This window comes from Dendrobates tinctorius, unplaced genomic scaffold, assembly GCF_039654945.1.
Source record: "Dendrobates tinctorius isolate UK_male_01 unplaced genomic scaffold, ASM3965494v1 ptg000162l, whole genome shotgun sequence".
NCBI lineage: Eukaryota > Metazoa > Chordata > Amphibia > Anura > Dendrobatidae > Dendrobates > Dendrobates tinctorius.
This window is the reverse complement of record NW_027361829.1, coordinates 22,747,012-22,819,100: the sequence shown is the minus strand read 5'-3', so window position 1 is coordinate 22,819,100 and position 72,089 is coordinate 22,747,012. Positions and strand designations below refer to the sequence as shown.

Sequence of the window (72,089 nt, the reverse complement as noted above, 5' to 3'; positions counted from 1 at the left end):
ATGGGCACAGAGTGAGAACAGTATATAGGCCGGGGTGAGAACAGTATATGGGCACAGAGAGAGAACAGTATATGGGGACGGGGCATGAACAGTATATGGGCACAGAGTGAGAACAGTATATGGGGACGGGGCATGAACAGTATATGGGCACAGAGAGAGAACAGTATATGGATCGGGGCAAGAACAATGTTTGGGCCGGGGCAAAAATATATGGACCGGGGCAAGAACAGTATATGGGCCGGGGTGAGAACAGTATATAGGCACAGAGTGAGAACAGTATATGGGGACGGGGCATGAACAGTATATAGGCCGGAGTGAGAACAGTATATGGGGACGGGGCATGAACAGTATATAGGCCGGAGTGAGAACAGTATATGGGGACGGGGCAAGAACAGTATATGGTGACGGGGCATGAACAGTATATAGGCCGGGGTGAGAACAGTATATGGGGACGGGGCATGAACAGTATATAGGCCGGGGTGAGAACAGTATATGGGGACGGGGCATGAACAGTATATAGGCCGGGGTGAGAACTGTATATGGGGACGGGGCATGAACAGTATATAGGCCGGGGTGAGAACAGTATATGGGGACGGGGCATGAACAGTATATAGGCACAGAGTGAGAACAGTATATGGGGACGGGGCATGAACAGTATATGGGCACAGAGAGAACAGTATATGGACCGGGGCAAGAACAATGTATGGGCCGGGGAAAAAATATATGGACCGGGGCAAGAACAGTATATGGGCCGGGGTGAGAACAGTATATAGGCACAGAGTGAGAACAGTATATGGGGACGGGGCATGAACAGTATATAGGCCGGAGTGAGAACAGTATATGGGGACGGGGCATGAACAGTATATAGGCCGGAGTGAGAACAGTATATGGGGACAGGGCATGAACAGTATATAGGCCGGGGTGAGAACAGTATATGGGGACGGGGCATGAACAGTATATAGGCCGGGGTGAGAACAGTATATGGGGACGGGGCATGAACAGTATATAGGCCGGGGTGAGAACAGTATATGGGGACGGGGCATGAACAGTATATAGGCACAGAGTGAGAACAGTATATGGGGCGGGGCATGAACAGTATATGGGCACAGAGTGAGAACAGTATATGGGGACGGGGAAAGAACAGTATATGGGCACAGAGTGAGAACAGTATATGGGGACGGGGCATGAACAGTATGTAGGCACAGAGAGAGAACAGTATATGGGGACGGGGCATGAACAGTATATAGGCACAGAGTGAGAACAGTATATGGGGAGGGGGCATGAACAGTATATAGGCCGGGGTGAGAACAGTATATGGGGACGGGGCATGAACAGTATATAGGCCGGAGTGAGAACAGTATATGGGGACAGGGCATGAACAGTATATAGGCCGGGGTGAGAACAGTATATGGGGACGGGGCATGAACAGTATATAGGCCGGGGTGAGAACAGTATATGGGGACGGGGCATGAACAGTATATAGGCCGGGGTGAGAACAGTATATGGGGACGGGGCATGAACAGTATATAGGCACAGAGTGAGAACAGTATATGGGGCGGGGCATGAACAGTATATGGGCACAGAGTGAGAACAGTATATGGGGACGGGGAAAGAACAGTATATGGGCACAGAGTGAGAACAGTATATGGGGACGGGGCATGAACAGTATGTAGGCACAGAGAGAGAACAGTATATGGGGACGGGGCATGAACAGTATATAGGCACAGAGTGAGAACAGTATATGGGGAGGGGGCATGAACAGTATATAGGCCGGGGTGAGAACAGTATATGGGGACGGGGCATGAACAGTATATAGGCCGGGGTGAGAACAGTATATGGGGACGGGGCATGAACAGTATATAGGCCGGGGTGAGAACAGTATATGGGGACGGGGCATGAACAGTATATAGGCCGGGGTGAGAACAGTATATGGGGACGGGGCATGAACAGTATATGGGCACAGAGTGAGAACAGTATATAGGCCGGGGTGAGAACAGTATATGGGGACGGGGCATGAACAGTATATAGGCCGGGGTGAGAACAGTATATGGGGACAGGGCATGAACAGTATATAGGCCGGGGTGAGAACAGTATATGGGGACGGGGCATGAACAGTATATAGGCCGGGGTGAGAACAGTATATGGGGACGGGGCATGAACAGTATATGGGCACAGAGTGAGAACAGTATATAGGCCGGGGTGAGAACAGTATATGGGGACGGGGCATGAACAGTATATGGGCCGGGGTGAGAACAGTATATGGGGACGGGGCATAAACAGTATATGGGCCGGAGTGAGAACAGTATATGGGGACGGGGCATGAACAGTATATAGGCTGGAGTGAGAACAGTATATGGGGACGGGGCATGAACAGTATATGGGCACAGAGTGAGAACAGTATATAGGCCGGGGTGAGAAAAGTATATGGGGACGGGGCATGAACAGTATATAGGCTGGAGTGAGAACAGTATATGGGGACAGGGCATGAACAGTATATGGGCACAGAGTGAGAACAGTATATGGGGATGGGGCATGAACAGTATATAGGCCGGGGTGAGAACAGTATATGGGGACGGGGCATGAACAGCATATAGGCTGGAGTGAGAACAGTATATGGGGACGGGGCATGAACAGTATATGGGCACAGAGTGAGAACAGTATATAGGCCGGGGTGAGAAAAGTATATGGGGACGGGGCATGAACAGTATATAGGCCGGGGTGAGAACAGTATATGGGGACGGGGCATGAACAGTATATGGGCACAGAGTGAGAACAGTATATGGGGATGGGGCATGAACAGTATATAGGCCGGGGTGAGAACAGTATATGGGGATGGGGCATGAACAGTATATGGGGACAGAGTGAGAACAGTATATAGGCCGGGGTGAGAACAGTATATGGGGACGGGGCATGAACAGTATATGGGCACAGAGTGAGAACAGTATATGGGGATGGGGCATGAACAGTATATAGGCCGGGGTGAGAACAGTATATGGGGACGGGGCATGAACAGTATATGGGCAGAGTGAGAACAGTATATGGGGACGGGGCATGAACAGTATATAGGCCGGGGTGAGAACAGTATATGGGGACGGGGCATGAACAGTATATAGGCCGGGGTGAGAACAGTATATGGGGACGGGGCATGAACAGTATATGGGCACAGAGTGAGAACAGTATATGGTGACGGGGCATGAACAGTATATAGGCCGGGGTGAGAACAGTATATGGCGACGGGGCATGAACAGTATATAGGCCGGGGTTAGAACAGTATATGGGGACGGGGCATGAACAGTATATGGGCACAGAATGAGAACAGTATATAGGCCGGGGTGAGAACAGTATATGGGGACGGGGCATGAACAGTATATGGGCACAGAGTGAGAACAGTATATGGGGACGGGGCATGAACAGTATATAGGCCGGGGTGAGAACAGTATATGGGAACGGGGCATGAACAGTATATGGGCACAGAGTGAGAATAGTATATAGGCCGGGGTGAGAACAGTATAAGGGGACGGGGCATGAACAGTATATGGGCACCGAGTGAGAACAGTATATGGGCACAGAGTGAGAACAGTATATGGGGACGGGGCATGAACAGTATATGGACACAGAGTGAGAACAGTATATGGGGACGGGGCATGAACAGTATATGGGCACAGAGTGAGAACAGTATATAGGCCGGGGTGAGAACAGTATATGGGGACGGGGCATGAACAGTATATGGGCACAGAGTGAGAACAGTATATGGGGACGGGGCATGAACAGTATATGGGCACAGAGTGAGAACAGTATTTGGGGACGGGGCATGAACAGTATATGGGCACAGAGTGAGAACAGTATATGGGGACGGGGCATGAACAGTATATGGGCACAGAGTGAGAACAGTATATAGGCCGGGGTGAGAACAGTATATGGGGACGGGGCAAGAACAGTATATGGGCACAGAGTGAGAACAATATATGGGCCGGGGCAAGAACAGTATATAGGCCGGGGTGAGAACACTATATGGGCACAGAGTGAGAACAGTATATGGGGACGGGGCATGAACAGTATATGGGCACAGAGTGAGAACAGTATATGGGCCGGGGTGAGAACAGTATATAGGCCGGGGCAAAAAATATATGGGACGGGGCATGAACATTATATGGGCAGGGGAAAAACATGTATGGGGCAGAGCAAGAACAGTATATAGACCCGGGGCAAGAACACTATATGTGCAGGGGGGAAGAACATTATATGGACCCTGGGAAAGAACAGTATATGGGCCGGGGTGCGAATACTATATGTGCACGGGGCAAGAACAATATATGGGCACGGAGTGAGAACAGTATATAGACCCGGGGCAAGAACACTATATGGACACGGGGCAAGAACAGTATATAGACCCGGGACAAGAACAATATATAGGTTCAAGGCAAGAACACTATATGGGCACGGGGCAAGAACAGATGTGGATGAAGGAATTGAGGGTACACTGATTAAATTTGCTGATGACACAAAGCTAGGAGGGATAGCTAATACTAGAGAAGAGAGAGAGAGGATTCAAAAAGATATAAATAAACTGGAGCAGTGGGCAGCAATTAACAGAATGGTTTTTAACAGGGAAAAATGCAAAGTACTACATCTGGGCAATAAAAATGGAAAAAGCATATACAGAATGGGAGGAATAGGGCTAAGCAACAGCACATGTGAAAAAGACTTGGGTATACTAATAGATCACAGACTGAATATGAGTCAACAGTGTGATGCAGCAGCAAAAAAGACAAATGCAATTCTAGGATGTATTAACAAAAGCATACAGTCTAGATCACGTGAAGTCATTATTGCCCTCTACTCCTCTTTGGTCAGACCTCATCTGGATTACCGTGTCCAGTTTTGGGGACCACATTTTCATAAAGACATCAACAAACTGGAGCAAGTTCAGAAAAGAGCGACCAGAATGGTGACCGGTCTGCAAACTATGTCCTATGAGGAATGGTTACAGGATTTGGGAATGTTTAGCTTACAGAAGAGAAGACTGAGAGGAGACTTAATAGCTGTCTACAAATATCTCAAGGGCTGTCACATTATAGAAAGATCATCTTTATTCTCATTTGCACAAGGAAAGACTAGAAGCAATGGGATGAAACTGAATGGGAGGAGACATAGATTAGAAATTAGAAAAAACTTTTTGACAGAGTGATCAATGAATGGAACAGGCTGCCACGAGAGGTGGTGAGTTCTTCTTCAATAGAAGTCTTCAAACAGAGGCTGGACAGACATCTGTCTGGGATGATTTAGCGAATCCTGCTTTGAGCAGGGGGTTGGACCAGATGGCCCAGGAGGTCCCTTCCAACTCTACGATTCTAACAGTATATAGGCATGGGGCAATAACAATATATAGACCCGGGGAAAGAACAGTATATAGGCATGGGGCAAGAACAGGATATGTGTTAGGCACCAGGTTCCTGCGGCAGCTCAGCAGGAATCCTGAGCCTCACATTCTGCCGTCACCCATTATTTATCGACCGCAGAGAAGATTACTCAGCAGTCCCAGCGTCGCAGAAGCGCTGCCCAGACCTGCTCTATGGGTCTGGCTGTTGCTGTCACCTTTGGGTCAGCAATAGCAATGCAGGCTGCTCAGCAGCAAATCACTCCAGAGGCTAAATCCCTCCGCCGCTCTACTGAGCGTGCTCACGAGACGATCTCCCATTGGAGATCGGGAGTCACGTGCTCAGGTCCTTCTCCTGATCTCGTTGGTCCATCTCAGAGATCTGGAAGGTCAAGCACGCCTATAAAAGGTCCGCATGGCCGCTAGGCCATGCACTAGTATAGTTTATACTTGCTACTGTGTGAATGATGATGGATGCATGTTCCTGCAAATGACTTATTAAGATCCCCTCCCTCTGATATTATGAGTGTGTATAGGGACTTAGAATTAGAGTCTGCGCCAGCCAGTGGCACGCTTCAGGCCACATTGCTCATCTCCACAGTCCTAACGTCTGACAGTGCGCCTTCTACCGGGCACTGTCGATCAGTGGGAGTGTCTGTTGCCGCGCTGAAGCCTGCAGCTCTGTTTGGCATCCACAGTAGCGACGCCACACACACGGTAGGTCTAGACGGACGCTGACCCTCTGCCTAGGGCCCAGCTCCTGTGACCATATACCGCCCGTGCACTTATCTGAGACCTGTGACGCTAACAGGCTCAGTCTTTTGTGTTTATTAGACTTAAGCGTCTCTGTGACGAAACAGTGATATTGTACGCCATTAGCTAGCAGCAGTGTTAACACCTTCTGCACGGTGGACCCCGGGCGGTGAACGCACTTTACGTTATTTTATATTTAGTGCGTTCCGTCGTCCCTAACAATATGGGCACGGGGCAAGAGCAATATATGGGCTCAGGGCAGAACAATGTATGGGCCGGGGAAAAACAATATATGGGCCAGAGAGAGAACAGTATGTAGACCCCGGGGCAAAAATACTATATGGGCAGGGGAAAGAATAATCTATAGGCTTGGGGCAAGAACAATACATTCCCTGTGCTTGATAAGTGGGGAATGATCATGAAATATATGTAGCTAGTAGGGGAATGAACACATTTCACATACAAACAGGTATAACATTCCTTGAGCTTTATAGGTGAGGAATGAACAAAATATATGTAGATAATAGAGGAATGAACAATGTAGGAATCTGTACTCGGTTGCTGTTGAGGTACGCACAGGATGCAGTATTGTGGAAATGTACAAGCAAGTTTATTAAAGTTGCATAAACCGCTCTGGAATCTCAAAACAAATGAACAGCCTTTTTCGTCACAAGGTGAAAAGCAAACAGGAACAAATACACAGTCCATATAATAATGCGGGGCCGCCCGCTCAGGTCAGTGTCTTTAGCACACACACGGGAGGTCTCCACACCTCCAGCCACAGACACTTAATGAGGCAGTTGGCCTCCATTTTATTATCCAAACCATGCCTCTGGGGTGGGAATATGTGATCGGTCATTCCCACCCATCTTTTATGATCGCTCGTAAAACCCAGCCCTGGAGTGGCCCAAACAACTCTCAGCACTATATGTGCTGGAGCATACTTCCGAGCTCACATCACTGCAGCTAGTAGCCGCGATGACACATATCTCCCCTCCAGGACCCATCCGGCCGCCATCTTACATACCCTCCCCCTTTGCCCAATGCTGAGGGGCTTGGCACCTTCTGCCAGTAAACAATGGATCCTTGACAGAGCGACAACATTGCCATGAAGTTTCACTGGCCTATGGTGCACATGGAAGTTAAAATCCTGAAGTGCTAGGACCCACCTGGTCACTCGGGCATGGTTCCCTTTCTTTTCCCTCATCCACTTCAGTGGGGCATGGTCTAACTAGTCTGAACCTCCTGCCTAAGAGATAGTACTTTAGGGAGTCCAAGGACTACTTGATGGCTAAACATTCCTTTTCCACTAAGATACATTATGGGGTGCTCGTCCCCATTTACCTCTTAAGATAACACAGTGCCCAACACGACATCTAAAGCGTCCATCACAAACTTCTTGGAAAAATCGGGTGCTACCAGCACCAGCTGTTTATATAGGGCCAGCTTCAGTTCCTGGAAGGCCGTTTCAGCTTCTGGAGACCACTTAGCCATAGCCGACTTCGTCCCTTTATGGAGATCCATCAGAGAGGCGGCCACCATGACGAAGTTCGGGATGAACTGGCGGTAGTATCTCACAATGCCCAGGAACTCCCTGACCTGTTTCTTTGAGAGGGATTGTGGCCAGCCCTGGATCGCCTCCACTTTATCTGGGGATTTATTTCGCCCCTGCCTACAACATAGCCCAAGTATATCGCTTCCTCCATTCCCAAGTCACACTTCTTCAGGTTTATAGAAAACCCCACCTTCCGTAGAGCATCAAATACGGGCTGGACCTTGCTCAGATGGCTTCCCTAATTCTGGCTGAAGAAAACATCTTCTAGGTAAGCCACTGCATACCTCTTGTGGGGCGCTAGGATCTGGTCCATGGCTCTCTGGAACGTTGCTGGAGTGCCTTGCAACCCAAACAGCATCCTTGTGTATAGGAAGCATCCATCTGGTGTTGAGAAAGCTGTCTTTTCTTTGGCACCCTGGGACATGGGAACTTGCCAATACCCTTTTGTGAGGTCAAGGGTAGTAATGTACCGAGCCGGCCCTAGCCTCTCAATTCATCGACCCGGGGCATCGAGTAGGCATCGGTCTTAGAAACTTCGTTCAGCTTCCTATGGTCATTATAAGGAGAAAACAAGGGTATAAAACAGCATCATGTGTAATACAAATGTTGGATGCTGATAATGTAGGATAATTAAAGGATCAGTCGCTCAATATGGCCAGGGTTAGGTCACGTGTCCTCTAGCACTGCTGCACTTTGTTCTGTTTTTGCACATGTTCCCCATTTCTCCCGTTCTGTGTATTTTTTTCCCCAATAAAATATATTTGTCATTTGGATCTATTACTCGTATTTTTTGTGGTTTCCACATCCCTATGCTATGCTTTGTGAGCGACTGATCCTTTAATTTTCCTACATTATCGGCATCCAACATTTGTATTACACATGATGTTGTTTTATACCCTTGTTTGCTCGTTATAATGACCATAGGAAGCTGAACGAGGTTTCTAAGAGAGATGCCTACTCAATACCCCGGGTCGATGAATTGAGAGGCTAGGGCCGGCTCGGTACATTACTACCCATGACCTCACAAAAGGGTATTGGCCAGTTCCCATGTCGTATTTTTTGTGGTTTCCACATCCCCATGCTATTCCTATTATCATTGCAGAATCGCCATTCCCCATCTGGTTTTGGCACTATGACTCTTGGGCTGGACCAGCCACTCTTGGATTCCTCGATGACTCCCAAGCTCAGCATCCGCTTCACCTACCTTGAGATCACCTCTCGGTGTGCTTCGGGAATCCGGTATGGCTTTAAGTTGACCCGGACATGAGGCTCCATCAGGACGTCATGCTCTATGACCTTCGTACATCCTGGAAGATCTGAAAACAGGTCTCTGTTGTCCTGTAGCAACTCTTGGTTCTGCTGCTTCTGCAAGCGAGACGAGATGTCTGCCACCTTAACATCTTCCGCACCGATATCAGACATGGCCATCAGACAAGGAGCTTCCACGGGTTCTCTTTCCTGCCAATGTGTGGCGACTCCTGGAGTGAACCCTCTGGGTTGTGGCACCAACCTGCCCAGGGCGAGCTGACCTAGTGAGGACCACCCCCTATACAGGGAGTGTCAGGGGCAAGCCCCAAGAGGTAAGGTACCACGACTGCTGGCACCAGGCAGCTCAGCTCACAGGAGACACAAGTGAGTGTGTCTGCAGGAACGTGCAAAGCGGGATGCACGCAAAGGAGCACGCCAGAATACAGAGCTAGATAGCAGGTGTGCCAGGAGGCACAACAGAGTACTGGAACGGAGTACAGGATAGAGCGAGTGCCAGGAGGCACAGCAGAGTACAAGGCGGAGTGCAGGATCAGAGCGTTGTGCCAGGAGGCACAACAGAGTACAAGACAGAGTGCAGAACCAGAGCGTGTTGCAGGAGGCACAGCAGAGCACAAGGCAGAGTGCAGGTTCAGAGCATGTGCCAGGAGGCACAGCAAAGTGCAGGTTCAGAGCGTGTGCCAGGAGGCATAGCAGAGTACAAGGCAGAGCGCAGGTTCAGAGCGTGTGCAAAGAGGCACAATAGAGTACAAGGCAGAGGACCCGAATACAGCACCCAGCCAGGCAGGGACACGGCAGACCAAGCCAGGAAGTACAACAATAATCAGGCACCTCCCATAGGAAGAGGTAGCCTGATATAGCACCTGAGTCCTAGAACTTCCGGGTCAAGTCCTCCAGTATCATAGAGAGGACAAGACCAAAGACAGAGCTGTGCAGAGCGCGCGTGCGCACTGGAACATAGCACAACCAGGGAGGTATTAGCGAGAGGTGCGCGTGCGCACCCGACGGGACCCTCGGAGCAGCCGCGGCATCGGAAGTTGTGACGACGAACCAGGGGTCCCGCCCCCTGGTGGGAGCGGCGTGACAGTACCCCCCCTTTACGCCCCCTCTTTCTCAAACTCATCCCCCATGCCAACAGGCTGGGGTGTGTGGCCAGTAGAAGGATGGAACCGGTTCAGTACCACAGGTTTGAGGAGTGACACATGGGAGGAATTGGGAATACGGAGTGAAGGGGGTAATTTCAGTTTGTACGCAACATCATTAATGCTTCTGATAACCTCAAAAGGACCAATGTAACGGGGGCCCAGTTTGTAAGATGGTACCTTAAGGCGAATGTATCTGGAGGAAAGCCACACCTTGTCACCAGGAAGATATGGGGGAACGTCCAGGCGCCTCTTGTCAGCGTGTTGTTTCATCCTGTCACGGGCTTTCTCGAGAGCGGTTTTGGTCTCCTGCCATACCCTGGAGAACTCCACGGATAGAGAGTCGGCCGCAGGTACCCCCAAAACAGGAAGTACTGGAAGAGGCACACTGGGATGCTGTCCGAAAACGATGAAGGTGGGAGACTTGGTGGACGATTCACTGGAGTGGTTATTGTAGGCAAATTCGGCCCAAGGAAGTAGACCGACCCAGTTGTTTTGATGAGCATTAGTAAAGTGCCGGAGATAGGATGTAAGGATCTGGTTTGTGCGTTCCACCTGCCCATTGGTTTGGGGGTGATAAGCGGAAGAGAAGTCCAATGTCACCTTCATGAGTCCACAAAAAGCTCTCCAAAACGTGTATTGAACCCCTCTGTCAGATACGATGTGCAGCAGGAAACCGTGGATTCTGAAGACGTGGGAAATGAAGATCGGCCAATTCAGGAGCCGAGGGTAGGCCGGGAAGAGGAATGAAATGAGCCATTTTCGAGAATCGGTCTACAACCACCAGAACAGGGGGAGCGAGGCAAATCGGTAATAAAATCCATGGCTATGTGCTGCCATGGAACCGAAGGTACAGGAAGCGGAAGCAGAAGGCCGGAGGGTGGCTGTCTGAGTACTTTGTTCTGAGCGCAAGAAGGACAATAAGCCACAAAGGCTTTGACATCCTGGGAAAGGGATGGCCACCAATAGTAAAGGGATATCAAGGAAAGAGTCTTCTTGACACCAATGTGGCCGGCAATCTTGGACGAATGTCCCCAGTTCAACACTCGTCTCCAGTTGTTCTTAGCCACAAAGGTTCTTCCCAGAGGTAACGTGGTCAACCTGATAGGAGCCACGGTAATCACCTTAGACGAGTCGATGATATGGGAAGGCTCTTCTTCAGCCTCAGTCGACTGGAAAGACCTAGACAACGCATCCGCTTTAACGTTTTTATCGCCGGGCCGAAAATGAAGTTCAAAGTCAAAGCGGGCGAAGAACAGGGACCACCTAGCCTGCCGGGGGTTGAGTCTCTGAGTGGACTGGATGTACGCCAGGTTCTTATGGTCCGTATAGATCTTGAACGGATGTATGGCGCCGTCCAGTAAGTATCTCCATTCTTCCAAAGCCAATTTAATGGCCAACAGCTTTGTCGCCGATGGAGTAGTTTTGCTCAGACGGGGAGAAAATTTAAGAAAAGAAGCCACAGGTGACTAGGTGTCCGGAAAATGACCTCTGCAGAAGGACTGCGCCGACCCCGGCAGAAGATGCGTCCACCTCAAGGGTGAAAGGTCTATTAACCTCAGGACGATGAAGCACTGGAGCCGAGGCGAAGGCTCGTTTAAGGCCTGGAAAGCTGCTTCTGCCTCTGGGGACCAATCATTTGGGTTAGCCCCTTTGCGGATTAGGGAAGAGATAGGGAGAACCAACGAAGAAAAATGGAGGACGAACTGCCGATAGTAGTTCGCAAAGCCGAGGAAACTTTGGATTGCCTTCACTCCATGGGGCCGTGGCCAATCGAGAACGGCAGACACTTTCGCCGGATCCATTCGTAGACCGGAGTGTTGTGAGTTCATTTTCCGGTCCACCAGTTGTGAGTTCTCCTTCCAGGCTCCCTCTGGTGGTAACTGGAGGTAGTGAGGCTGATTTAATCAGTAGAGATCTGCCACCTGATAATGAGGATGACGATTGGACCTCAGGAATCTCAGACTGGATTTAAGACAGCCGACGCCCTAGTCTGGTGCTGGTGATTCTTTCTGGCTTTTCAGGTCCTGGCTTTCAGCTCTGTTCCAGTCATTTCAAGCTAAGTTTTTCTGCTAATGTTCACACTTGATTTTGTTGGTCTATTCAGTTTTTTGTGTGGTCACCCAGCCCCGGCTGGGGCTGTGCTGAATTTCCACTCTTATTTATCTGTATTTGCCTATTTGCTTTTTTGTCCCTTATTAGATTGGCCTCTTTTTGCTCTGTCTCAGAATATTTCAGAGTGCTAATATAGTGGGAGAAGTCTAGTGACTTCAGGGTTAATTTTACTATCAGAAGTGTTGGACATTATTTTTGTAGGGTGTTTGGCAGATTGCAGACAGTGTCTTTCCTTTCCTATCCTTTCTAGTTAGTTTGGGCTCCATCATTTGCTCAGGCTATTTTCCTGCCTGTGTTTGTGCTTTCATCTTGTTTCACCGTCAATACATGTGTGGGGGCTGTCTTTCCTTTGGGGTCTGCTCTGGGGCAGTTAGTTTTCCCCTTTTCTTGCTTTAGGCTTATTTAGTCCTCCAGCTGTGACAAAGCGTCTAGGACCATCGTAGGTACGCTCCACGGCTGCTGCTAGTTGTTGTGGTTAGGATCTGCAATCTGCATAGCTACCAACCTCTCTGGTTTTCTGTGACTTAGCTTGTTTAGTCTTTTCCTCCTCGGTGACCCATTCATAGCAGAATCACCAGCCATACCGCAGATTCTAGGGTACTCAAAAGCAGGAAAAAGTTGTTAAAAAAAGAAAAAAAAGTGTCAAATTTTTTTTATTATTATTTATTTTTTCCTCTTTTTTTTTCTGGGGCCGTAGGAGGATTTTTTTTTTTCCTAATGGAGATTAAGCAATTGTCTGATCGTGTGGAGCAACTTGCTGCTGAAGTGCAGGGAATTTCCACCTACCTCATTCAGTCACATGTTGCTGAACCCAAGATCCCTACTCCTGATGTGTTTTCTGGGATCGGTCTAAATTTCTGAATTTTAAGAATAATTGTAAATTATTTATTGCCTTGAAGCCTAACTCATTGGGGAGCTCTGTGCAGCAGGTTAAAATTGTCATCTCCTTGCTGCGCGGCGATCCCCAGGATTGGGCTTTTTCTCTGAAACCTGAAAATCCTGTTCTGACTAATGTGGATGCATTTTTTCAGGCCCTGGGGTTGTTGTATGATAAACCTAATGCTGCTGATCAAGCTGAGAGAACCCTGTTGGCATTAAACCAGGGTCAGGATTCTGCAGAGTCAGGCTACTTTCACACTTGCCTCTTTTTGCTGTGCGTTTTTTGCCCAAAAAACGCATGGAAAAAACGCATACAAACGCTGCTTCTTTTAAAGCGCATGCATGAAAAAAACGCAGCATTTTTATGCGTTTGTATGCGTTTTTAGTGCGTTTTTTCAACAATGTTTGTCCACACCCATAAAAAAAAAAAAATCAATCTGGCAACACACACGACCAATGGGATGTCAGTGGCGGTGTGGTATGTTAATATATAGACCCTGTCTACAGTATTCTTCACATTTGCTTGATTTTTCTTGTGTCAACATGGATCTGCGCTGGAAGAGTTTTCACTTCAACTTGGATTTGGACATCGCGATGGCTCAGGCTTATGCAGTTGCTTGCCATGAACAAAGGAAGAGAGAGAGGCAGCAAAGACGGCAGCAGCGGCGTATGTGGATACATCTAATTGTTGAACTCCGGGAGAGCCGTGGGGCATACCACACCTTCTACAGTGAGCTACAGGAAAACCCGGAGAAATTTACAGATTATATCCGGATGTCCCAAGAAAGCTTCAGGGATTTGCTTGGTCGAGTCCAAGAATCCATCCGGAGACAGGACACACAGCTCCGTCGTGCGATTCCTCCTGAGGAACGGCTACTGGTGACATTACGGTACGTAATATTTTTAAAAACCAAGGGGTGGGGTCTGATGGGTTTTTTTTTTACATGTACTATTCAAAACCTTGGCTAATTATTTTTCGTGAATGTACTAAAATATTTTATTTTATAGTTTTACAAAACCATATACAGAAATATTAATTTTAATTCTTTCTCTGTTTCGCAGATTCCTGGCGACTGGAGAAACCCTATCTTCACTCCACATCCAGTACCATATTGGAATCTCTACCTTGTCTGGAATTGTTGCGGACACCTGCCGGGCTCTCTGGAATGTTCTTTGTCCAGAATTTATGCCCCTGCCCACAGCTGAAAAGTGGATGGAAATTGCTAACAAATTCTGGACAGTCTGCAATTTCCCCAACTGTTTGGGAGCTGTTGATGGTAAACACATACGGATCATCAAACCCAAAAGGACTGGATTAGAGTACTATAATTACAAAAAGTACTTTTCAATAGTACTCATGGCCATTGCGGATGCCGGATGTATGTTTGTAGCAGTGGACATTGGCGCATTTGGCCGTGGTAATGACTCACAGGCTTTTAAAAACTCAGACATGGGCCGGAGGTTGTATGGCAACCAATTTAATTTCCCTATGCCACGGCCTCTTCCCCACACCGAAGCTCCGCCACTGCCCTTTGTAATGGTTGGGGATGAGGCTTTTCAAATGTGCTCAAACCTACAGAAACCCTACTCCAGCCGGGACTTGGACCACACCAAAAAAATATTTAATTACAGGCTGACCAGGGCCAGAAGAATTGTCGAGTGTGCTTTTGGGATTCTTGTCTTCAGATGGCGAATTCTCGGCACAGCCATTAATCTTAAACTTGAAACCGTCGATGAAGTGGTGAAGGCCTGTGTGGTTCTATATAATTTTGTGATGGCTAAAGAGCACCCGACCTTTGAACTCGATGATGCTGCTCCTAACCCATTGCCTGAATTCACTCAGCACCCTCTCAGGTCATCCGTTGAAGTTGGCCAAATGAGGGACCAATTTGCGGCCTACTTTATCTCTGATGTAGGACGGGTGCACTGGCAAGATGAAATGGTGTAAATGTTTTCGTTTGTGTATGTTAATAAAAAACCTGATTTGATACCAGTACCGAGTGCACTATGTTTTTTACACTCCAATAAAATAAAAAAATTCCCATGTATACCTGTGAATTCATGATCTCACACCTGGGCAGGTAAATACCCATATGAGTTAAAATGCAGCATCGCTAGTCTGCGTGAAATATATTGGTACGTAAGCAAAGCTGCGGGTTAAATATGATATGTGTATTAACCAGGCCATTATTGATCAATATAACCAGGCCATGATTGATAAATCGTTATGATTATGACATTTGAGCGACTTTGGTAGGATCGGGTTTTAGGAAACCAAATTTGTTTCAAATTAAACTTGTCCAACTAGTGTAAAAAAAGTAGGTGATTCGTTCAAAACCCAACCCGAATGCAAGTTAATGGGGAATAAAAGTCTGCATTGAGTGGATGAATGTAATCAGCTCAATTCCAACTTTTATTTCCCATTAACTAACATTGTGGTAGTGTTTCGCAAGAAACTTGCCTTTTTTTTTGCCCGAGATTCACCAGTTTGTGTTTCCGGAAACCAGATCCTAGTCGGTAAAACTCTAGTTATTATACTAGGCCTTGGTATTTAACAATTATACTAGGCCTTGGTATTTAACATATGACTATACTAGGCCTTCGTATTTAACATATGACGTGTTTTTTACCCATCAGTGGATTCAACACACAAGAGTATGTTGTTAATTACAAGGTATATCAATAATCCCCCTTGCCTAGAATCACAATAAGTGAAATGAGGATGGTAAAAACAGCCAATCCTCCAAACACTTTTTATGACACCTTGCAAAGTTTAAGTTGCATTGTGTGTACGGCGCAGTGTGTGTGAGCGGCGCCAAAAACATTAATCAAACTTATGGTTAACCAGAAATTTAAATTTATTTTGAACCAGAAAAATTAAAAAAAAACTTTATTTTTTTCTGCGTTTGGGGGCAGATGGTTGCAAGTTGGGGGTGTGCAGGGAAGATGCAGAACTTACAGTTGAAGAAGGTGTTCTAGGGGAAGGGGCAACAAAACTTGTGGGGGAAGGGAGTCCAGTTATGGGACTTGAAGTAGGAACAGTTTGAGGAGATGAAAGAGGTTCAGGTACATTGGTCCGAAGTGCTTGTCTACGCAAACTTGTCTGCCTGGACCTACTTTGGCCCAATGCCCGCCTTGATTGATGGCGCCTTGAACTTGTGGCAAATATTGAATGTGGGTCCCCCATCTGCTGCTGTGGCTGCTGCTGCGGTTGCTGCTGCTGTGGCTGCTGCTGATGCTGTGGCTGCTGCTGATGCTCTGTGGTGGCGGTGGCAGTGCTCGTCCTTGCAGGAGGACTGGTGGCGGCAGTGATGGTCAAGGTTTGCGGAGTGGTGGTGGCAGGGCTACTACATGTTGTAGCAGCAGGGCTGTTCCACGTTTGCGGAGTGGTGGCTGTGCTCCAAGCATGCATGGGTGTGGCGGTGGTGCTCCAGACAGGAGCAGCGCTTGCCATGGTGGTGTTGGTGAAGTGACCAGCTGCACTCAGACTTGTGGTGGTGTAACGGTGGGTGTCCTGGCTTTGAATAGAGGTGTCCGTGCAGTGGTATGCAGCACAAGTCGGTAGTGAGGTGAAGCGAGTCAATGGTGGCACAGGTGGAAATGACACCACTGACTGCTGCTCATACCGATTATGCTGCATAGCCTGCAAGAAAGCATTGTTGCAGGCCTGCAGCACATTCAGCTGTTGCTCAGGACTAAGGTGTTCCACCATGCCCTTTTCAATCTTACTAAAAAAATGGTGCGCTGGTCTGTTGAGGTAGGCCTCCAGACGGTCAAGGCGCTGTTCGACAGAAAGGAAGCGGTGTTCCATGTGGTTAAAACCACGTTCCATGAGTGAAAAACCGCTTTCCACTCTGTCGGACAGCGACTTGAGGCTGGCATTAAAGGCCTTGCTCAAGTACATAAACTCGGGCAAGACATTCCTGTCCAAGGCCCTCTGCCGCTGGCGGGTAGTGCCCGCATAACCAGTGGCAGAGACCTGGGACAGGGGAACACCTGATGGACCAGCTTCCTGGTCAACAGCTGTCTGTGTAGCTAACCTGCAAGGTGCTTCCTGGCTGTCGGATGGCTGGGACGGGTCAGAGGACGTCCGATGAAGGACCGCTCCAGGGCTAGGTTGCAGGGTGCTGCTCCAGGTGCTGTGGAAGAAAGGAAAATCATTACTATCATGCCTTTACAAGAAGCATCAGCTGTGGATTAGAAAAACACAGATTAATAAAAATAAAACCCCAAAAATTATAATACTTACGATCTGGTGGCAAGGACCGGTCTTAGGAACTGCAACGCGTGATATTGACGGTATCTTGTTCTTGTCCTTGATGCAGATCCACTGCGAACCTGGCCCTCAGCACGAACATCACTGTTGAAGCGGTCCTTGATCGAGCGCCAACGTGTTCGGCGTTTGTCCACTGTTGGAAAAACAAACCAACAACATGAAAAATTGTGTTTGATGCACAACATATGCTATCACTAAACCCAACAGTGCCATCAAGGACCTTAGTCACAGCGGCACAATACAGCAATAAAATACCCAAAGCAGTCACTGTTGAGCCAGATGACACTGTTGGGTTTCCTGCTAGAATATATCTAGCCCGAAACCCAACATTGCCATCAAGGACAATAGTCACAGCGGCACAATACAGCAATACAATACCCAAAGCAGTCACTGTTGAGCCAGATGACACTGTTGAGTTTCCTGCTAGAATATATCTAGCCCGAAACCGAACATTGCCATCAAGGACAATAGTCACAGCGGCACAATACAGCAATACAATACCGAAAGCAGTCACTGTTGAGCCAGATGACACTGTTGGGTTTCCTGCTAGAATATATCTAGCCCGAAACCCAACATTGCCATCAAGGACAATTGTCACAGCGGCACAATACAGCAATACAATACCCAAAGCAGTCACTGTTGAGCCAGATGACACTGTTGGGTTTCCTGCTAGAATATATCTAGCCCGAAACCCAACATTGCCATCAAGGTCAATAGTCACAGCGGCACAATACAGCAATACCCAAAGCAGTCACTGTTGAGCCAGATGACACTGTTGGGTTTCCTGCTAGAATATATCTAGCCCAAAACCCAACATTGCCATCAAGGTCAATAGTCACAGCGGCACAATACAGCAATACAATACCCAAAGCAGTCACTGTTGAGCCAGATGACACTGTTGGGTTTCCTGCTAGAATATATCTAGCCCGAAACCCAACATTGCCATCAAGGTCAATAGTCACAGCAGCACAATACAGCAATACAATACCCAAAGCAGTCACTGTTGAGCCAGATGACACTGTTGGGTTTCCTGCTAGAATATATCTAGCCCGAAACCCAACAGTGCCATCAAAACAATAGTCACTGTGGCATAACAGAGCAGGGAAATACTTACTAAACGCCTTTTTGGAGGGTGCAGTGGCGCTGTCCCAGCTATCCATCAATGCTGCGGCCGCCTCATTCCATAGCCGCCGGGTCACCACATTGTCCTTGTACAGCCGGTCACAGCTGTCCCACAACGGGCCACGCTCCTGGACCAGGCGGATAATCTGCTCATTATCCACGTATACGTCTTCATCCCATTGTGGAACCTAGACAAAACACATTCATTAGAATATTCAAATTTTGAGTGAATAAAAAGTTACAAAAAAGATACAGAAAAGAGGAAATATAGAAGATCAAAAATAAAGGACATTACAAATCATTTGATACTTACATCCCGTATCACCACCGGGACATGGCTTGGCTGCTCCTGCTGTTCGCCCTCAGTAGTCACGTCCGCAGAAAATGACGATGTCTGAAAAAGAAAAAAAAAAACGTAAGAGATTTGGAGAAGCAGCAGATATACTTACCAAACGCACGAAAATAATCACCTCACGGTCTGCTTGCGCCAGTTCCTGCCGGGATGGGGAATATTCTGATTCCGAAGACATACTGCATGTAAAAATAATAAAACACATTAGTACATATACAATTTAAAAGAACAGGCATACATTATTAGATGTAATAATACTCACATTCTTGACGCTGAAGCTGGGATTGAAGATGGGTTCGTTTTCAGCCGAATTTCTGCTCTCCAGTCTGTCACTATAGTTGTGGTAGTGTTGGCAGACACCTCCTTTATATAGACATGTTTTTTGGAGGGTTGGGAATTTTATAACATGTCTAACCAGTGGACACCAAAAAACGCATGCGCAAAAAAAGCATACATGCGCATGCCAATGCGTACGTATACGCACCCATAGACTATAATGGTAATTTTTTGCACAAAACGTGCGCATGCGTTTTTTTAAAGTGGTTGGCCGGACCAAAAAATGCAACATATAGCGTCTGGAAAAAAAAACGCACACCCCAAAAAACCGCAGCCACTAAAAACGCATACGTGGCATGCCAATGCGCACATATACGCACCCATGTTAAATATAGGGGAAAAATGCATGCGCACGTATGCGTTTTTTTACAGTGAAAAAAACGCAAGTGTGAAACCAGCCTTATACTGTCAAAAATTCCGAAAGTGGGTGGTCCTTACTACATGGAATGATAGTGCATTGCAGCTCTCTTTCGGAAGGGTTTATCAGAGACCGTAAAAGATGTTATGGTGGGATTTCCTGTTCCCTCTGGTCTGGATGTTTCTATGTCAGTAGCCATTCAAGTTGATCGGTGTTTATGTGAACATAAGACTACACAGGAGGCGCTGCCACCTTTTGAACAAACATCTGAACCTATGCAATGTGATGGGGTTTTGTCTAGGGCGCAACGTCAGGAGTTTAGAAGGCGTAGTAAGCTGTGTTTTTTCTGTGGAGACGCCTCTCATACTATTTCTGTCTGCCCTAAACGAGAGAAACGTTTTGCACACACATGTGCTGTGGGCAGTGTACAACCTAAGTTCCTTTTGGCAATTACTCTGATCTGCTCCCTATCCACGTTTTCTACTAAGGCTTTCGTGGATTCAGGAGCAGCGTTGAATCTGATGGATTTGGACTTTGCTAAATTGTAAATTTTTGGTGCTGCATAATTTGCATGATACTATTGTTCTGGGTTTTCCCTGGTTTCAAACTCAAATCCAGTTTTGGATTGGAAGTCTGGGTCTGTGGTGAGTTGGGGTTGTCAGTGTGTTCTTAGGGACGCTCCTGTTTTCTCCACCTCTCCTCAGTCTCATGATATACCTGATTATCTAGCCGATTTTTCTGATGTATTTAGTGAGAGTAAGTCTGCATCTTTGCCTCCTCATAGGAGTTATGACTGCAATTGAATTGATGCCTGGGTGTAAATTTCCCAAGGGTCGGCTTTTCAACTTATCTGTACCCGAGCATGATGCTATGCGGTCCTATATTAAGGGGTCGTTGGAGAAGGGTCATATTAGACCATCCTCGTCACCTTTAGGTGCTGGCGGTTTTTTGTGGCCAAGAAAGATGGTTCATTAAGACCGTGTATTGATTATCGTTCCCTTAACAAGATGACTGTTAAATATCAGTACCCGTTACCTCTGATGTCTGATTTATTCTCCAGAGTTAAGAGTGCCTGCTGGTTTACTAAGCTTGATCTCAGGGAGGCGTATAATCTTATTCGCATCAAGCACGGGGATGAATGGAAGATGGCGTTTAATACTCCGGAGGGACATTTTGAGTACCTGGTGATGCCTTTTGGGCTCACTAATGCCCCTTCTGTCTTCCAGTCCTTTATGAATGATATATTCCGTGAGTTTGTGGATAAGTTTTTGATCATCTATCTAGATGATATTTTGATCTTTTCTAGTGATTGGAATTCTCATGTGGAACACGTCAGGACTGTGTTCCGGATTTTGAGGGAGAATTCCCTGTTTGTTAAGGGATCGAAATGCCTCTTTGGTGTACAGAGGATTTCATTTTTGGGATTTATCTTGTTTCCGTCGACTATTGAAATGGACCCGGCCAAGGTACAGACCATTTATGATTGGGTTCAGCCTACTTCTTTGAAGGCCCTCCAGAAGTTTTTGGGTTTTGCCAATTTCTATTGTAAATTTATTGGTAATTTTTCTGGTATTGTCAAACCACTGACTGATCTGACCAAGAAGGGCGCTGATGTGCTGAATTGGTCTCCTGAGGCTGTCTCAGCATTTCAGGAGCTTAAGCGGTGATTTACTTAAGCTCCAGTTTTACGGCAACCTGATGTCTCATTTCCATTTCAGGTGGAGGTAGATGCTTCTGAGATTGGTGCAGGAGCTGTTTTGTCCCAAAAAGACCCTGTGACTTCTAAGATGAATCCCTGTGCCTTCTTTTCTTGAAAGTTCTCCCTATCTGAACGCAACTATGACTTGGGGAATCAGGAATTGTTGACCATGAAATGGGCATTTGAGGAGTGGAGACATTGGTTGGAGGGAGCTAGACATCAAGTTGTGGTCCTCACCGATCACAAAAATTTGATTTATCTGGAGTCGGCCAAACGCTTGAATCCTAGACAGGCTAGATGGGCCTTGTTTTTCACGCGTTTTAATTTTGTGGTCTCTTTTCTTCCGGGCACTAAGAATGTTAAGGCAGACGCCCTTTCTAGGAGTTTCTTTGCCGATTCTCCTAATGTGACCGAGCCTAATACCATCCTAGGTGAGGGGGTAGTTCTTTCTGCCATTTCGGCCGATTTGAGACGCGCCCTGGAGGAATTTCAGGAGGATAAACCTGAGCGTTGCCCTATGGGAAAATTGTATGTTCCTGACTAGTGGAGAAAGAGAGTGATGTCTGAAATTCATTGCTCCGCATTGGCTGGTCATCCAGGTATTTTTGGTACCAGAGATTTGGTGAGTCGGTCCTTCTGGTGGCCTGCTTTATCTCGTGACATCAGGAATTTTGTACAGTCCTGTGGGACTTGTTCTCGGTCTAAACCCTGTTCTCGTTCTAGTGGGTTGCTGATGCCCCTGCCGGTGCCCAAGAGGCCATGGACCCATATCTCAATGGATTTTATTTCTGATCTTCCTGCTCTCAGAGAATGACTGTTATCTGGGTGATTTGTGATAGATTTTCGAAGATGGTCCATCTTGTACCACTCCCAAAATTGCCATCTGCTGCTGAGTTGGTGCCCTTGTTTTTACAACAGGTGGTTCGGTTACACAGGATTCCTGAGAACATTGTGTCCGACAGAGGAGTCCAGTTTGTTTCCAGATTCTGGAAAGCCTTTTGTTCCAATCTGGGAATTCAGTTATCCTTCTCCTCCGCGTTTCATCCTCAGACCAATGGACAGACTGAGAGAACAAACCAGACCTTGGAGTCTTATTTAAGATGTTTTATATCTGCTGATCAGGATGATTGGGTCTCATTTTTGCCCTTGGCCGAATTCGCACTGAACAATAGAGCTAGTTCTGCCACTTTGATGTCACCCTTTTTCTGTAATTTTGGGTTTCATCCTCGATTCTCTTCAGGGCAAGTGGAATCTTCGTCCTGCCCAGGTGTGGACACTGTGGTTGAGAGAATGCAGCAGATATGGGACCAAGTGGTGGATAAGTTGTCACTCTCTCAGGAAAAGGCCCAGCGATTTTCCAACCGGCATAGGACCATTGGTCCCCGGTTTAAAGTGGGTGATATGGTTTGGTTATCGTCTAAGAATATTCCTATGAAGGTTGCATCTCCAAAATTTAAGCCAAGATTTATTGCAACGTATAAGATTTTGGAGATTCTTAATCCTGTTTCTTTTCGATTGGCTCTTCCAGTTACGTTCAAGATCCATAACGTATTTCACAAGTCTCTGTTGAAGAGGTTTGTTGAGCCAGTGGTTCCTATGGCAGCACCTCCTGACCCTGTGTTGGTTGAAGGCAATGTGAAATATGAGGTAGAGAAAATATTGGATTCTCGTTTGGTTAGATGGAGACTCCAGTATTTGGTAAAATGGAAGGGTTATTGCCAGGAGGATAATTCTTGGGTCTCTGCCTCTGATATTCATGCCAATAGAATGGTTCGTGCTTTTCACGGGGCCCATCCTGATCGGCCTGGTGGCGTGGATGAGGGTTCGGTGACCCCTCCTAAAGGGGGGGTACTGTTGTGAGTTCATTTTCCGGTCCACCAGTTGTGAGTTCTCCTTCCAGGCTCCCTCTGGTGGTAACTGGAGGTAGTGAGGCTGATTTAATCAGTAGAGATCTGCCACCTGATAATGAGGATGATGATTGGACCTCAGGAATCTCAGACTGGATTTAAGACAGCCGATGCCCTAGTCTGGTGCTGGTGATTCCTTCTGGCTTTTCAGGTCCTGGTTTTCAGCTCTGTTCCAGTCATTTCAAGCTAAGTTTTTCTGCTAATGTTCACACTTGATTTTGTTGGTCTATTCAGTTTTTTGTGTGGTCAGCCATCCCCGGCTGGGGCTTTGCTGAATTTCCACTCTTATTTATCTGTATTTGCCAATTTGCTTTTTTGTCCCGTATTAGATTGGCCTCTCTTTGCTCTGTCTCAGAATATTTTAGAGTGCTGATATAGTGGGAGAAGTCTAGTGACTTCAGGGTTAATTTTACTATCAGAAGTGTTGGACATTATTTTTGTAGGGTTTTTGGCAGATTGCAGACAGTGTCTTTCCTTTCCTATCCTTTCTAGTTAGTTTGGGCCCCATCATTTGCTCAGCCTATTTTCCTGCCTGTGTTTGTGCTTTCATCTTGTTACACCGTCAATACATGTGTGGGGGCTGTCTTTCCTTTGGGGTCTGCTCTGGGGCAGTTAGTTTTCCCCTTTTCTTGCTTTAGGCTTATTTAGTCCTCCAGCTGTGACGAAGCGTCTAGGACCATCGTAGGTACGCTCCACGGCTGCTGCTAGTTGTTGGGGTTAGGATCAGGGATCTGCAATCTGCATAGCTACCAACCTCTCTGGTTTTCTGTGACTTAGCTTGTTTAGTCTTTTCCTCCTCGGTGACCCATTCATAACACCGGAGTCTAAAATAATGTACCCCAGGAATGGTAAGGACGTCTGTTCGAAGACACATTTTTCGAGCTTGGCGTAAAGGTGGTTCTCCCTTAAGCGCAAGAGGACTTGGCGCAAGTTTCTTCTGTGAGCAGACAGATCAGCGGAAAACACGAGAATATCGTCCAAGTAGACTACCACGCAGGAGTACAGCATATCCCGGAAGACGTCATTTACGAACTCCTGGAATGCCGCTGGGGCGTTGCAAAGGCCAAAGGGCATGACCAAGTACTCATAGTGGCCGTCTCTGGTGTTAAAGGCGGTCTTCCACTCGTCACCGGAGCGAATGCGGACTAAGTTGTAGGCCCCACGAAGATCCAACTTGGTAAAAATTCGTGCACCTCTTAGTCGGTCGAAGAGCTCGGGGATCAGTGGTAGTGGGTACTTATTCTTGACTGTGATATCGTTCAGCCCTCGATAGTCTATGCAGGGACAGAGGGAGCCGGCCTTCTTTTTGACAAAGAAGAATCCCGCTCCTGCGGGTGACGAGGACTTGCAGATGAAACCCCTGGCTAGATTCTCTTGGATATAATCTGACATAGCTTGGGTTTCAGCAGGCGAAAGCAGGTAAATTCTGCCCCTGGGTGGGGTAGCGCCAGGAACGAGGTCAATCGGGCAGTCGTATGGACGATGAGGAGGCAGAGTCTCAGCCTCCTTTTTATCGAAGACATCCGTGAAAGACCAATAAGCCGACGGCAGACCTGCAGGTGCCGAGGATGGACAGGTAAAGTTCATGGGATGGACGGCCGACAAGCACTTCTCCTGACAAGATGGCCCCCAGCGGAGTATGTCACCCGACCGCCAGTCCAGGGTTGGCTCATGAGTTCGTAACCAAGGGAGACCAAGAAGCAGTCCTTGGGACATAGTCGACAAGACATGAAAGGAAATCTCCCGATGCAGAGCTCCAATCTGCATCTCAATCTCCTCGGTGATATGGGTAATGGTCTCCTGCAAAAGTTTACCATCGACCGAAGCAATTACCCAAGGAGTCTCCAGGGACCTGACAGGAATCCGGTATTTTTTAACCGCCTCGAGCCTAATAAAGTTCCTTGTCACTCCTGAGTCTAAGAAAGCCTCTTCAGAATAGCGCTTAGAGTCCACATGCAACAGAACAGACATGATCAAGGGGGGAGAGGAGTCACGTATACCCAGGGAGGCCTCTCCTACCACTCCTAGGCAGAGAAGTTTCCCGGCTTCTTGGAACAGGAGCAAAGAAGATGAGAAGGACTCCCACAGGAAAGACAGAGTCATTGTGTGAGCCTCTCATTGCGGCGCTGCTTGGCCATCTTGAAACGGTCCACCTGCATAGGCTCAGAGGCGGAGACCATAGAACAAGGCACTGGTCGGGAGCGGGGAGGACTGCAAGTAGACAGAGGGAGACGAGAATATCTTCTCTCTCTGGCTGCCTCACGGGTACGCTCTTGAAAACGCAGCTCAGTGCGTGTGGCAAGAGAGATCAACTCCTCCAAAGAGGTAGGGGTATCCCGGCCCACCAGTTCGTCTTTAATCCGACCGGAGAGACCACGCCAGAAGGCCCCCACAAGGGCCTCATTGTTCCAACTGAGTTCGGAGGACAAGGTGCGAAACTGGATGGCATATTGTCCTACCGTTAGAGTACCCTGGTGGAGGTTAAAGAGGGACTTGTGGCGGAAGCCAGACGACCCGGCTCGTTGAACACCTTGCGAAAGGTGTCCAAAAAGGTGGAAAGCTGAGAGACGAGAGGATCATCACGCTCCCAGAGAGGGTTTACCCATGCTAACGCCTCCCCCTCTAAGTGGGAAACAATAAAGGCTATCTTTGCACGCTCGGTGGGATAGTGCTGCGGCAAAAGCTCAAAATGTAACTGGTATTGGTTCAAAAATCCACGAAAAAACTTAGGGTCACAACTATATCGGGGTGGCTTGCATAAGCGAGGCAGCGGGTGCGGGGCCGAGGACTGTGCAGAAACAGATTTATGGAAAGGAGCTGATTATCTACCGACGCCATATAGTTGAGGATATGAGCCTGGGTGTCGCGAGTTCTTGCTGGAGGCTAGCCAACTGGGAAGCATTCCCAGGGTCAGAGGACTTTAAGGCAGATAAACAGGACTCCATGGACTTGAGAAATGACATAATCCTAGTCTGGTTCTCCCGGAGGAACACCAGCTCCTTTAGGACGGGCGCCGTGGTACCAGCGGAGTCCATGGCATGATTATACTGTGACGACTCCTGGAGTGGACCCTCTGGGTCATGGCACCAACCCGCCCAGGGCGAGCTGACCTAGTGAGGACCACCCCCTATACAGGGAGTGTCAGCGGCAAGCCCCAGGGGGTAAGGTACCACGACTGCTGGCACCAGGCGGCCGGCTCACAGGAGACACGAGTGAGTGTGTCTGCAGGAACGTGCAAAGCGGGATGCGTGCAAAGGAGCACGTAAGAATACAGAGCTAGATAGCAGGTGTGCCAGGAGGCACAACAGAGTACTGGAACGGAGTACAGGATAGAGCGAGTGCCAGGAGGCACAGCAGAGTACAAGGCGGAGTGCAAGATCAGAGCGTGTGCCAGGAGGCACAACGGAGTACAAGGCAGAGTGTAGAACCAGAGAGTGTGCCAGGAGGCACAGCAGAGTGCAGGTTCAGAGCGTGTGCCAGGAGGCACAGCAAAGTGCAGGTTCAGAGCGTGTGCCAGGAGGCACAGCAGAGTGCAAGTTCAGAGCGTGTGCCAAGAGGCATAATAGAGTACAAGGCAGAGGACCGGAATACAGCGCACAGCCAGGCAGGAACATGGCAGACCAAGCCAGGAAGTACAACAATAATCAGGCACCTCCCATAGGAAGAGGTAGCCTGATATAGCACCTGAGTCCTAGAACTTCCGGGTCAAGTCCTCCAGTATCATACAGAGGACAAGACCAAAGACAGAGCTGTGCAGAGCGCGCGTGCGCACTGGAACATAGCGCAACCAGGGAGCTAGGAGCGAGAGTTGCGCGTGCGCACCCGACGGGACCCTCGGAGCGGCTGCGGTACCAGAAGTGGTGACGACGAACCCGGGGTCCCGCCCCCAGGTGGGAGCGGCGTGACAGGCGGCGTGACACAATGGCTTGATCAGGTTCACGTGGTACACCTGGTAGGGCTTCCACTTCCCTGGTAGGTGGATTTTGTAGTTGACCTCACCAACTTTCTCCAACAACCTGCCACTTGACCAGGAATTTGGTCTCCACAATGGGTACCAGCACAAGTACTCGATCCCCTGGATTGAACTGTCTTACCCTGGCTGACCTATTATACACCCTGGACTGGGCTTCCTGAACCTTGAGGAGGTGCTCCGTCACAATGGGCATCACGTTGGCAATCCTCTCTTGCATCTGGGTGACATGCTCTACCACGCTTCTATAGGGGGTGGTTTCAGCCTCCCAGGATTCCTTTGCCACATCCAGGAGCCCTCGAGGGTGTCGTCCATAGAGCAGTTCATATGGGGAAAAGCCAGTAGAAGCTTGGGGAACTTCCAGAATGGAAAACAACAGGGAAGGAAGCAGACAGTCCTAGTCTCGGCCGTCCTTCTCCACTGCTTTCTTCAGCATAGCCTGCAAGGTTTTGTTAAATCTGTCCACCAGCCCATCAGTCTGGGGATGGTACACTGAGGTTCTGAGCTGGGAGATTTGCAGGGTCTTGTACAGCTCCCTCATGACCTTGGACATGAAGGGGGTCCCTTGGTCCATCAGCATGTCCTTCGGCAGCCCGGTTCTGGAGAAGATATGGATCAGCTCCTTAGAGATACATTTAGCAGAGGCATTTCTTAAGGGTACCATCTCTGGGTACCGGGTAGCATAATCCAGGTCCACCAGTATGTATTGATGTCCTCTTGCAGACTTTACCAGGGGACGGGTCCCACCAGGTCCATCGCTATCTGCTTGAATAGCACCTCGCTGATGGGCTACAGTACCAGAGGACTGCAGAAGTGAGCTACTGGGTAGGTCAGCTGGCACGTGGGACAGGAATGACCGTAGTTCAGGATTTCTCTGTAACACCCAGGCCAGTAGAATCTCTGCAGAATGTGCTCCTTGGTCTTATCTGCCCCCAGGTGACCACTCAACACATGGGAATGAGCGATGTCTAGCACTCTGCGTCTATAGGGCCCTGGTATCAATAACTGTTCTATCACCTCACCTTTTGGCTTGGTTACCCTGTAAAGCAGATCCCCAATCACAGAAAAATGAGGAAACTGACTGCCGGCTCCTGAGGCACACCATTTAACACAGTAACATTTTCAAATGCCACTTTAAGAGTTAGGTTTCTAAGTTGGGCAATTCCAAAGTTTCCCCCAGACACCTCCAGCTCAGGGATGTTGGCCTCAGTGGATGCTGCTTCATTCTCAACATCAACCAGCACACACAACGGAAACCTGTCATCTGCAGCCTACGATGCGGTTTCTTTGGGAGAAACCTGGCTGTTGTCCGGACAACCAGACGTTCTCTCTTTCCCCCACAAGTCTCAAAATAATACGAAGTCCTGCCCTAGTATAATAGGGTGCAATAGGTCCTTGACCACGCCAACCTCATGGGACTCTATGCCACAGTTTGTGTTAATGATCACTTGAGCCACAGGATAGTCCTTAGCATCTCCATGGATACAGCGGACGCTCACCCTTTTTCCTGGAATCAGCTGATGGGGAGTGGTAGCACTCACTAGGGTTACCAAACTCCCTGAGTCCAGCAGACCAGTCACTTACACCCCATTTACTGTTACGGGACATGCTTGCAGCCCCTCCCCTGTTTGAGGGACAGCATTGTAGGCAGGGTATGCAAAATACCAGCAGCGCTGTCCTGTGCTGCAGTCCGTTGGCTCAGTGGTCATGGTACACCGGGCCGCTATGTGTCCAGGGGTATGAGACTTCCAACAAATTACACTATGGGAAGGGACCTTGGGCACTAACTCCGGTACTCTTGGCCACTCCCCAGGTGTGGCTCTAGCCGCCCCTCTTTTGGGTGTTAGCCCCGCTTTGGGACCCTTAGTACGGGGAGGCTCAGCCCCCTTACTTCCCCACAGAACTCTTGACTGCCTGGTACCTCTCCACCAGGTTCACGAGGTCATCAGCATTACAGGGATCTCCCTGGGCAACCTAGAACTGCATAGGCCTCGGCAGGAAGTGTATTAACTTGTTCATAACGACCCTCTCCACCATCTGTGCTGGGGAGGAAGATTCAGGTTGCAACCACTTTGGGACCAGGTGTAGAAGGTCAAACATTTGGGACTAGGGAGGTTTGTCACTGCGATAGGCCCACTGATGCACTCGCAGCGCCCTGACAGTCAGAGTCACTCCTAAGCGTGCCAAGATCTCAGCTTTCAACTTCGTATACTCTGACCTACAATGCTAGGTCATAGTAGGCCTTCTGCGAGTCACCTGTTAAATATGGTGCCAGATCCTCCACCTACTGCTCCGAAGGCAATTTCTCCCGTTCAGCCACCCTCTTGAAAACAGTGAGGAACGCCTCAACATCATCCCCCGGAGTCATCTTTCGGACGTGGGCGTCATCAGCTTGACCTGGGGTTGGGGGCGCTCATCCTGCCCTGAGTGACAGTTGCCAGAAGCTGTATCTGCTGCTGTTGTTCCTGCTGGCTCTGCTGTAACAACAGCCTGTTGGTCTCTTGCTGCTGATGCTGGGACTGGACCAAGTCTTTCAGCAGGTCCTCCATTTTGTATGGCGATGCTTGCTGCCTTGCAACAGACTTAACCCAGGACATGCGGTTTTGACAGTCACACTGCCTCTTGGGATTCGTGCCCGTGCTTCTAGCATCAATTGTAGGAATCTGTACTCACTTGGTTGCGATTGAGGTAGGCACAGGATGCAGTATTTTGGAAATGTCCACGCAAGTTTATTAAAGTTGCATAAACTGCTCTGGATACTCAAAATAAATGAACAGCCTTTTCCAGCACAAGGTGAAAAGCAAACAGGGACAAATACACAGTCCATATAATAATGCGGGTCCGCCCGCTCTGGTCATTGTCTTTAGCACACACATGGGAGGTCTCCATACCTCCTCCAGCCACAGACACTGAATGAGGCAAATGGCCTCCATTTTATTATCCATAACACGCCCCTGGGGTGGGGATGTGTGAGCGGTCAGTCCCACCCATCACTTAAGACCGCTCGTAAAACCCAGCACTGGAGTGGCCCAAACAACTCTCTCAGCACTACATGTACTGGAGCATACTTCCGAGCTCACATCACCGCAGCTAATAGCCGCAGTGACACATATCTCCCCTCCAGGACTCGTGCGGCCGCCATCTTACAATACATATAGAAACAGGGTGTAAGGATTCCAGATGTTTCATGGAGCCTGTTTTGCCCTTGTCCAAGATGGAGTCTGTTACTTCGTCTTGCCCTTGTACTTCCTGTCAGTTCTGTTATTAAAGTCCAGGTTGAGAAACACTCCTTTTATTTCGTGTGCTGCTGGCTCCTGAGCTTCCTGCTGGCTTGCTTCTGTAGTTACTACTGCTGCTCATTACTCGGTGCTTCTGCCTCATCACTTCCAGCTGCCTTCATTCATCTGTGCTGCTTCCTGATCCTGACTGTGGTTACTTTTGTTTGGACGTCTAAGTGAGGAGTTATACTTTTCTGGAACTGCTGTGTCTTTAAGAATGTTTTACATTATTATCAGTGTACTAGTTCTTGAGCTGTGGCTGTGCGACAGTGCGGGCTGTGGTGCTGGACTTTGCGGGACTTTTTCAGCACTAAAGTAGTTAATTGCTGAACATCACCTGCATATTTCTGGAATGCCATGAAAGTTGCTGGACATTTTCGTTACGTATAAGTGTCGGTCGTACTCAGCTTCATTTAACATAGTTGCTGGACATTTTCTTTTGTGCTGTTTGCACTTTGTGGTAAATTCAGGATAATCTCTGTTAGTTTATGTTGTACACCTTGCTTGTTTATACAGTTTGTTTTGTAAAACCTTCGGTCTGAGATTTGTTCTTATCCTATGCAATCAGATTCCATAGTATCTTCATAATTGTTACAGGATACTCAGGCCACAATAAGGAATCTGCTGGGATAATGTTGACTGAGGCAAGGTTGGATCTGTTCCCCATGATTAACTCTTTACAAGAGGGCATGGAGGTTCTGCTAAACAAGATTGCTAACTGGGAGGTCCATTTCGGACAGGCTTTGCATGACTTAAGTAATCTAATAACAGCACAGGTACCTATACCTCCGGTGCAGCCGCTGCCAGTTAGCACACCCAAGTTACCGCCGTTTAGATTTAATGGAGACCGCTACAAATTTTGTGAGTTTATTGATCAATGCATTTTGTATTTTGATGTGCATGCTGCCCACTTTCGTACAGATCAGTCCAAGGTCCTATGTATAATCATGTTACTTACCTCACGAGCACTCGCTTGGGCAAATCCGCTTATCGAGACTCATGACCCCCGTTTGAATAATTTAGACAATTTTCTAGCTGCAATGTCTATGATGTTTAATGATCCTAATCATCGCACTACTGCTAAAACTGCATTGTTATCGTTATGTCAGAGTAAGAACTCTGTTATTGAATACGCTACTGAATTTAGATGGTTAGCGGTGGGTACAGTTTGGGACTGTTATGCTCAATTACCCATTTTTAGGAGGGGACTTTCTAGTATGGTTAAAGATGAATTAGCCCGGGCAGATGCTCCTCAAGACTTAGAGGCGTTCATACAGCATTGAGTGCGCATTGACATACGTATTACTAAACGTAGACAGGAGAAATTTGCAACCTCTAATTGTGTCACTTACTCTCCCCTTTCTCCTAAAGAACCTGCAGGCAAATCCTCATGAGAACTGGATGCTTTACAGCGGCGTGAGAGTAATGAGCGCAGGGATCATCGTTTTCGTGAGTTTGTGCTTCTACTGCGGTCAATCAGACCATTTTCTTATTACCTGTCCCAAGCGGCCTCGCAAGGTACTAGCCGCGGTAGGGGAGTATGAGGATCAGGATGCTGAATCTGTTGTTTCTGGGTCCAGTTCTTCTTTGAATGCTGTCTTTCCTTCTCTGTCGGTGACTGCCTCTCCTAAAATACGAAAGGATAAGGATATGCATTGCTCCCTCATTAAGATCTTGTTTTCGGGAAAATGGATCTCCTGTGCAGCCATGGTAGATTCTGGGGCGGGAAGTAACTTTGTGACCCTAACCTATGCCAAAGAACATGGCATACAGATTCAACAGAGAGCCACCCCAGTAACCATGGAAATAGTGTATGGTTCCCCTCTAGTTTCAGGAATGGTGGATCAGGAGACAGTACCTCTGGAGATTTTCATAGAACCCAATCATCAGGAAGTGCTGTCCTTTATGTTAATTTCTTTGCCACATTTTCCTTTAATTCTAGGAATTCCCTGGTTGCAGTCGCAGAATCCAGTCATCAACAAGGAAATCACTTTTTCACCAAGGGACACACCAGTAACAAGTCAGGCAAGTTCTCGGGATACGGAATGTACCTCTAAGGTATCTATGTTACCATCAATATATAATGAATTTTCTGATTGTCGCAAACGCGGTAGAGTCAACGCCTCCACGTCGCCCGACCACGACGACATAGGGCGAGCATCCCAGATAGGGAGAGAATGTGGACCCACTGGACCACATAGAGTAACCTGGACCTACCCAGACTAAGGAAGGGCAGTGAGCAGGGTCTGTGGCAGCTGAGCATGTGGACGAGGTTGCAGAACTACATGACACCGTACAACTTCAGGTATGAAGACATAAAGTTTACTCAAACAGAAACACAGTACATGAACGAAACATAATTATGCCAGGCTCCCGATTCCGCACATCATTAAAAGGTACAAGTCTCAAGCAGGGGCGCACCTATAATGCGGCCATTTGAGCCTGTCGCCTCAGGCGGCAGACAGCTGCTGTGCACAGGGGGCGGCATTATCGCTCTGCTACCCGCAGCACCTACAATTTAGCCTCTGCACACTGGTGCTTCTGGTAGCTGCAGAGGCTTGTAATTGATGAGGTCACAGGAGGGAAGGAGTAAGGGCCCCCTGACCGCCCCCCCTGATGAGTATAATCTCTTTTTTTCTTATCTTTCGGGTTACATCGGGGGGGGGGCTTATCTACAGCATTACAGAATGCTGTAGATAAGCCCCTGATGTCGGTGTCAGCAGCTCATATTCGAAAAAAGGGGTGACAGATTCCCTTTAAAGGGATACATTGATGAGAATCTGGCTAAGGGTTTCTTTCTTCCCTCCTCATCACTGGCAGGAGCACCCATCTTTTTCGTAAAAAAGAAGGATGGAACTCTTAGGCTGTGTGCACACGTTGCGGATTCTCCCGCGGAATTTTCCGCACAAAAACTGCAGCTCTTGGCAGAAAATGAATGTGCGTTTTTTATGCGGTTTTGCCGCAGTTTTGATGTGTTTTCGCCGCGGATTTGATGCGTTTTTTTTAGTGCGGATGTTTGCGTTTTTGTAAGCTAAATAAAGATATGTTATTTACCAAAAAAAAGATTTGTGATGTCATTTCTGTCCAACCTCCTCATTTACATTGGTCCAATCCACACTCCATTACACACACAGATAGATGGATGGAGGGATGAATGGATGGATAGATAGATACAGTTGTGGCCAAAAGTGTTGACACCCTGTTGAGGTAGGGCTAAATTAACCCTTCACGGTTGATCCAGTGATTTCCAAATTAGTTCACAGGGCATTGCTAGCAACTGGGAATGACCACACGGAGACGGGGGGTCTCTGTACGGGAAGATCCAGGCAGATCACTGAGCCCCTTTACTGAATCTCACATTACATAGCATTCCGCTTAATTATGCAAAGTATACAGCTACCAATAGAATCGTAATACATTTAAGCCAATAGTATTTCAAGAAAATCGGAATATGTCCCTAGCTGCGTGACATAGAATATAGAACAATAGCACATTCTTTTAGGGTCTCATCTCATATCTCATATCTTGTACAAGCTGGAACAGTCTGGTTTCATAACAGCCGTGAACTTTCATCTAGTTAAGTTACAAAATTTAACTCGTAAACAACAAAATGGCGTTGCTAGCACAAAAATGGATCCCGGAGAACAAGATGTCCCGTACATCTGAATACTGTACTTCACAATTCCCCCTAGATAAATTTTGTTAACACATATGCAGCATCAGAGGTGCTATCCCAAGCCATAAGCTCGAGGGGTACTGGTCTTCACATGACTGATGCCGTGTTATCAGTCATGGCTGTCGCGGCGCACCCGTCCCCCCTGTATACTACAGTTCACGAATAACAATTTTTGGTGATGGTGGTGGAGATCTTTTGTAGGTAGCCATGTGCTTGGCTTCAACATCTTCATCAAGTAGCCTTTTAAGATCGGTGCAGAGAAGAGCAGGGGCAACGACGCCTTTGGTATCATCATTAGCTGGCTTAGTGTAGAATTTCCTAATACATAGAGAAATACACCTAAGAACAAGTTTTAGTATCACATATACAACAAGGATACAGGCAGCGGTGTGTAACAAGCTTTGTAAGATCCCAGCTACCCAGCCCCCAATTCCCTTAAATCAATTGGCTGGATTGAGAAAGGAGAAGGTGTCTGACCACCAACTGTCCTTATTACGATCATTGTGTTTATCGTATTGATCTCTGAGTCTTTGAATGTCTTCTAACTTTAATTTTTAACTTCATAGTACTGTTAGGATCTATATATTGACAGCAAGCGGGTCCGATGACCTGACACATACCACCTTGTGCTGCTGTTAAGGAGTCCAGCACTATAGTATGTTGATTAGTGACTATAATAAGTTGATTTTGGACAGCAACAGTAGTGTTAAGTAAATCCAATATATCCAAAATTTGATCATCTAGATAGTCTGTGGCCCTAACCAATTTATCCCACATTTGTGTAATCATAGGGTAAATGAAAATGGAACTGACAATTTTATTGGCCACACTCATCTGCACTATATGTGGTCTCCCTGAAGGGCGGGGTGAATTGTCCACAGCTCTTTTGTATAATGTATGTTTGTGTATAGCCTGTGTATCCAACTGTTTCTTCGGAATAACAAAGGTGGCCGGGGTCAAGCGACCCAGAGTACAAGTACCTCTTACCCCTACTGGCAACCATTTATAAGCATTGTCTCCACATACCCAGAACATGTCATCAGGTAAATCCCATAGGGCTGAATGTTGCAGCACCAATCTATGAACCAAGTCTATGAATGCAGATGCATTCTGAAGCATACACCAAGCTGGAGATTGTCCTAAAGGACTACAATAACCTACATCGGGATTTCCACAAGTGGGGGTTCCTGGCACATATTCAGAGTACTCATTACAAGATATATTGCCAGGAATACTGGCACAGGTTTCGTTAGAACCCTGGGGAAACAAATTAGAATATTCCCATGACATGTTATGTAACCACCTTTCTAGCAACATTGGTTTGAAGGCGTCAGTAGAGTGTGAAGTTACATTGAAAATGACTTGTAGACCATACGTTGGAACTTGCCCCAGATTGATTAGACTAGTCTTATTCTTAGTGACCTAAGCCCCTCCTTTGTAGGCCAAATATTGAAGTTGTGTATTACTTCCTGAAAGGTTACCTTGCCACCAGGGGTATCCCACCCATCCCACAATAGGTATACCAACAGTTAAATTCCATAACTTAGCATTATCTGTGGCATTATTAGCGAGTGTGTCAGAACAGTCAGTCCAAGCAAATAACTCCTCAGGTGGAACAGGGATAGCCAAAAAGGGGATGCTTGTGGCTGACACTGGTGAATACGTGCAGATCCAACAGTCTGCCAGAGACTGGGAATTGTCCAACAAATCTCTCAGTAATTTTTCATGATGTTGTATAAACTTATTATTCAAGGACGTTGGGGAATTTAGGCTGTCCCATGCAGTTACCAATAATAATATGAAAAATGCGAAAAACCAAAACATTATGTCCCCTTTATTTGCTATTGACTTGTTGGGTGATGAGGAGAACTTGATAGGGACCGTCATATAAGGGTTCTAGTCCGTGCTTCCTGACATGCCTTTTCATGACTACAAAATCACCAGACTTCAGGTTATGACAGGTGTCGGTTTCTGCTGAATCTGGAGAAGAAAAGGAAACTAGAACATGGGTGTTAGCAAGATTTTTACTAAGCTGAATAACACATTGAACAGCACGGTCAGTTTCTTCTGATAACTGCTGAGGCTGGAAATTTGCAACTGGGGGCCTAGCACCAAACAATATCTCATATGGGGACAGGCCAGGTTTTGCAATAGGGGTGGTACGGATATGGTATAGTACAATGGGTAGGAGCTCTGGCCATGGAGCCGTAGTCTCCTGCATCATTTTGGTCAATTGTCCCTTCAGTGTGCCATTCAACCTTTCAACTTCCCCACTGGATTGTGGGTGGTACGGAGTATGGAGGGCTACAGTGGATCCAAGCATTGTCAAAACTTCTTGGTACACATGAGAAGAAAAGGCCGGACCTTGATCACTTTCAACAACTTCTGGAACCCCATATCTGCATATAACTTCAATCACCAGTTTCTTCGCTGTAGTTTTTGCAGTCATGTTGGTAACAGGGAATGCTTCCGGCCAACTGGAGAACCGGGGCCCAGTAGAATTTTTGCACCAGCGCGAGGGCCTGATTCTTTCCTCGATGTGTAGGCCCATATGGCAATAGCAGGGTACATCTGCTTAGGGAGACACACAAGTCGGTCCTTTTCCAGAGACCATTATCCATTCGTGCCCCATCAGTCTTCCATTGCTTCACCTCTTCCTTTGGAGACATTCTCTGCATCGTCATTAAGCGGTCTCGCAGGGTCCGACAGAAAACTTCAGTCTGTTGTAGATCATCAGGTTCTTGTAGGGTCAATGCTTCTTGTAACTGTTTACGCTGAGAGCGTGTGGTCACCATAGTTGGTATGGTTGGTTCAACGGGTAAGAGAGTGGCGGCTTTTGCTTGCATATCCGCAAATATGTTGCCAACAGTCTGTGGACGGTTCCTAGGACCGTGCGCCTTAACTTTGATAATGGCCACCTGAGTAGGTAATTTGATCGAGTCCATGAGGGTTTTAACAGCTTCAGCATTTTTCACTGGGGTTCCGGCAGTAGTAATAAACCCTCGATTGGCCCATAGAGCCCCAAAATCGTGAGCAATACCAAATGCATACCGTGAGTCCGTGTATATATTAGCCCGTCTGTTCTTGGCCAAAGTACATGCAGTAGACAGAGCCTGGAGTTCTGCTTCTTGTGCTGACTGTGAGGGCGGGAGCGCAGCTGCGTGCACTACAGTGTCCTCTGTGGTAACAGCATATCCCGTGTGGAACCTACCAAACTCGTCAGCATATCTTGAACCATCCGTGTATAACACCAGATCGGGATTTGGGAGTGGATTCTCACTGACATTTGATGGAGTAGCTGTTTCTTCAGTCAGAAGTTGGGAACAATCATTTTGGAGGTAATCCTCATCACTGCCATCTCTCCTTATAATTCATTAGACGTCTTTCAAGGCATTGTAAAGGGGTTGCATTATGCGGGATTTATCCGGTATCCACTGACAAAAATAAGTGCACAGGAAAACGCTGGAGTTCAGTTTCATCTTTTGGGAAAGGAAGGGAGCTGACAGCTATTTTTCTTTCTTCTATGAGGTGTCTGGCACCCTAAAGGAGACAGTGACCCAAGAATATCACTTGACCAAGGCAGAACTGAAGTCTCGAGGCCGAAACCCAACAGTTCAGGGCTGCCAGATGCTTGAGGAGGCTAACAGTGGCAGAAATGGCATAAGACACCTGCTCATATTTTTTTCAAACTGGTTGGGACTGTTTTGGGCCCCTTGTGGCATAACTGTCCATGTTAACTGTCATCCCTGCTAAGTGAATGCAAATAGAAACTGGCAGTCTGGGTGTAACGGAATGCTAAAGAAGGCATTGGAGATCAATAACTGTAAACCAAGCAGCATCCTGGGGTATTTGGGACAAAAGAGTATGTGGATTAGGCACCAGGTTTGAGAAACACTTTTACTGGTTCTACAGGCATTTTCCCTATATCATTTGTCCTTTTTGACCAGAGTTTAGATAGTATCTCTGAGAGATATGGGGTGAGTCATTGATCCTCAGGCAATATTGGGGGTGGATCTGAGCCTATCAGGGCCATCATAACTGTAGGAAGGGCATGCAAAATTCAGATTTCCTCACTGTCTTCATCTACATAGGGATTATATAACGTAAGAGCCATCTGACCATCATCTTGGAATTGTATTCCGGAGCGGAACTGTGATAATAAATCTGCCCCTAGTAGATTTACTGGACATATGGGAGAGATTACGAACTGAACAGTAACCTTGGGAAAAGGTCCCACAGAAATAGGGTTTATAAAAGTATATTAATTGGGTCTACCATCTACTCCGATTAAAATAGCAGGGGAATGACAATTTCTCTGAAAGTGTTCGAGTCTGGCACAGCGCCAGCATTAGCAGGGAGGGGCTGAGGAGCAGGTTTCCCAGTAGCTGAAGTCTGAGGGGGGCCAGAGTTCGCTGTGTGGGCTGAAGGGCACACATACTGATAAGGGACTGTGTACTCGCTGCTGGGCACAATCGTGGGTGCTGGAGCAGCTGCTGGCAGCTAGCTTGCTTTTTTTTTCTCTGTACGCTTAACAGATGGGTTAAATTCTTCTGAAAATTTTTTTTTTTTTTTTAGCGGGGACTGAGGCTGGCAGTGGTGGCTGATAATAGATACCGTGAGCGTTTAACAAAGAAAAGGTGGGGGCTGCGACTCTCGGTCTCCTTGTGCCACAATTATAACAGACCTATCTCCACTGAGGATTAGTAACTCCACATACAGCACAGATCAACCCGGCAGGATCATTGGGTGGGGGCATACTGAGTTTCAGTAGTCCAGGATACATCGGTGCCTTAGGGTTAAGGGGCACAGAGCTTACAGTCGGGAGGAGAGGCTTGATTTCCTGGGGAGGGACCTTATCATCTAGCAGGGAAACTTCTTGTTTCAAATCATTCTTAACCATCTGTTTGCCTGACACAGTATCAATCTTAGTTGCTTCTTAATCAATCACTTCCTCACACCACAGTCACTTTCTTGAACCACAATACATCCCGTCCTTGCCATAATAATAGACAATTTTTCCTTCTTCAACATAGCAGTAACAGAAACAATCAGAATTCACTTCCTCTGTTCTTCCTAACACCTTCGTCACACAATTCATGTGCCAAGCCACAAAATTCTTCTTTTCCTTCCACGGATTATCTCATTTAGAGCTAAATATCCTTCAGTTGTGCACAATACTGGAGCAGCCGTCTCAGTTTGTTCCACCGGGTCAACCCCCTCTGGGAAACCCAAAATTCGCGGTACTCAGTGAAAGGAGGAGGGCGTCTCAGACTATCCCTCCGGACACCTCTGGTTATATATATCTAATATATAAAGCTCAAAGTGTGTATGCATGTATGTATGTATGTATGTATGTATGTGTGTGTGTATGTGTGTATGTCCTACAGCCACAAAATTTGGCACAGTCACACGTCTGGACCCCGAGAGCGTCCTAAGCTATGTTGTGAGGCGAAATTTTAACCCCGCGCGTTCCAATTCACCAAACAATTTTGCCCCTATTTACATACTGGAGGGAAAAGTGTGTGCGCGTCAAGCCACGCCCCTCATTGTGATGTCACAATGCCCCTATTTGCATACTGGGGAAGCAGTGTGTGCGCGTCAAGCCCCACCCCTCATTATGATGTCACAATGGTTGCCATGGCGACGCTGATGTCATCAAAGGTTGCCCTGCCGCCGCTCATTATGATGTCATAATGGTTGACTGGAATGGAGGATGTGTGATGAGTATATGGGCACGGGACTATGGGATGGCGGATATGTATAAGGGCACGGGACTATGGGATTGAGGATGTATGATGGGTATATGGGCACGGGACTATGGGATGGAGGATGTGTATGATGGGTATATGGGCACGGGACTATGGGATGGCGGATATGTATAAGGGCACGGGACTATGGGATTGAGGATGTGTGATGGGTATATGGGCACTGGACTATGGGATAGAGGATATGTGTGACGGGTATATGGGCACGGGACTATGGGATGGCGGATATGTATATGGGCACGGGACTATGGGATGGAGGATGTGTGATGGGTATATGGGCACTGGACTATAGGATGGAGGATATGTATGACGGGTATATGGGCACGGGACTATGGGATGGCGGATATGTATGATGGGTATATGGGCATGGGACTATGAGATGAAGGATGTGTGATGGGTATATGGGCACTCGACTATGGGATGGCGAATATGTATGATGGGTATATGGGCATGGGACTATGGGATGGAGAATATGTATGATGGGTATATGGGCATGAGACTATGGGATGGAGAATATGTATGATGGGTATATGGGCATGGGACTATGGGATGGAGGATGTGTGATGGGTATATGGGCACGGGACTATGGGATGGAGGATGTGTGATGGGTATATGGGCATGGGACTATGGGATGGAGGATAATTATCATTTTCTATAACTAACCACAGTTAGTTACTATGCCCGGGCAGCGCCGGGCTCTTCAGCTAGTATCTATATAAACCTGAGTTACGTATCCTACCCATCTTCAATCACATGACCACGCCTGATTACTAACAATGATCAGGAATTCAGGATATTTTGACTATAAAGAGAGTCACAATCACTGGTCAATCCGGGGTGTCCGTCCCTTATGAGGTGCGGTTCGAGCACTGGGCCCCCAACGGGACTGCACCTGTATATGATTCCACCCATGAATCACCCCACCACGAGGACAAACCTCAGATCCTCTTTGCAGCAACAAGCACAGGAAAACCACACCAACGGTCAGTCTGAACAGTATAACTGCCAACTTACCGTGGTTGTCGTGGGGGATGATCAGTCCCAATTTTCCAGCACCTGTGTCCGCTCCGAGGGTCCTTTGTCTTGTTGTCCTCCGGGGGCAGAGGCGTCCCTATTCTGGGGCCCCACGTTGGGCGCCAAAACTGTTGAGGTAGGGCTAAATTAACCCTTCACGGTTGATCCAGTGATTTCCAAATTAGTTCACAGGGCATTGCTAGCAACTGGGAATGACCACACGGAGATGGGGGGTCTCTGAACGGGAGGATCCAGGCAGATCACTGAGCCACTTTACTGAATCTCACATTACATAGCATTCCGCTTAATTATGCAAAGTATACAGCTACCAATAGAATCGTAATACATTTAAGCCAATAGTATTTCAAGAAAATCGGAATATGTCCCTAGCTGCGTGACGTAGAATATAGAACAATAGCACATTCTTTTAGGGTCTCATCTCATATCTTGTACAAGCTGGAACAGTCTGGCTTCATAACAGCCGTGAACTTTCATCTAGTTAAGTTACAAAATTTAACTCGTAAACAACAAAATGGCGTCGCAAGCACAAAAATGGATCCCGGAGAACAAGATGTCACATACATCTGAATACTGTACTTCACAACCCCTGCAATTCTTTCAGATAATACTCAGTTTCTTCCTGAAAATGATTGCAAACACAAATTCTTTGGTATTATTATCTTCATTTAATTTGTCTTAAATGAGAAAACACAAAAAGAATTGTCCGAAAGCCAAATTGGATATAATTCCACACCAAACATAAAAAAGAGGGTGGACAAAAGTATTGGCACTGTTCGAAAAATCATGTGATGCTTTTCTAATTTGTGTAATTAACAGCACCTGTAACTTACCTGTGGCACCTAACAGGTGTTGGCAATAACTAAATCACACTTGCAGCCAGTTGACATGGACTAAAGTTGAGTCAACCTGTGTCCTTGTGTGTACCACATTGAGCATGGAGAAAAGAAAGAAGACCAAAGAACTGTCTGAGGACGTGAGAAACCAAATTGTGAGGAAGCATGAGCAATCTCAAGGCTACAAGTCCATCTCCAAAGACCTGAATGTTCCTGTGTCTAACGTGCGCAGAGTCATCAAGAAGTTTAAAGCCCATGGCACTGTGGCTAACCTCCCTAGATGTGGACAGAAAAGAAAAATTGACAAGAGATTTCAACGCAAGATTGTGCGTATGTTGGATAAAGAACCTCGACTAACATCCAAACAAGTTCAAGCTGACCTGCAGTCCGAGGGTACAACAGTGTCAACCCGTACTATCCGTCGGCGTCTGAATGAAAAGGGACTGTATGGTAGGAGACCCAGGAAGACATAAAAAAGCCAAGCTGGAGTTTGCCAAAACTTACCTGAAAAAGCCTAAAACGTTTTGGAAGAATGTTCTCTGGTCAGATGAGACAAAATCTGAGCTTTTTGGGCAAAGGCATCAACATAGAGTTTACAGGAGAAAAAAGAGGCATTCAAAGAAAAGAACACGGTCCCTACAGTCAAACATGGCGGAGGTTCCCAGATGTTTTGGGGTTGTTTTGCTGCCTTTGGCACCAGGTAGGTCCAGTCTTCACCAAGGTTGGTTAGCAAATGACCAGTATTACCAACACCTAGCTGGTGTACCAGGTGACCTTATATAAGAAGGTGGGAGTGGTCTCCAGCATACTAATTAAAAATGCAGTAACACCAGTGGCCACCAGGGGGAAAAACCCATCAGCAGACTGACTAAAGTTGTAGTAAGACCAGTGGCCACCGGGAGCAAAAACTGACATTAACCCCCGATGGCCTGAAAGGAAAAAAGGTTATATATGAGGATCCAGATCTCACATCGATCCAAAAATGGATCGTGACAGTACCCCTCCTTCAATGAGGGGTCTCTGGACCCTCAACACTGCACCTCACCGGAAAACCACCTACAGTGAGGACGCCTTGATCCATCAGAGTTCACCTCAGCAACCACCTGACTCTCAGGTTCATGGCAAATGTGGAGTTATGGAGGTGACAACGTATGCTCCGGAGGCACTACAAATCTCCAGAGCGCCGACCTGGTGAATGGGCACGACTGGGGGTAACTCCAGCTGGTAAGTCCCCGGGACGAGAATGGCCGACACCCAATACGGCCTGATCACCCGAGAACTCCAGAACCCTGCAGAAAACTTCCACTAGATGTTTTTGGTGGACACCCATACATACTCGTTCACACACAGTTCCGGACCTGAACGTTTACTGCCATGCACACGTTTTCCACAAGATGGTGAACTCTTTAAGGAACTGGCAACAGAGGCATCCCCCTGTGTCACAACACTCACACCCCCACAATTCAGAGAGGGACCCACCACCCTCCTCCGACCCCTCCCCCCTACGAGGACTCCGCCACTGAGGGTTGGCTAATGGTGTGGGTTGAGACTTGCCCCTACTCCCTGGCAGCACCTCTGCTGCACCCACTGGAGAAGAAGGGGACGGTTGTAGAAAGACGGCAGAGACAGTAGCCCCCAGGCAGCAGCCCTCACACGACTGATCCCACCTGACTACTTCCCTAGACCGCCAATCTATGACCGGGTTGTGTTTTTCCAACTAAGGGAGACCTAAATCGATAGGTGATGGCATTCCCCCAAGACTTAACATGACAGGGACTCTACGTGATGAGTCCCTATACGCAGATGTATATTTTCCATGACTTGGGTCAACCTCCCCTGGCTCAGTGGGACAGGGTCAATGGCCTGGATGCTTAGGGGTTTGGCCAGCATCCTACACCTCTGGCCATGGGTCTGGACAAAGTGAGTGTCCACCAGATTGACTCCCGCTCCACTGTCCACAAGCACCGGTATGCCCTTAGGTACCCCGCCAACCACCACTTCTGCTGACAAAGTACACAGAGAGGGCAAAATGGAGGAAATATACACTGGTCACCTCCCTCCACACGACCAGGGGGACGCGGCTACTTAGCTGGTACCGAAGATTTGGCGCCAGCCGGGCAGACCCCGAAAAAATGGCCAGTGTGCCCACAGCAAAAACATGCCCCCAAACCACGACGAACCACAGGCAACACCGCTGGGGAACCAACTCCTCCCACCTGCCTGGGCTCGTCCGCCTGCACCAGTGAGTCCTCATCCCTAGCAAGGACTACCAGGGGCATATTCGCCAAAGCTGCAAAAAACTCGTCCACCGACCGTAGAGATGGTGAATCGGCCGGCAGGGAGAAGGCCCAGAATGGGGGATCACCCTTAAGGAGGGATATGTTGAATCCCACCCGCTGTTCCTCACTCCCTAATGAATGAGGGCAGAGCCTATAGTGTAGCTTGCAGGCCTCCTGAAAAAAAACTAAAAATGATCTCTCCCTCCAGAAAACCTGTCTGGGAGAGATAACTTGTGTTCTGGTTGAGCCTGAACCCCACCATCTGCTGCGGCTGCTGCTCTACCACTCCACACAGCTCCCCACGCTCCTCAGTGAGGGTCTGCAGCAATTGGAGACAGGTCTGCATTAGGGCCATGGCTCACCAAAAAAGGGGAGGTTGGTAATAATGTCATGGGACAGTAGTGGGAAAACAGGGGACAAGGACCTGGGCCCCTGAACTGCCCCTCAGGCTAAGGAGGTGCCCTGACTTTCTTTAACTTGGGGGTACACTTGATGGTAGTGAGACCCAAGTCCCCGACCTCTCCCTATCTCCTGTTTAGCCCTGAATTAAACCCTCAGCCCCCTCCCCAGGAAGTGAGACAGGGAATAAAGTGAACTGCACCAATAACATGAAAGGAAAGATAAAACAGACACCACAGGGTTAAAGCAACTAAAAACCAAAAACAGCTTTATCTGCTGCAAATGCTCCCAGCAGCAGAGTAAGGCACCTGATCAGCATCCAGCAGCATCACCACTGCTCCAGATAAGCTGAACCCCCTCTGCACCCCCTCTGTCATTTGCTAAGGTTGGTTAGCAAATGACCAGTATTACAACACCTAGCTGGTGTACCAGGTGACCTTATATAGGAAGGTGGGAGTGGTCTCCAGCAGACTAATTAAAAATGCAGAAAAAAGAGGGGGAGAAGCCAGCGCTGCTTGTGGTCAGAACGTAATACATAAAGTGTGAAAACACACATTGGTTTCTATCTGTATTCAAAAATGAGACATTTAGCAAAAAATTGATCAATTGTTTGAGCTACCCCGCCACGTCAAGGCAGTCTCGTATGGGGAGTCCTACTCTACGTTTTTTATGTTCGCTGTGCCATTGCGGCCTCCTAAATGTATAAAAGCAAGACCTCATTACATGCACACTGTACCTCAAGTATTTCAAAATCGTTCCTATGGCACCAGAGGACAAGCGCAGATAAAGGTTAGCCAGGTCCATGCAGACATTTCAGGTCCAACCTCCACACTGCCTGACCAGCACCACAGATAAAGGACGATCCAGGCCCAGATACAGGTGCGTAATCAAATAAAGCCTAGGGCAGGGCAGGGCCGCTGTTAATGTGAACAGCAGCCTAGATCAATCACTAAGAAAACAGAAAGAATAGCGTACATGACCCAGCGCGCACGGCTACAGTGGTGGTCAGCCACAAAACCAATATCAAGAAAAAAGAGGGGGAGAAGCCAGCGCTGCTTGTGGTCAGAACGTAATACATAAAGTGTGAAAACACACATTGGTTTTGGTAGCTCAAACAATTGATCAATTTTTTGCTAAATGTCTCATTTTTGAATACAGATAGAAACCAATGTGTGTTTTCACACTTTATGTATTACGTTCTGACCACAAGCAGCGCTGGCTTCTCCCCCTCTTTTTTCTAATTAAAAATGCAGTAACACCAGCGGCCACCGAGGGGGAAAAACCCAGCAGCAGACTAACTAAAGTTGTAGTAACACCAGCGGCCACCGGGGACAAAAACTGACATTAACCCCCGATGGCCTGAAAGGAAAAAAGGTTATATATGAGGATCCAGATCTGACATTGATCCAAAAATGGATCGTGACACCGACGCAGTCCAAATAATAACGAGGGTCCCACGACGATCTCCCCTATAGAACAGTGACACCAGGTGATGTGACTGCTCTATGGGGCCTCCTAGTGATGAACTGACAGGAGTCAATGCACTCCATCACTGAGGTTACCTGAGTCAGTGTCTCACTTTACAGCACTGCTGCGTGAGAATAAGGGTTAGGGCTAGTGTTAGGGTTACGGGACCACTTTCCAGGCGGAGAGATACCTCTGCCTGTCATTTCAGTGCAGGAGCCCCTGGAGAGCAGTCGCATCAGATGATACGGCTGTTCTCCACGGGAGATCATTGTGGGACCCTCGTTATTAATGGACTACGACGGAGAAGTGAGTATAGGTTGGTTTATTATTTTATGTTTATTACAGGAGATCGAGGGCTTCGGGGAATTAGGTGCATATGGTAAGTATGTACTCTATGTTATGTGTTGTATGTTATATGTATGTTCTGTATGTTGTATTGTGATGTCCATCTGCGAGTCTGGGCTGCAGTAAGACAACACCCCGAGCAACCCTGATACCCTTTACCCCTATACAGGGATCTGGATTTATAGCAGAGCCCAGGAGGTAGCTGTCTGAATAAGAGCAGTGGACCAGAGCAGGGCGGTCGCCAGAGATACAAAATCTTTATGCAGAAGCAGAGTCAGAAATCCAAGCCAAGGTCAGAGTCATAAACCAGGAGGGCAGCAGAGGTACAAGAATGGCAGGCAATAGAATGGTCAGAAATCCAGGCTGAAGTCAAAGTTAACTATAGCAATTCACACAGTAGCACGCAGGGGAACCAAGAATATATCCGGCGGCTTGCAAGACCAGTCCCAAGGTATTTGAGGGATCGGGTCATCCCTCACAGGTTCCTGGACTGATGATGTCATTAGGACCGCCCCCAGGACCAGGCCAGATGGTGATGCAGTAACCCCCTGACGACTGACAGAGGGGCGGAGCCTGCGCCCACCAAATGTCTGCGCAGGAGCCCATTCTCTGTCACCACCATAACTCACGGGCGAACCACGGCGCCTCCCAGTGGCCGAGGCAGGAACAGCCATCCCCGAGTCTGACGGTGAAGTGGCGGTCCGGCGCCTCCTAGAGGCCGCGACCGGAACAGCAGGCCCCAAATCTAACGGCGACGTGACAGACCGGCGCCTCCTAGTGGCTAAAGCCGGGGACAGTAGGCCCTGAGTCTGACGGCGACGTAACAGAACCACGGTGCCTCCCAGTGGCCAAGGCAGGAACAGCCGTCCCTGAGTCTGGCGGCGAAGTGGCGGTCCGGCGCCTCCTAGTGGCCGCGACCAGAACAGCAGGCCCCAAGTCTGACGGCGTCGTGACATGTATGTTCTGTATGTAATGTATGTGGTTTTTTTTTTACATGCAACACATTAGCCGGATGATGGGACTACTACTGTCCCATCATTGGCTAATGTGTCACTCACTGACAGTGTAGCAGGCATTGCCCGCTGGGACCTGTAGTCCCATCCAACGATGCCTGCATATACACATACAGACACACCGCAGAGTCCCCTGAAGAGGCCCTTTCACCCCTGCACAGACCCCCGGACAGCCGGATGAGCCCTGCAGACCCCCGCACTCACCCCCGGACAGCCGGATGAGCCCTGCAGACCCCCGCACACACCCCCAGACAGCCGAATGAGGATGAGACCCGCAGACCCCCGCACACACCCCTGGGCGGTTCGATCAGCACTGCAGACCCCCGCACACACCCCCGGACAGCCGGGTGAGACCTGCAGACCCCCACACACACCCACGGACAGCCCGATGAGCCCCACAGACCCCCGGACAGCCCGATGAGCCCGCAGACCCCCGCACACACCCCCGGACAGCCCAATGACCCCCGCAGACCCCCGCACACACACACATAGCCCGCACACACATGCCCAGTCACAGCCCACACACCATACTTGCACACATTCACTGCCCACACTCGGCCCCCACTCTTTCCCCCTCCTGATCTGCAGCGTTTCATCCACAGCAAAACCGCAGATCTTTTTGAGACCTGCGGTTTTGCTGTGGATCAATGCAAGTCAATGGGTGCAGAAACGCTGCAGAACCGCACAGAGAAATGACATGCTGCGGAAATAAACCCGCAGCTAATCCGCGCTGATTTTTCTGCAGCATGTGCACAGCGTTTTTTAAATTCCATTAACTTTAATGGTACTGTACAACGCAGCAGAATCTGCTGCAGACCCGCAGGGCCAAATCCGCTGCGAATCCGCGGTAGAATCCGCAACGTGTGCACACACCCTTAGGCCCTGTATTGATTATCGGGAGCTCAAGGTAACTATTCGGTACCATTATCCTTTGCCATTAATTTCTGAACTGCTGGAAAGAGTACGACACACAAAAATCTTCTCTAAGTTGGATCTTTGAGGAGAATCATAGATTCATAGAATCATAGAATCGTAGAGTTGGAAGGGACCTCCTGGGCCATCTGGTCCAACCCCCTGCTCAAAGCAGGATTCGCTAAATCATCCCAGTCAGATGTCTGTCCAGCCTCTGTTTGAAGACATCCATTGAAGGAGAACTCACCACTTCTCGTGGCAGCTTGTTCCACTCATTGATCACTCTAACTGTCAAAAAGTTTTTTCTAATATCTAATCTGTGTCTCCTCCCATTCAGTTTCATCCCATTGCTTCTAGTCTTTCCTTGTGCAAATGAGAATAAAGATGATCCTTCTACAATGTGACAGCCCTTGAGATATTTGTAGACAGCTATTAAGTCTCCTCTCAGTCTTCTCTTTTGCAAACTAAACAATCCCAAATCCTGCAACCTTTCCTCATAAGACAGGGTTTGCAGACCGGTCACAATTCTGGTTGCTCTTTTCTGAACTTGCTCCAGTTTGTTGATGTCTTTTTTAAAATGTGGTGCCCAAAACTGGACACAATATTCCAGATGAGGTCTGACCAAAGAGGAGTAGAGGGAAATAATGACTTCACGTGATCTAGACTGTATGCTTCTGTTAATACATCCTAGAATTGCATTTGCTTTTTTTGCTGCTGCATCACACTGTTGACTCATATTCAGTTTGTGATCTATTAGTATACCAAAGTCTTTTTCACATGTGCTGTTGCTTAGGCCTATTCCTCCCATTCTGTATATGCTTTTTTCATTTTTATTGCCCAGATGTAGTACTTTGCATTTTTCCCTGTTAAAAACCATTCTGTTAGTTGCTGCCCACTTCTCCAGTTTATTTATATCTTTTTGAATCCTCTCTCTCTCTTCTCTAGTATTAGCTATCCCTCCTAGCTTTTTGTCATCAGCAAATTTAATCAGTTTACCCTCAATTCCTTCATAAGCTTCAGGAGCTTATAACCTAAGTCGGATCTACTCTGGGGATCAATGGAAGACGGCATTTACAGTGCCTTGCGAAAGTATTCGGCTCCCTGGAACTTTTCAACCTTTTCCCACATATCATGCTTCAAACAAAAAGATACCAAATGTAAATTTTTGGTGAAGAATCAACAAGTGGAACACAATTGTGAAGTTGAACGAAATTTATTGGTTATTTTAAATTTTTGTGGAAATTCAAAAACTGAAAAGTGGGACGTGCAATATTATTCGGTCCCTTTAACTTAATACTTTGTTGCCCCACCTTTTGCTGTGATTACAGCTGCAAGTCGCTTGGGGTATGTCTCTATCAGTTTTGTACATCGAGAGGCTGAAATTCTTGCCCATTCTTCCTTGGCAAACAGCTCGAGCTCAGTGAGGTTTGATAGAGATCGTTTGTGAACAGCAGTTTTCAGCTCTTTCCACAGATTCTCAATTTATCTTTATGTTTGAAGCATGATATGTGGGAAAAGGTTGAAAAGTTCAAGGGAGCCGAATACATTCACAACGCACTGTAGATGTCGTTATGGGCACTTCGAGTACCTTGTGATGACTTTTGGTCTCTGCAATGCCCCGGCAACCTTCCAACACTTGGCTAATGACATTTTTAGAGATGTTAGATCATTTTGTCTTAATCTATCTGGACGATATTTTGATTTTTTTAAATTCATTGCGGGAACATCAAGAGCATGTTAAGACTGTTTTAAGACGCCTGAAAGAAAATCATCTCATCCATCGCACAGAGATTCAATTTCTGGGTTATGTCATCTCGCCACAGGGGCTTAACATGAAGGCAAGTAAGATCCAGGCTATTCTTGATTGACCCGCACTTAAAAATGTCAAGGAGGTCCAACGTTTTATCGGGTTCGCTAATTTTTATTAGACGGTTTATTCGTAATTTCTCTGAGAAATTTCACTTTCTTGTGGTCTACACAGGCTCAAGAGGCTTTTGATTATCTTAAGTCCCATTTCACTTCTGCACCTGTGTTGATTCATCCTAACCCAGCACATCCTTTCATCGTGGAAGTGTACTCTGCGAGAGGATGGCCCCCAGAGCACAATCCGAAAAGAAAAGGAGAGAAAGGTCTGTTACATCCGTGTGCTTTTTCTCTCGGAGACTTTCTGCTGTGGAGAATTATGATGTGGGAGATAAAGAGCTTCTAGCCATTGTTACTGCATTTAAAGAATGGAGGCACAATCTGCAGAGGGCAGCACAACAAGTTATTGTGCTACAGATCATCACAACCTGGAATTTCTTAGATCTGCTAGATGTCTTTCTGCACGTCAGGCTCGTTGGAGTTTATTTTTGAATCAATTTAATTTTGTAATTTCATACTGCCCAGGTTCACGTAATGGGAAAGCGGATGTTTTGTCCCGAATCCATGCCACAGATTCCGTACCTGGGACCCCGTCTAAGACCATTTTGTCAGATGCCAACTTTGTCAGAGTCGTCCAAAATAAGGACTTATGGAAGACTATTAAGGAGGCCTATGACGCAGACCCCTTTCTTGCTAACTCGACTTATGATATGAACTTGGTTCTCAAGAACGGTATGTGGGTCCGAGATCGACGTTTATACGTTCCGGAGGTCGTAAGGCTGCAGGTCCTCAAGCTTGTCCGTGACTCCAAGTTGGCTGGTCATCGGGGGATACAGAAGACACAGAGGTTCCTGAGCCATTTCTTTGGTGGCCTACCTGTCTGAGGGACGTGAAGAGCTACGTTCTCTCGTGAGGTATGTGCATGTTTTAAGACTCCTCGTGTATTCCCTACTGGATTGCTGCAACCACTGCCTGTTCCTGCTCACCCTTGGGGGTCTATTTATATGGACATTATAGAGGAATTGCCCACCTCTGGGGGAAAGAACTCTATTCTGGTTGTAGTAGATCGCCTTACTAAAGCTGTCCACTTCATTCCTTGTACTGGCCTTCTTTCAGCTAAGGAGACGGTAGATCTGGTTATTCAGAAAGTGTTCCAGCTGCATGGAGATCCAGATGAGATCATCTCTGATTGGGGAGTGCAGTTTATCTCCAGATTCTGGAAGGTATTTTGTTCTGCGCTTGGTATCAACGTCTGTCTGTCTTCAGCGTATCATCCTCAGACTAATGGGCAGAAGGAGTGGACTAATCAGATTCTAGAGTAGTATCTTTGGTGCTATATCAGCCACTCACAGGATGACTGGTTGGAGTTGCTTCTTCTAGCAGTGTTCACTTACCATAACTCGCAGAATACATCTTGTTATGAATGAGTCACCGTAGGAGGCAAAAGCAGAAATACAAGCTAAGTCCAGAAAACCAGAGAAGTTGGCAACTATCAGATTGCAGACCCCTGAACCTATCAACACAACTAGCAGTAGCCGTGGGGGGTTCCTACGATGCCCTAGACCCCTCGATCACAGCCGGAGAATTAACTAGGTCTAAAGAAAGAAAGGGGAAATCTAAACTGCCCCAGAGCAGACCCCAAAGCAATAGGCAGCCCCCAAAATATAATGACGGTGAAGCAAGATGAAAACACTAACACAGACAGAAAGATAGACTGAGCAAAGACGGGGACCAAAACTACCTAGATAGGAAAGGACAGGAAGGCTGCTGTCTGCAATCTGCCAAAACCCTATCAAAGACATAAGCCAACAAGCTGATATGAAAAAGGCCCTGAAGCAGCTAGGCTTCAAAAACTAAATCAGCACTCAGGTATTTTCAGAAGACAGAGCTAAAGGAATTCAGCACACCCCAGCAGGGAATAGCAGAAATCCAGAAAAACAAAGCAAAACAAAGTCAAAGCACAAATGCAAAAGGCCGAGCAGCAAACTTAGCTTTAGAGGAGCAGGAATTCAGACTGGTCTCCAAGGATCCCACAGAGAAATCACCCGCAGGGCAGAAGGGCGTCGGCAGCCTTATATCCAGTCAGTAACTCCACTCAGCCAGTCATCATCATCAGCCTCAGGTGTTTGATAATCAGGCTCACTACCTTTCTTTACCAGAAGAGGGAGTTTCTCGGGCCTCAGTAATGAAGGGGAAAATGAACTCACAACAACATCTATTAAGGTAACACCCTTCTTTGCCAACCTGGTTATCATCCTAGTATTTTTCCCAGATCCCCGATCGAAGCTCCGGTGCCTGCAGTAGGTGAGAGGTTGGCGGTGATGGAACAAAATCTGGAAACTCTGAAGGAATCACTATCTACTGCACAGGAGATCTACAAAAAATCAACCGATAGGTTCCGGCAGGGGCTGGCTGGCAAATTTTAGCCTGGGGGGCAAGCACAATGTAGTGGCCCACTGTGACGCGGACCATCTTAAGGCTTGGGTCTCTTGTAGTAACACTTGAGTATAGGTCATGTGTGACAGAGGTACACCCAACAATCCATTTCATAAAAATGGTTGAGGAACAATAAATGCTTATGAATAGAAAAAAGGCTATATTAGTGTTTAATGTTAGTGTGTGCTCCTGCGCAGATGTGCTTATCTGCCCTGTTGAGGGCAAAGTACTGCAGTGCACAGGCGCAGGTAAAAGTCAGAGAGGCCCAGTGCCTGCACACTGCAGTAATTTCATTAGTACACCTGTGTAGGAGTGTGATTCCCAGGACCATGAAGCAAAGAGGAGGGTGGCGATCCTAAGATGATGGGAGGACCCGAACCTGCAACACCCATAGGACCAGACCGACCCCCGGATGAGACTAATTTTTCTTACCTTTCAGGTCGGATCAGGGGCTTATCTACAGCATTATAGAATGCTGTAGATAAGTCCTGAAAGGCTGTGGCTGCATCTTATATCGGCCATATGCTACTATGAACTCTGGAGCGTTGGAAAATGCCAGTTCATTTTCCCACACTCCAGAGTTCAGCACGGGTCAGGCTGTGAGGGAGCGCAGCATCATTGACGTAAGCACTAGTCACGGAAGCAGCGTCGGCAGCATCTCCTCATTCACTAGTAGCTTACAGCCGGGGCGGTAGCATTTCAGCACCGTCCTGGTTGAAAATAGAATTTACCCTACATATGGATTACTGCATGGGACACAACGATGGACAGAACTATAGGATTATTAATAGATAGGCGTCTTATTGACACCTCTCCGTTACGGCTTGATGTCACCTTACAATACAAAGGTGACATCAACCCCACAACTATTACCCCACTTACCACCGCTACAGGGCAAATGAGAAGAGCGAGGCTATGTGCCGGAATTGGCACATCTTAGAGATGCGTCAATTCAGGGGAGGCTGAGAGCTGTTGTATGTAGCCGGGGGGGGTCAATATCCATGGCCCCTTCCTAGGCTGTGAATATCAGCCTGCAGCTGTCTGCATAGCCTTTTCTGGCTATTAATTATAGAGGGACCCAACATCATTTTTTGGGGGCTCCCATATTTTAATAGCCAGTAAATGCTAAATATACAACTGTGAGCTGATATTAACAGCCTGGGAAGATCCATGGGTATTACCCCCCCTTCCCAGGCTATAAACACCTGCCCTCAGTCGCTGGCTTACCCTGTTCTGGTTTGGAAAATTGAGCGGAAGCCCATGCAATTTTTTTCCCCAAAATAAAGTTTTATTAATGAAGTACATTTACAGTAAGCTGCACACACTGTACTAATTATTTTTGTCATGCACATCTATATATCTATCTATTCTGTATGTATTTACTGCATTCTATCATTTTCTTTTAAATATATATATATATATATATATATATATATAAAAATATTTTTTGAAGAATATTTTGATTTAAAACTATGTGTAAATGACAGAATTGCTTTATGTAAAAGCTCATGTTAAAATCGCATTGCAGTCTGATAGCAATCACACTGCATTGGGCTGTAAAGCGGATGTTAGGTGTGAAAAATCAGATTGTACTTGTATAAACGCATGAGACTCGCATTACACTCGTTCAAATTTCCTGTATTAAAATCGGACCTATTTCAAATTTGCTAGTGTATCTCCGGCCTAAGCCTATGTGCCCACGTTGCGTTTTTTAGCGTTAAAATAATGTTTAACCCCTTTCTGCCATCCGACGTACTATCCCGTCCATGGGACCTGGGCCCCTATGCCCATGGACGGGATAGTACGTCGGCGCGATCAGCGGCGCCCAGGTGGTGAGCGCCGCTGATCGCGGCCGGGTGTCAGCTGATTATCACAGCTGACACCCGGCACAATGTGTCAGGGGCGGTCACGGACCGCCCCCGACACGTTAACCCCTTGCACACCGCGATCAAACATGATCGCGGTGTACCGGGGGTTAAAGGGAAGCATCGGCAGGGAGGGGGCTCCCTCCGTGCTTCCCTGAGCCCCCCACGGCAGCGCAATGTGCAGCGCTGCTGCGGGGGGCTCCTTTCCTCCAGGCCCCCGAATCCAAGATGGCGACGGGGGCCGTCAGGGGCCTGAGGAAGCTGGCTTCCTCAGTGCCTGCAAAGCGCAGGCATGAGGAAGCCTTTTGCAGTGCCTGTGTCAGATCGCTGATCTGTCACAGTGATCTGTGATGTGACAGATCAGCGATCTGTCACAGGACAGTGATGTCCCACCTGGGACTATTTAAAAAAGTAAAAAAAAAAAAAAAAAAAAAAAAGTGTTAAAATAATTTAAAAAAAATCGCCAAATAAATTAGAAAAAAAATAAAAATATTCCCCCAATAAATCCATTTTTTGGAAATAATAATAAAAAAAACAATAAAAGGACACATATTAGGGATCGCCGCGTCCGTAATGACCCGCCCTATAAAACTGTCCCATTAGTTAACCCCTTTAGCGAACCCCTTAAAAAATAAAAATAAAAAACGAAGCAAAAAATAATGATTTATTATCATACCGCCAAACAAAAAGTGTAATAACGCGCGATCAAAAAGACGCATATAAATATCCATGGTACCGCTGAAAACGTCATCTTGTCCCGCAAAAAACAAGCCGTCACACAGCATCATCAGCGAAAAAATAAAAAAGTTATAGCTCGCAGAATAAAGCGATGCAAAAATAATTATTTTTTATATAAAATAGTTTTCATTGCATAAAACCGACAAAAACATAAAAAAACGACCTAAATGAGGTATCGCTGTAACCGTACTGACCCGAAGAATAAAACCGCTTTATCAATTTTACCGCACGCGGAACGGTGTAAACGCACCCCCCCAAAAGAAATTCATGAAACGCTGGTTTTTGTTCATTCTGCGTCCCAAAAATAGGAATAAAAAGCGATCAAAAAATGTCATGTGCCCGAAAATGGTACCAATAAAAACATCAACTCGTCCCGCAAAAAATAAGACCTCACATGACTCGGTGGGTCAAAATACGGAAAAATTATAGCTCTCAATATGTGGTGATGCAAAAACTATTTTTACAATAAAAAGCGTATTTTAGCGTGCGACAGCTGCCAAATATAAAAACCGCCATAAATAGTAAATCAAACCCCCCGATATCACCCCCTTAGTTAGGGAAAAATAATAAAATTAAAAAAAAACTATTTATCTCCATTTTCCCGTTAGGGTAAGGCTAGTTTCACACTTGCTTTTTTTTGCAGCGCGTTTTTCCCGCAAAAAAACGCATTGAAAAAACGCATACAAATGCATACAAACGCTGCGTTTTTTTCAAGCATTTTTATGCGCATGCAGGAAAAAAACGCAGCGTTTTTGTGCGTTTGTATGCGTTTTTTGTGCGTTTGCGTTTTTTTACAGATTTTGGAAAAACCCCACAAAAAAGAAAAAACAACCATTCAACAACACACAAGACCAATGGGACTTCATTGTGGGTGTGGTATGTTAATATATAGACCCTGTCTACAGTATTCTTCACATTTGCTTGATTCTTCTCGTGACCATGGATCTACGCTGGAAGAGTTTTCACTTCAACTTGGATTTGGACATCGCGATGGCTCAGGCGTATGCAGTTGCTTGCCATGAACAAAGGAAGAGAGAGAGGCAGCGAAGACGGCGGCGTATGTGGATACATCCGATTGTTGAACTCCGGGAGAGCCGTGGGGCATACCACACCCTCTACAGCGAGCTCCAGTCAAACCCGGAGAAATTTACAGATTATATCCGGATGTCCCACGAAAGTTTCATGGATTTGCTTGCTCGTGTCCAACAATCCATCCGGAGACAGGACACACAGCTCCGTCGTGCGATTCCTCCTGAGGAACGGCTACTGGTGACATTACGGTATGTTTTAAAAACCAAGGGGTGCGGTCTGATGGTTTTTTTTTAAATTTAGTATTCAAAACCTTGGGTAATTAGTTTTCGTGAATGTACTAATATTTTATTTTATAGTTTTTTAAAATAATATACATAAATATTAATTTTACTTCTTTGTCTGTTCACAGATTCCTGGCGACTGGAGAAACCCTATCTTCACTACACTTCCAGTACCGTATTGGAATCTCTACCTTGTCTGGAATTGTTGCTGACACCTGCCGGGCTCTCTGGAATGTTCTTTGTCCAGAATTTATGCCCCTGCCCACCGCCGAAAAGTGGATGGAAATTGCTGACAAATTCTGGACAGTATGCAATTTTCCCAACTGTTTGGGAGCTGTTGATGGTAAACACATACGGATCATCAAACCCCAAAGAACGGGATCTGAGTACTATAATTACAAAAAGTACTTTTCAATAGTACTCATGGCGATTGCGGATGCCGGATGTATGTTTGTAGCAGTGGACATTGGAGCATTTGGCCGTGGTAATGACTCACAGGCTTTTAAAAACTCAGACATGGGCCGGAGGTTGTATGGCAACCAATTTAATTTCCCTATGCCACGGCCTCTTCCTCACACCGAAGCTCCGCCACTGCCCTTTGTAATGGTTGGCGATGAGGCTTTTCAAATGTGCGGAAACTTACTGAAACCCTACTCCAGCCGGGACTTGGACCACACCAAAAAAATATTTAATTACAGGCTGACCAGGGCCAGAATAACTGTCGAGTGTGCTTTTGGGATTCTTGTCTCCAGATGGCGAATTCTGGGCACGGCCATTAATCTTAAACTTGAAACAGTCGATGAGGTGGTGAAGGCCTGTGTGGTTCTACATAACTTTGTGATGGCTAAAGAGCACCCGACCTTTGAACTGGACGATGATGCTCCTAACCCATTGCCTGAATTCACTCAGCACACTCTCAGGTCATCCGTTGAAGTTGGCCAAATGAGGGACCAATTTGCGGCCTACTTTATTTCTGATGTAGGACGGGTGCACTGGCAAGATGAAATGGTGTAATGTTTTTGTTTGTTTATGGTAATAAAAAACCTTATTTGATACCATTACTGAGTGCACTATATTTTTTAAACTCCAATTAAATAAAAAACTTCCCATGTATAACTTAATTTTTTGATGTTCACACACCTGGGCAGGTAAATACACATATGAGTTAAAATGCAGCATTGCTAGTCTGCGTGAAATATATTGGAACGAGCAAAGCTGCAGGCCATGAATCAGGAAACCAATTTTTTTCAAGAGAAAATTGTGCAACTAGTTGAAAAAAAAGTATGTGATTTTCTCAAAACACAACCCTCAAAACCCAACCCCAATGAAAGTCCATGGGGAATACAAGTCAGCATTGAGTGGATGAATGTAATCTGCTCCATTCCAACTTACAAGTTATTACACTAGGCCTTGGAATGACTATACTAGGCCGTGGTATTTCAAATATGAGTATATATTAAGCCTTGTGCCTACTATTATAGTCATATGTGAAATACCACGGCCTAGTATAGTCATACCAAGGCCTACTCGATTTTTGCCAACTACGATCTTGTTTCACGAAAAACAAACTGGTGAAACTTGACAAGTTTCAACAGTTTGTTTTTCATGAAACCAGATTCTAGTTGGTAAAACTAGAGTTATTACACTAGGCCTTGGAATGACTACACTAGGCCGTGGTATTTCAAATATGAGTATAGTAGGTCTTGGGCCTACTAGTATAGTCATATGTGAAATACCACGGCCTAGTATAGTCATACCAAGGCCTACTCGATTTTTGCCAACTAGGATCTTGTTTCACGAAAAACAAACTGGTGAAACTTGACAAGTTTCAACAGTTTGTTTTTCATGAAACCAGATTCTAGTTGGTAAAACTAGAGTTATTACACTAGGCCTTGTAATGACTACACTAGGCCGTGGTATTTCAAATATGAGTATAGTAGGCCTTGGGGCTAGTAGTATAGTAATATGTGAAATACCACGGCCTAGTATAGTCATACCAAGGCCTACTGTAATAACTCGATTTTTAACAACTAGCATCTTGTTTCACAAAAAACAAACTGGTGAAACTAGAAAGAAACTTATTTTTTAGACAAGTTTCAACAGTTTGTTTTTCATGAAACCAGATCCAAGTTGGTAAAACTCGAGTTATTACACTAGGCCTTGGTATGACTATACTAGTCCGTGTTATTTCACATATGACTATACTAGGCCTTGGGTTGGTTTTTAACATGTATTTACCCATCAGTGTGTGTGAGCGGCGCAAACAACATTAATGAAACTTTGTAATGGTGAACCACAAATGTAAATTTATTTTTAATCACAAAAATAAACCAAAAAATTATTTTTTCCGGCGTTTGGGGGCAGATGGTTTCAATTTGGGGGTGTGCAGGGAATATGCAACACTTGCAGTTGAAGACGGTGTTTGAGGGGAAGGGGCAACAAAACTTGTGGGAGAAGGTAGTCCAGTTAAGGGAATTAAACTAGGAACACTTGGAGGAGAGGAAATCTGTTCAGGTACCTTAGTTGTAATGGCATGTCGCCGTAGGCTTGTGTGCCTGGACCGACTTTGGCCCAATGCCCGCCTTGATAGATTTCGCCTTGAACTAGGGGCAAATATTGAGTGTAGGTCCCCCGTCTGCTGGTGTGGCTGCTGCTGCTGCTGAGGTGGCTGCTGCTGCTGAGGTGGCGGCTGCTGCTGCTGAGGTGGCTGCTGCTGCTGCTGAGGTGGCTGCTGCTGCTGCTGAGGTGGCTGCTGCTGCTGCTGAGGTGGCTGCTGCTGCTTTTCGTTGGCAGTGCTCGTCCTTGCAGGAGGACTGGTGGCGGCAGTGATGGTCCAGGTTTGCAGAGTGGTGGTGGCAGGGCTACTACATGTTGTTGTAGCGGCAGGGCTGTTCCATGTTTGCCTAGTGGTGGCTGAGCTCCACGCATGCATGGGAGTGGCGGTGGTGCTCCAGACAGAAGCAGCGCTTGCCATGGTGGTGTCGGTGAAGTGACCAGCTGCACTCAGACTTGTGGTGGTGTAACGGTGGGTGTCCTGGCTTTGAATAGAGGTGTCCGTGCAGTGGTATGCAGCACAAGTCGGTAGTGAGGTGAAGCGAGTCAATGGTGGCACAGGTGGAAATGACACCACTGACTGCTGACCGTACCGATTATGCTGCATAGCCTGCAAGAAAGCATTGTTGCAGGCCTGCAGCACATTCAGCTGTTGCTCAGGACTAAGGTGTTCCGCCATGCCCTTTTCAATCTTACTAAAAAAATGGTGTGCTGGTCTGTTGAGGTCGGCCTCCAGACGGTCAAGGCGCTGATCTACAGAATTGAAGCGGTGTTCAAAGTGGTTAAAACCACGTTCCATGAGTGCAAAACCGCTTTCAACTCTGTCGGACAGTGACTTGAGGCTGGAATTAAAGGCCTCGCTCAAATGCATAAACTCGGGCAAGACATTCCTGTCCAAGGCCCTCTGCCGCTGGCGGGTAGTGCCCGCATAACCAGTGGCAGAGACCTGGGACAGGGGAACACCTGATGGCCCAGCTTCCTGGTCACCAGCTGTGTGTGTGGCTGACCTGCAAGGTGCTTCCTGGCTGTCGGATGGCTGGGACGGGTCAGAGGACGTCCGAGGAAGGACCGCTCCAGGGCCAGGTTGCAGGGTGCTTCTCCAGGTGCTGTGGAAGAAAGGAAAATCATTACTACCATGCCTTTACAAGAAGCATCAGCTGTGGATTAGAAAAACACAGATTAATAAAAATAAAAACCCAAAATTTATAATACTTACGATCTCGTGGCAAGGACCGGTCTTAGGAACTGCAACGCGTGATAGTGACGGTATCTAGTTCTGGTCCTTGACGCAGATCCACTGCGAACCTGGCCCTCAGCACGAACATCACTGTTGAAGCGGTCCTTGATCGAACGCCAACGTGTTCGGACTTTGTCCACTGTTGTTAAAAAAAAAACAGTGCCGTCAAGGACAACAGTCAATGCGGCACAATATAGCAATACAATACTCAAAGCAGTCACTGTAGACCCCGATGACACTGTTGGGTTTCCTGCTAGAATACACCTAGCACGAAACCCAACAGTGCCGTCAAGGACAACAGTCACTGCGGCACAATGTAGCAATACAATACTCAAAGCAGTCACTGTAGACCCCGATGACACTGTTGGGTTTCCTGCTAGAATATGCCTAGCACGAAACCCAACAGTGCCGTCAAGGACAACAGTCACTGCGGCACAATGTAGCAATACAATACTCAAAGCAGTCACTGTAGACCCCGATGACACTGTTGGGTTTCCTGCTGGAATACACCTAGCACGAAACCCAACAGTGCCGTCAAGGACAACAGTCACTGCGGCACAATGTAGCAATACAATACTCAAAGCAGTCACTGTAGACCCCGATGACACTGTTGGGTTTCCTGCTAGAATATGCCTAGCACGAAACCCAACAGTGCCGTCAAGGACAACAGTCACTGCGGCACAATACAGAGCAGGGAAATACTCACTAAACGCCTTTTTGGAGGATGCTGTGGCACTGTCCCAGCCATCCATCAACGCTGCGGCCACCTCATTCCATAGCCGCCGGGTCACCACAATGTCCTTGTGCAGCCGGTCACGGCTGTCCCACAACGGCGAACGCTCCTGGACCAGGCTGATGAGCTGCTCATTATCCAGGTAGACGTCTTCATCCCGTTGTGGAACCTAGACAAAACACATTCATTAGAATAATCAAATTTAAATTGAATAAAAAGTTACAAAAAAAGAAACATAAAAAAGAGTAAAAATAGAAGATAAAAAATAAAGAACATTACAAATCATTTGATACATACATTCCGTATCACCACCGGGACTTGGCTTCGCTGCTCCTGCTCTTCGCCCTCACTAGTCCCGTCCGCAGAAGAAGATGATGATGACGATGTCTTAAAAAAGTTGAAAAAAACGTAAGAGATTTGGAGAAGCAGCAGATATACTTACCAGATGCACGAAAATAATCACCTCACGGTCTGCTTGCGCCAATTCCTGCCGCGATGGGGAATACTCGGATTCTGAAGACATACTGCATGTAAAAATAATAAAAATCATTAGTACATACATAATTTAAAAGGACAGGCATATAATGTAATATACTCACATTCTTCGCTGATAGAAGATGGTTTCCTTGTTGACTGTCTGCTCTCCAATCTGTCAGTGTAGTAGTGGCAGAGTTTTGGCAGGCACCTCCTTTATATAGACTTTTTTTTTTTTACTTTAGAAGATTATAACTAGTACAACAAGTGGACACTACCAAAAAAACGCAGCGCTAAAAAAACGCATACATGAGCATGCCAGTGCGCACGTATGCGCATCCATAGGCTATAATGGTCATTTTTAGCGCAAAACGTGCGCATACGTGCACATGCGCTTTTTTGCAGGGCCAAAAAATGCAACATGCTGCGTCTGTAAAATACAAACGCACACCCCAAAAAAACGCAGCGCATGAAAATCGCATACGTGCGCTTGCCAGCTCGCAGGTATGCGCACCCATGTTAAATATAGGGGAAAAAACGCATGCGCACGTATGCGTTTTTTTCCAGCGCAAAAAAACGCAAATGTGAAACCAGCCTAAGGCTGTGTGCACACGCTGCGGATTAGGTGCGGATTCATCAGCGCGGATTTTGTAAAATCCGCAGGTGAAACCGCAGGTCAAAAGACCTGCGGTTTTACCTGCGGATTGCTCTGCGGTTTTGTCCTGCGGTTTTTCATCTCCTCAATAGAATTGACATGTCATTGACATGTCAATTCTTTCTGCGGATTGAAAACCGCAGATAATCCGCGCGGAAAATTCCGCACCATCTGCACTGCGGTTTTTGATTCCCATAGGGAATCATGGTACTGTACACCGCAGCAGAAACTGCTGCGGGTCCGCAGCAGCCAAAACCGCTGCGGAACCGCAGCAAAATCCGCAGCATGTGCACACAGCCTTAGGGTTAGGGCTAGGGTTAGGGTTAGGGTTAGGGCTCAGATTAGGGTTAGGGGTGTGTTGGGGTTAGGGTTGGAGTTATAATTGGGGGTTTCCACTGTTTGGGCACATCAGGGGCTCTCCAAATGCAACATGGCGTCTGATCTCAATTCCAGCCAATTCTGAGTTGAAAAAGTCAAATGGTGCTCCTTCCCTTCCAAGCTCTGCCATGCGCCCAAACAGTGTTTTACCCCCACATGTAGGGTATCAGCCTACTCAGGACAAATTGCAAAACAATTTTTGGGGTCCAATTTCTCCTGTTACCCTTAGGAAAATAAAAAATTGGGGGCAAAAATATCATTTTTGTGGAAAAAAATGATTTTTTTATTTTCACGTCCGAGTGTTATAAACTTCTGTGAAGCACTTGGGGGTTCAAAGTGCTCACCACACATCTAGATAAGTTCCGTGGGGGGTCTAGTGTCCAAAATGGGGTCACTTGTGGGGAGTTTCAATAGTTTAGGTACATCAGGGGCTCTCCAAACGCACATGACACCCGCAGACCATTCCATCAAAGTCTGCATTCCAAAACGTCACTGCTTCCCTTCCGATCCCCGACGTGTGTCCATACAGTAGTTTTCTCCCACATATGGGGTGTCAGCGTACTCAGGCCAAATTGGACAACAACTTTTGGGGGTCCAATTTCTCCTGTTACCCTTGGGAAAATGAAAAAATTGGGGACTAATTGATCATGTTTCTGGAAAAAATACGATTTTTTTATTTTCATGCCCTGGCATTATAAACTTCAGTGAAGCCCTTGGGGGTTCAAAGTGCTCACCTCACATCTAGATAAGTTCCTTAGTGGGTCTAGTTTTCAAAATGGGGTCATTTGTGGGGGGTTTCCACTGTTTAGGTACATTAGGGGCTCTCCAAAGGCAACATGACACCCGCAGACCATTCCATCAAAGTCTGCATTCCAAAACGTCACTACTTCCCTTCCGAGCCCCGACGTGTGCCCATACAGTAGTTTTCTCCCACATATGGGGTATCAGCATACTCAGGACAAATTGGACAACAACTTTTGGGGTCCAATTTCTCCTGGTACCCTTGGGAAAATAAAAAAATGGTGACTAAAAGATCATGTTTGTGGAAAAAATACGAATTATTTATTTTCACGCCCGGGCATTATAAACTTCTGTGAAGCACTGGGGGGGTCAAAGTGCTCACCACACATCTAGATAAGTTCCTTAGGGGGTCTAGTTTCCAAAATGGTGTCATTTGTGGGGGGGTTTCCACTGTTTTGGTACATCAGGGGTTTTCCAAACGCGACATGGTGTCCGATCTCAATTCCAGCCAAAAACGTCAAATGGCGCTGCTTCCCTTCCGAGCTCTGCCATGCGCCCAAATAGTGGTTTACCCCCACATGTGGGGTATCAGCGTACTCAGGACAAATTGCACAATAACTTTTAGGGTCCTGTTACCCTTGGGAAAATAAAAATTGGGGTGAAAAGATCATTTTTGTGGAAAAAATATGATTTTTTAATTGTACCGCTGTACGTTATAAACTTCTGTAAAGCCCTTGTGGGTTCAAAGTTCTCACCACATATCTAGATAAGTTCCTTGGGGGGTCTAGTTTCCAAAATGGGGTCACTTGTAGGGGGTTTCCACTGTTTAGGTACATCAGGGACTCTCCAAACGTGACATGGCGTCCAATCTGAATTCCAGCCAATTTTGCATTGAAAAAGTCAAACGGCGCTCCTTCCATTCTGAGCTCTGCCATGCACCGAAACAGTGGTTCCCCCCCACATATCAGGTATCTGCGTACTCAGGACAAATTGCACAATAACTTTTGCAGTCCAATTTCTCCTGTTACCCTTGGTAAAATAAAAAAAATTGAACCTGAAGTATTTTTTTTATGAAAAAAAGTTAGATGTTCATTTTTTTTAAATATTCAAAAAAATTCCTGTGACGCACCTGAAGGGTTAATAAACTTCTTGAATGTGGTTTTGAGCACTTTAAGGGGTGCAGTTTTTAGAATGGTGTCACTTTTGGGCATTTTCTATCATATAGACCCCTCAAAGTGGCTTCAAATGTGATGTGGTCCTAAAAATAAAATGGTGTTGTAAAAATGAGAAATCGCTGGTCAACTTTTAACCCTTATAACTTCCTAACAAAAAAAAATTTTGGTTCCAAGATTGTGCTGATGTAAAGTAAACATGTGGGAAATGTTAGATATCAAGTTTTTTGTGTGCCGTATCTCTGTGATTTAAGGGCATAAAAATTCAAAGTTGGAAAATTGCGAAATTTTCAAAATGTTCGCCAAATTTCCGTTTTTCTCACAAATAAACGCAAGTTATTTGAATGAAATTTTACCACTAACATGAAGTACAATATGTCACGAGAAAACAATGTCAGAATCACCGGGATCCATGGAAGCGTTCCAGAGTTATGACCTCATAAAGGTACAGTGGTCAGAATTGTAAAAATTGGCCCGGTCATGAACGTGCAAACCACCCTTGGGGGTGAAGGGGTTAAAAAATGCATCCCCATGCAATTGTATGAGATTCCGCAGTTGCTGTGTCAATGGTGCGGATTTTCCCGCTGCAGAATGGCATAGCGGTAAAATCTGCAGCATGTCCATTATTTCTGCGGAATCGCAGCGATTCCGCGACCATAGGATTGCATTGAAATGCTCACTTTACGCATGTGGCTATGCCCACCATGCGTAAAGTGAGCGCTTCATGTGCAGATGGTAGCCTGCGTCTGGAGGAGAGGAGACTCTCCTCCATGCCCTTGGTACCATAATCCTGTAAAACAAATAAAAAATAGGAATATACTCTCCTTCTGACGGCCCCCAGAGTCCTCAGCGGGGCTGCTGGCAAGTTCCGTTCCCAGGCGTGTTTTGCGAGAATAACCTGAGATGACGTCGCGGTGACGCGACCGTGATGTCACAAAGGTCCTTCGCGCAATGCATCCCTGGGAACAGAACTTGCCAGCAGCGCCGCTGAGGACTCCGGGGGCCGTCAGAAGGAGATAATAACTATATTTTTTATTTTTTTTAATTATTTTTAACATTCTTTTACTAATGATACTGCATAGGCAGCATCAATAGTAAAAAGTTGGTCACACTTGTCAAGAGCTATGCCTGACAAGTGTGACCAACCTGTCAATCACGATACTTCAAATCGCTTGGAAAGTGCAAGCATTCTGCAAGCTAAAAACACAGGGAGTTGCGGAAATGCTGCGGACATCTCCGCTGCATTTCTGCATCGTGGGAACATAGCCTAATAGTGATCTGACACCGTGAGGCACCTGCTCGGAGAGCTCTGATGCTGGGACTGGGATGAAATTAAATTTTATTCCATCTGGCAGTCTCACTCTTTCAGTCACGTGGGTAATGCCGGTGTGAATTCAGTCATCACTGTCAGTCAGTGAACACGTAACTGAAAGAGCGAGACTGTTGGATGGAATAAAGTTAATTTCCTCCCAGCATCAGAGCTCTCAGAGCACCCCGTATAAAGAGGGTGCAGTATACAGTACACGGGTACTATATACAGGGTGCAGTATACACAGGTACTATATACAGTGGTGGGATTCAAATTTTTAACAACAGGTTCTGTGTTTGTAGGAAAACCACACCCATTTTAAGCCACGCCCATTTACACGCACCTTTTCCTCAAACATATACAAGTAGGGAGTCAAGGAGCTGTTCCCTATAGGCAGCACAGGTCCCCAATAGGCAGCACAGGTCCCCAATAGGCAGCATTGTTCCCCAATAGACAGGCACAGGTCCCTAATAGGCAGCATTGTTCCGAAATAGGCAGCACAGGTCCCCAATAGGCAGCATTGTCCCCTATAGGCAGCACGGATCCCCAATAGGCAGCACAGGTCCCCAAAAGGCAGTATTGTTCCCTAATAGGCAGCACAGGTCCCCAATAGGCAGCATTGGTCCCCAATAGGCAGCACAGGTCCCCAATAGGCAGCATTGTTCCCTATAGGCAGCACACGTCCCCAATAGGCAGTCACAGGTCCCCAATAGGCAGCACAGTGCTGCACAGGTCCCCAATAGGCAGCACAGTGCTGCACAGGTCCCCAATAGGCAGGCAAAGGTCCTCTGTCCCTTCTGTACAAACCAGACTCCTCTGTCCCCTCTGTCCTCCCCAAACTCCTGTGTCCCCTCTGTACTCCTCTGTCCACCCCAGACTCCTGTGTCCCCTCTGTACTCCTCTGTCCCCTTTGTACTCCTCTGTCCACCCCAGACTCCTGTGTCCTCTGTCCACCGCAAACTCCTGTGTCCCCTCTGTACTCCTCTGTCCACCCCAGACTCCTGTGTCCCCTCTGTACTCCTCTGTCCACCCCAGACTCCTGTGTCCCCTCTATACTCCTCTGTCCCCTTTGTACTCCTCCGTCCACCCCAGACTCCTGTGTCTTCTGTCCACCGCAAACTCCTTTGTCCCCTCTGTACTCCTCTGTCCACCCCAGACTCCTGTGTCCCCTCTGTACTCCTCTGTCCCCTTTGTACTCCTCTGTCCACCCCAGACTCCTGTGTCCTCTGTCCACCCCAAACTCCTGTGTCCCCTCTGTACTCCTCTGTCCACCCCAAACTCCTGTGTCTACCCCAGACTCCTCTGTTCTCCTCTGTTCACCCCAGACTTTTGTGTCCCCTCTGTACTCCTATGTCCACCCCAGACTCCTGTGTCCCCCTCTGTACTCCTCTGGCCACCCCAGACTCCTCTGTCCTCTCTAGACTCCTTTCTCTCCCTCAGACTCCTCAGTCCCCTCTGGACTCATCTGACCCCTCTAGTCCTCTGTCCCTTCTGTCCCCTCCGGACTTCTCTCTCTCCCCCCAGACTCCACTGTCCCCTCTGGACTCCTATCTCCCTCAGACTCCACTGTCCCCTACAGACATCTCTGTCCCCGAGACTCCACTGTCCCCCCCAGACTCAGCATGTTCCGTGTACCTGAGCGCCTGACCGCGTCCTCACAGCACCACACTCTCTCTGGGCACTTGCTACAGGACGGGGGCGCGTCTCCTTGGTGATATACGGTAGCTGTAGTTCCGGGTTCTTGCTTCCTGGGGCTGGGCTGGAGGTGAGCTCTGTGCTCCCTGTGGATGTGACGCGGCGATCCCCGCACTGTGCTGGCTGCAGCTCCGGCCCCTGTATAGTCCTCAGTACCGGAGCGCGGCTCTGAATCTCGCCGGTTTGGGGAACCGGCTGCTTTTTCTAACAACCGGTTCCACCGAACCGGGGAGAACCCGCTGAATCCCACCCCTGACCCTATATATACACTGCACCCTGTATATAGAGCCTGTGTATTATACATAGCAGGTACTATATACAGGGTGCCGTATACACAGTGTACACTGCACCCTGTATATAGTACCTGCTATGCTATCACAGGTACTATATACAGTGTGCAGTATATATTGGGTACTGGATACATAGGTACTGTATACAGGGTGCAGTATACACAGGGGGGATGCACTATACACAATTCTCATGATATATTGATCTATTGTCAATATATCAAGATATCATGAGAGAATATGATGAATTCATGTCACATGAGCACTGCTGCAGAGTCAGATGGCCACTAACAGCACTACAGCAGTATGTGCAGCAGCCAGGATAGGATATGGACACATTTACCTCAGGCAATGGGCAGCAGGGAGTGGGACTCAGACTGGCCTCCATGTTCTCTCTCTCAAGTACGGTATGTGGCACACTGACACCCTAATGCCTGCCAGCCAGTCAGTCGCACGCCAAGCTTCAGCTCCAGTGGATTCAAAACAGGGTTTGAGAGGCCATACATAGCACACATGACACGCCTCTCTGAACCCTGGCTGGCTCATCCAATCCCAGCGTGCAGCTGGGTGCCATAGCAACGCAGTCTCAGCCTGCAGTGAGTCTCGGCTGCTCTTCTAACACAGGCTGCGGCCAGGTGATATCATCTCATAGTACACGCTGCGGGGCAGGCGGCGGCCCTGTCTGATGCTAATTAAGCGGTTCGGGGGGCAAATGCCTCCCTGCCACCCGGCCCAGCCCGCCACTGGGTTCCGGAGTCCTGCTCCCATGTTTAACCCCTCTGTGCCATCCGACGTACTATTCCGTCCATGTAACCTGGGACTCAATTCCCATGGACGGAATAGTATGTCATCGCGATCGGCCGCGCACACAGGGGGTACGTGGCTGATCACGTCCGGGTGTCAGCTGACCGCTGTCACAGACCGCTCCCGGCACTTTAACCCCCGGAACACTGCAAACAAACAAGATTGCATTGTTCAGGAGCCGGCACAGGGGCTGGCAGCCCTCTGCCTTTGGATCGGAGACCCCACGGCGTGACTCTTTGTCCCGATCGCTGTCATGGAGACTCAGTGACATCATGACGACATCCAGGTCTCCAGAGCTGAGAAATGTCCTGTCATGCGCAGTGCATGTCAGGAAGTCTCTCAGGTCAGTGTGCACAGAGTGCAGTGCTGACAGCTTCTGTAGCATCACACAAAAAGATGTGCTAGTCCAAAATATTGCAAAAATTACATAACCTTTATCGATTAAAAACATCAGATCAACTGCATTATTGAAACAATATGGGGTAATATATTAATGGCTTATTATGTAAATACTGCTATGGACTCAGAGGCACACATCACCACATATGGATGTCCTAAATGAGGGCATTAAATATCAACATAATATTAGCCACTGTGAATGGTATATAAATACTGGCATCCAAGTATTGTGCTTACAGCATATGCCCTAATACAAAGCCACCTTTCTGGTATAATAAACATAGAATTAATGTATTACCTTAAATGAAGGACAAAGTGCACGGCTCTAAGGATCAATCCAGAAGGGGGTGTGTTCCCACCCCAAGGTAAGTTTCGGTTTTCACCTTCGTCAGGGATCACACGCTACCGTTCTCTGGTGCCGTTTAAATACCCTGTGCGGCACCTAATGATGCTGGCATCGCAAGCCTGGAAGTGACGGCCCCGACCGGAAGTGACGCACGCGTTGCTATGCTACCTGCGACGCTACCCGTCGTCGGCGTCAAACGGTGGGAGGTACTAACTGACAAATCACCACAGGGAGACACCCAAGGAAGAGAGAGGCCACAGCAGCCGAACAACATCGCGCGTGCTGGCAGGGGACACACATCTGCTGTCACATGACTGTGAGTAAATAGATAAATAACACAAGGTCACACGTTAACATACATAAAGAGATAAAAATTTATAAGGATTGGGCTGCCATCCACAGCACTGCAGAGTCAATTTATATAAGCTGTAATAATATTACCCCTCCAAAGGAACCACATAATACTGAAAAAGCAAAATTAAAACAATAATCGTCATTACTATATAAATTAATTATATTCTTGATAGTCCAGTAATTCATTGACGAAACTTGTAAACATGGGGTATCCAATTAGGGGGTTTTGTAGATACTGCCAGGAAATCAAAACCAGTGTCATGAAGGAGAACTGCACAAGAGACACAATCATAATTGTCTAAAAAATGTTAAAAACAAAAGCAACCGTAGCAGCATTAAATTTGCACTATTTTATTATTTAATTATTTTTATTATTTAACAATCACCCAGGCAAATGATCACAGAAAGGGAGCAAAGCTTAAATTCTCATTGAGACCAGTGGATGGAGGGTACCCAATGTCCATATCCATCTGGACTCTAACCATGCCAACCTCCCCGAGACATCACCCCCACGAATGCCTACCTCTAACATATCAACTCCCCTTACTTTGAGTTGGCTGCCATTACAGTTATGATTCAATTTGAAATGACGTGGAATAGTTTTAAGTGTGGATGTGTCGCTGCAGCCGCTATGCCCAAAACATGCTCCCTTATGCGCACCTTTAATTGGCGTTTAGTCAATCCCACATAGATATTATCACAGGGGCAGGTTACATAATATATCACGTTGGTAATTGTACATGTGATGTGTTTGCGTATCTTGTATTCACGAGAGCCACTAGCATTTGCAAACACATCACTATGTTCAATGGGCATTTTCTACAAAGAACAAACATTAGATTAATTACCCTGAACTTGAATCTACGACTAGGCCAGTTCCACAATATGGTACCTTGCCAGTTCCTGTACCACCATTGTCTGGATTGGATGAAAATTAATTAGAATATGAAGACTATGGAGTTGAAGCTACTGGCAAAAACATGGAGACCTCATCTCAAGATGAGTATGTACCTGATGGAGCTGCCAGAACGCTTTACTCAACATGAATTAAATGATCTCATAAGAGACATTTCATTGTCAAAAGATAAAGCTGAACTTCTTGCATCTAGGTTGAAACAGAAGAATCTTCTTCATGATGATGTCATGAAATCATCAAAGTATGTTATTACCGAAACAGAAGTAACACTTTAACACAATTTTTCACAGTTGATGGACCAATTTTGTACTGTAACAATGTGAATGGCCTCTTTGAAGAACTGAATCAAGAGTATTTTGTTGCAGATTGGCGATTGTTTATTGACTCATCCCAGAGAAGTTTGAAAGCAGTGTTGCTTCACAATGGAAATATGAAACCATCAATCCCTATTGCTCACGCATATCATCTAAAGGAAAGTTATGAAAATCTGTCAGTTGTTTTGGATGCTATACAATATAAGCATCATCAATGGAATATCTGTGGAGATTTGAAAGTGATTGGTCTGCTAATGGGAATGCAAGGAGGTTTCACAAAATATTGTTGCTTGTTGTGTTTATGGGACAGTAGAAATACAGTAGAGCATTATGTTCATTGTGATTGGGGACAGAGAAACATCTATGCTCCAGGTAGAGACAATGTTCAGCATAATCCTTTAGTTTCTCCAATAAAAATCTTTCTTCCTCCACTATATATAAAGTTGGGATTGATTAAAAACTTTGTAAAAGCCATGGCAAAGACAAATAAATTCACAAGGGTTCCATTACATTTCACAGAAATTCTCCAGCATTTCACCAGCAAAACTGAAGGAACAGGTATTTGTTGGTCCTCAGATCAGAGAGCTTATGAGAAATGATGTGTTTGGAGGAACTCTAAATGTTAAGGATGTCACGCCGTTCTGTCTGTACCTGGTTGTCGGCGTGACAATGCATGTCTTTGCTTAACCCTTTGCTCCTTTCCCCCTAATTGAGCTGGGATAATGCTTGCTGTTACCTGTAGGGAGCCTGCTCAGCTCCCTGCTCTGCTGCGTAGCCGTACATGTGGTGTTAGGTCTTTGCTCTGCTGCATGACCATCCGCATGTGTGGTCCCTGGTTGTGGAAGCTGTCTGCGAGTTGCAAGGTCATTTGCAGCTGGTGCATGACTTTCCACATGGGTCTGGGCGTGCAGCCGCTGCCAGGTGCCCTGAGCCTCAGTTCCTGCACTGATTGTGCTGCAATGGCTTCTGTGTGTGCTTAGGGTGTGCGCGGCCACTCCTTCCCTGCTTTTATCAGGGTTAGTGTGTGTACTTGAAATGCTGTCCCCAGCCAATTGCTGAGGGGCAGGTTTTATATAAACTTCCCCTTCCCTGCTGTGTGGGGCCAGAGCTACTCTCAAAGTTCCTGAACCTTGCCATGTGTGTTTTGTGTCTATGTTCCTGGACCTCTCCTGTCTATGTTTTAGTACCAAAGTTCTTGCCTTGATTCCTGTTTTGCCCTGTTCCTGCGCCCTGCCCTGGAGACGGTATATCCAGGCCTGAATCCTTGATCCTGTACCTGACCCTGTCTGAACAGTGTCTGCTGTGTTATGTTCCTGGAATCCCTATGTGTTTAGCAACTCGCACCCCTTGACTCTGAGTCTCTTGTAACCGGTGTTTCTGCTGAGCATCTACTACCTT

At 47.0% G+C, this 72,089-nt stretch overlaps 1 long non-coding RNA gene across 1 annotated transcript; it reads right to left on the bottom strand.

Annotated features, from left to right (window-relative positions):
- Positions 1-33,692: 33,692 nt before the first annotated feature.
- LOC141052659 (uncharacterized) lies at positions 33,693-68,048 on the bottom strand. Its single transcript, XR_012220875.1, has 2 exons — positions 67,902-68,048; positions 33,693-34,379 (listed from the first exon to the last, which is right to left on the bottom strand). It is a non-coding gene; the product is annotated as an uncharacterized lncRNA (long non-coding RNA).
- Between the last annotated feature and the right edge of the window lie 4,041 nt (positions 68,049-72,089).